Raw genomic sequence first — 71,002 nt, 5'->3', positions numbered from 1 at the left:
GCATGGATTGGACTGCAGCTTGAGTTCATGCTTGAGCCATTTGTGGCTGGGTTCGCATGGAAAGCAGATTGTCTGGCAGACCCTTCAAGCAGTTTTAGCGAGAAGGGTGAAGGCTGGCCAAGGGATTCTCCCAGGCTAAGTTTCGACATGCCCATCAGCTCGTCAACATTAATTGGACTCTTTGAATGTATTGCTGTTGGCTTCACAACTTCATGCATCTCTTTCTCCATTGTCCCCACCGTGTAACCTGGATAGACGGAGAATGGATATGGAAAGAATGGCGAGAAATAGGCAGGAAATATTACTGGGTAACTGCACTCTGAAATTTCTGGCTTGGGAACAACAGCCTCTCCACTGTTAGAGTTGGTAGAATCCATTGACTCGCATTCTTCATCCAAAGGTGGAGGTGCTGGCAATGGCATGTCAGTTTGTGTTTCAGGTTGTTGGTTGCTCATGGGGAAGAGATCGTGTGCTACCCGAGTGTCAACTGACTGAAAAAATATGATGTACAGTAAGGATGGAGACACACAAATTAATATCGATAAAAGTGAGCAACATACTTTGAAAGGGAATTGCTGAAACCCACATGCACAAAATACATGCATACATGTGCATGTGTGCGTGGGTGCACGCGCGTCTGTGTGTGTGTGTGTGTGTGTGTGTGTGTGACTCTGTGTGTGTGTGTGTGTGTGTGTGTGTGTGTGTGTCTGAGAGAGAGAGAGAGAGAGAGAGAGAGAGAGACTAACTTCATCCGCTATCAGATCAAACAGGCTAGAGCGCCTCCTCCTCCTAGTCACATTGGTTTGGCGAATGAAATATTTCTGAGCATGACTGGCCACTTGAGTGGGTGTCCTTGACACTACAAAATTGCGAGATATCCCTCTCCAATCACCTTTTCCCAGCTTCTGCAGGCCAAGTAGAAACATCCTGTGTTCATCTTCAGTCCATGGCACACCTGCAAATAAAAGTATGCATGTAGCTGTATTAGATCGAGAATTTTGTGCATGTTGCAAGCAAAACTTTAGCCATGATGCCTTGAAAGCATTCATGTAGCAACATTCATCCTGAAGCAAGGTTTGTTCATCCTGTAGCTTTGTTCTTCTTTTTTTATCAGGTAATAAAAAGAGAAATAGAAGACAATTAACTGAGGAAATTTAGAAATGAAATTGTGTCATTTTTCAAATCAATTTACACAAACGCTTTTTAGAACTACGTGCCGCATATCATTCGTAAACCTAATCTTACTATTCAGTCAGTGCAAGTGTAGTAAACATAAAAAAGTAGATCATAAACAGTAACAATTGAGCTTTTAGGAGATAATATAAAAATTAAATTAGCAGGCATGTGATTTAAAAACTAGAAGGAGAACACAGTTTTATGAAATTCACCAATCGTATAGATCATGCATAAAAATATGAAACATCATGGTGCCATGCACCACATCCGTGAGGTTGTGGGTTCATCCTCAAGTCACCTAGGCTACAATATGCGGGTGTGTACATTAAACACCAACGTATGACTGATTCAATGCATCTGCATCCAAACAATTTTATTGTTCACCATTAACATTCTCTCTAAAAGAAGACAGGATGAAGATAAAGGGCGAGGAATCCAGCACGACCATGCACAAACATGACACAACAGTGCTCTTTACGAAGAAAACTGTTGTGAAAGACTAGAACGAACACATTGAAATTAGAAGTTGAGCATGGGTTGGTTAATCACCGCACTCAATCTTCTGAGAATCATCATATCCGTGAACCCAAAATGCATAACAACAATTCAAACAGTTGTGCCCTATTTGCTTATCTAGAAACATAGTGTTCCCAGGACTTTTCAAGAATTTAAACATTTCCTTGTGGCAGAATATGCGAGAAGTTTTTGGTACAGTCATACAGAGGGCTGTGTAAAGTTTTAACTAAATATCCTTAGTGCTCCGAGTGGAAAACCTGCTTTCCTCAATGTATCAATACATGAAAAAGGCAATTGTGTTCCATTTCGGAGAGACATCACCAGCAGAAGATATGCTTCATTAGACTTCTAAATCAGATTGTCAAGTTATTGAGAGACACATATCATCGGGAAATCCAGTTCTAGGCATGGTTTTAAAATTCCACCATAGCAACTGCCATAACCATACATATCACCACATGTCATGCACATAGGATTCAGAGTCATGCATATGATGGGCCATACCATGAAGATCACCTGTCGTATCCGCTCATTAGATGGGCCAAACCTCTTAGTTCACTGCCATTGGCTGTCCATTAATTTTGACAGTGTAGCCCACTGATAAGAGAACATCCAGATTTCCCCTCCAGGTGATCTTCATGGCATGGCCCAACTTTTGCGCAGATGAATGTCATGCATGCACGACTCATTGATGGAAAATACAGGGCAGCATGTGAAAATTAGCATGTAGTAGCTGTATGTGATCATCTCTTTTGCGGAACGAATGCCGTTAATGCTATTTTGGTAGCCGAACTTCTGCGCAGATCGAATGTCACACATGCACAATATCTTGACAGGAAATACAGGGCAGTATGTTAAAATTTGCATGCAGCGCCTGTATATGATTATCTTTCTTTGGGGCAAATAACACTGTCGATGCTATTTTTGCACCTTATCAACAAATTCCCATCTGGATTTCAAAGCTACACTCGTTTTTTTTTACACATGCTTCTACACCGATATTAACAAATTACAGAAATAACTACATGATCTGCCAGATCAAGGCACAACAACACTATGCAAGTCCTCAAATTCACGGCAAAAAGGAAAAAGAAAAAACCTAATTTGCAAAGGTACAACAGATCAGATCAAATAAAAAAAAAAAACAAATTTAAAAAAAAGAAAACATATAACCTTTTTTGCGCTCCCGGCAACTCGACCCCTGGACGAAATCCTCGGACGCATACCCGTCCGCCGCTGCAGCTGGCTCGGGATTTTCCACCGGTGATCCGGGATTGTTCCCGCCGGTATTACTCGACCCTGCGTAGTGCGTTAGATTCCCCATGCTGGCGCTCTTCCGGATCGATCCGTCCGTTAGTCGGACCCCGAAGATCTTCACGCCTCTGTTAGGGCAGGTTCTTGAATTATGGCCATTATGGCTACAATGCGAACAACGCCGCGTCATTTTCTTCTACACTTCGGCTTGATGGACGACAATCGACGGTTGGATTTGTCTATGATCCAGATCCGAATCGGCAGAAGGATCGACGCATGATATACGAAAAGAGTTCTGCGAGAATTAGGGTTAGGGTTTGAAAGAAAAGGGAGGATTTGGAGACTTTTGATGGGAGGAGAGGAAAGGAAAGACCAGGGATTTTGCAGAGAAGTAGCGATGAAAAGGAATGGAAATGAAACAGCGCCTGTGAATTTTAGTTCATAGATAACAAGGCCGGTGGGGGATTTGCCACGTGGAGATGCCTACGTGGCATCGTATATTCGACCGTATATTCGCGGACCACGAAACAATCCGTGAACGTTTTGTAACAAGACTCTTCCCTTTTCCTACCGTGTGACGATCCAGACCGTTCATCTAAAAGATCCGATATTACGTGGTCAACAGTGAGAGAATTTCCCCGATCGAAGATCTCCACAGCTCATAAAAAGGTGAATTATGCTTTCGTAGACCAATAATTCAAGTCACTTTGCGTGGATGATGAGACTCTTCCCTTTTCCTACCGTGTGACTTTGCCGGCCGTTCGAATGTTAATACCATTTTAGGGCCCACCGTAATTATGATTAGCGATCCAACCCATTCGTAAGTTGACTCCAACCTAGATTGAAGGGAAAACACAACTATCAACTAACCTGAAACTAGGGGTATACACCGAGTCGGTCTCTGGCAAGTCATCTACGGCACATGTAGCCTACACACGAATCCGAACAGCCCAAATCCTAAGACCGTTATGAAGGGAGCCTATGAGGATTGAGTGGACATCCAACAAGTGTTTGACCCTCACCGGACAGTTGAGAACTCCCGTGAGACACATGGACAACATCTGGACCATGTGTCAGGTGGGCCTCTATCTGAAGTTTCTTTTTGTTCGTAATCTACTGGAAGTTTCTCTTTGCCGAAAAATAGGCTGGTCCACTTATCAGGCTGACGGGTACGTTGAACATCGGCTGTTGGTGACTTTCTTTCCAACCGACTTCCTTTTTCATACGAACGTGACTCACTTGATCCAATGCCAACAATGCACATGTTTACCAACTGTTTGCGTCTATTCCGGGAGCGGATTCGGCGCGGCCCCGGAACTCGCCCAAGACAGCGAGGCTCTTACCATGGGGCCCACTTTGATGTATGTATTATCTACCTGATTCATTCATTTTGTCAAATCATTTAATTCATTTTAGGATTAGAATAAAAAAGGATTGAAGTAGATTTAAATTTCAAGGCTACAAAAGTTTTGAACGAAGTTATATATATATATATATATATATATATATATATATATATAGGAAAAGGTACTATGCGCTTGACCTCACGCGTCCGTCCATGAGGTCAAGCTGTGTGGGCCCCACTGTGATGCGTTTTGAACATCTAACCCATCATTCAGATGCACCATTCCATCATGGTCCTAGGTCTCAAAAATCAAGTCAATCTGTATGTGGGCCACACCACATACAGAGTGTGGAGGCGCCGTGCACCATTAAAACATTCACAATCAGTTTTTTAGGCCCACCGAGATGTGGTTTGCAAATCCAGCCAATCCATTATGTGTGTCCCACTTGCATGAGGGTTCAAACCAAGTTTTAGCAGCATTCAAAACTTAGGTGGGCCCCACTAAGTGCTTTTATATGTTTTAACGGTGTTTCACATGATTTTAGATGGTATGGCCCACCTGAGTTCCTTATATGGCTGATTTTTGGTATATCCCATAATTTAGAGGGGACCCATCAAATTTACGGTGTTGATGGTCGACACGCATAACAGTGGGGCCCACACAGCTCGACCTCATGGGAGCTTTTTGTGAGGTCGAGCGCATAGTACCTTTTATATGTGTGTGTGTGGGGGTCGGAAAATTTTTAATGGTAGAGCCTTCGGTCACCACTAATTTTTAACGGTAGAGCCTTCTATTCCATTCAACCTCTCCTCGCGTGGATTGTGTAATCTACTAGGTTCATTTCCAGATTATTGGTTGTTGTGTCCTACCACAAATGAAACGCAGCTCAGATGTCTCTGCTAGGATAGTCTCCTTCTTTTGTTTTGTACCATACAGAGATACCGTTAACAGCAAAAATACAGGAGAAAATAACCACTGTGGACGCCACCTTTGACCCAGTACTCTTTCACAGAGAAAAATGAAACTTAACTTCTTAACTTGGACTCTGCACGTATGGATTGTAAATTTGAGGATGAAAATACCCCTCCTTTACACGATTAAAACATCTTCTGAAAATGCACAATAAAAATATATTGATCAAAATGATTTTAAATTTCAAGAGTTCTTGGTCTATCTGACTTACTTCTTGGCAATATGCTCGAGTTGTCGCCGTCATTCTTGATTCATGATTGGTTGAATTCTCTGAATAATACATGAATTTGATGTTTGGCTAGTTCAATTGCATTTCAAGTTCATTGAAATTCATGTTAAGCTAGTTCAATTGCGTTTCAATTATGTATTAGGATAGTTCAATTGCATTTCGAGTTCAGTGAAATTCATATTACCCTTGCTGAATTTCATGTTAGCATCGCTAAATTTCAAGTTAGTGTCGCTGAATTTCATGTTTCTCTCACTCAATTTTTAGGTTGCCTGGCTCAAATTGCAGTTTGTCTGCCTCAATGTTAAGTTTGCCCTACTCAATTTCTAGTTTGGCCCGCTCAATTTCTAAGCTTCCCCGCTCAATTTCCAGTTTCCCCCGCTCAATTTCATGCTTGCCCAGCTCAATTTTCAATTTTCCCCGCTGAATTTCTAGTTTGCCCCGCTCAATTTCCAATTCTACCCACTCAATTTCATGTTTGCCCCACTCAATTTCATGTTTGTCCCGCTCAATTTTTAGTTTGCCCCGTAAAATTTTCTAGTTTGCCCCGCTGAATTTCATGTTTACCCGACTCAATTTTTAGTTTCCCCCACTCAATTTCATATTTGCCCGCTCAAATCCTAATTTGCCCAGCTCAATTTCCAATTTCTCCCACTGAATTTCATGTTTGCGCCGCTGAATTTCATATTTGCCTTGCTCAATTTCATGTTTGCCTGGCTCAAGCAAAACAGGATGTTGTAGGCTTTGCAAAAGCATGAATATGAAAGCAATGCACATCCCAACTATCAAAGAGAGACCATTTCAAATAAGAGAAATAAGGCCATGGATGGACAAACGAATTGAATTGCATGTATTCAGTCTAATCAAGGAAATGACAACTAGAACTCGTTTATAATTTTAGAGCTGGAACTTTCTTTCTGAATTTAGTTTTTAATCACTGAATATACATCTTGTGTTAGAATTGTTGTGGCCTATTTTTAATCGCTGTTAGGAATTTAAGATGCAACTGATTGGGTCCTTCTAAACTTGGATCAATCCTACTTTTTATCTACCCTTCCTATACCTAACATTTGTTTGATTTCAACCTAATCAAGTCCCAACATGATGTCATAGCTGCAGTTGTAGTTGCAAGTGATAGATGGTAAACCATATACAACATAACTGGATCAACCCTGCTAGCTTACATACTACTAGATTCTCATCTGTTAAACCTAATACTTTAATATATATATATATATATATATATATATATATATAATCCATGGCTCAACATTTTTTGATAAAACCTTATAATCAGCAATCAATCATTTTGTTTTACAAGTGCAAAAGTTGATTAGCATATTAGCATTATAGAGCTTCTGATTAATCATGTAATAGAATCTTTTGGTGGGTGCTTCCAAGTTCCATACAATGGTGATTATGATGGGGTTGAAATGAACATGCATGCTCCTTAGTCATTTGAAACATACACGTTCCTTAGTTATGCAAAAATTTACACAGGCTAAAGGCAATGATAGACGTAACACTTTAGGCGACTAGGATTGCATGATGCATTTTCGATTGTGATAGTGGAATGTTAAATTGTTGTTTTAATATCATCAGAGTTATGAAACATTGGATTAACTTGTCTTTTTCTGATCTCTGGTAGCATTTGTGAGTTCTGTGATCCACTGAATGGTTGTGTAAAACCTAACTGCTGCTTTAAATATGCCAATTTGGAATGATAACCTGAAGGTTACTTTCTTTGATAATGATGAGCTTGACTATATAACTAGTTTGCATAGAACCTAAGATTGAGATTGGTTTGCTTGGTACAAAGAAAAGAGAATTGGCTGAAAGCAGTCCAACAACTATACTTTAGCTTGGAAAAGATATGACCCAGCACTTTGGATCAGATGTCAACCTAAAAATGAAAAATTACCATCAGTGCCTGAAAATCTACATTTTTAAAATCAGCATTACAGTTTTTCTTTCGACAAATATTGGCGTTACACATCCAAATGACAGCTTGTAAAGCCTTTCTCTAGCCATATAGATTTTCTCTCTTCAGATTTTCCCCTGCCAATTGGTCATTTCTTTTAAGGCATTCCACCTACTTGGAAGTTTCATAATGTAAGTTCACTTGGCCCTACAGTATATTCTTTTCATTTTTATTTTTTTATGGATCTCATTTCTTAGAGTTGTCTGTTCTTGGACTAAAGTTTTATCACTATTCTCTATTAGTCATTCATCTTATGCATTTCTTCCAACCACTTCCTAATTTACAACATGTTTATCAAATTGTGAACTTTTTATGGTATTACTGGATAAAAGTTCTATTCAATGTGTGTATATAATCTCATTAAGAAAATCTGATCCAAACAGAACAATCCTTCCAGAGTCTCATTATTAGCAAATATGTACTCATGGCTATAGAGTTTGAGCCACATGTATGGATTGAATAAATTATGATGTGAATAGAACTCTTCTTTTCAATGAGTTAAAAAGCATGTTTTGCTTCTTTGAGCATGTGTTGCTCCATCTATAGCATTAGTTGCTTGGGTGATCTCATTACATGTGTTGCATGATCGATTTACTGGGTTTCGTTATCAAGTTTGGTATCAAAGAAATTTTTCATTCCTTTGCGGAACCCATCTTCTCAACCAAATTTATTTTCTTTTACATTGATATTTGCAATATGCAAACATCTCTATCCAAGGAACTTTTAAGCCTTTGGTGTGAGATTGATTTTGATTCTGGAGAAGAGACTGCATGGTGGGGACCACCTATAAACACCATTAAACTACTAGCTTCTATGTATAGTCTTCTTTTTTCATGTACATCACAAATTGTGCTAGCTGTGTTTTTAGGGTCATTTGGCAACATAGAATTTAGAAATTACTAAAGAATTTCTTTCAAAGAAACAAACTACCCAAGAAATTGAATCTGCTGGTTAGGTCTGGAAACTGGGAATAAAATTCAGCAGATTCTAAAAACGTGCTTGGGAACTTGGAATTCATTACCTTGGAATCTCAACTTATATGAAAATTTCAAGAAATCTTCATGTTTGCCCGGCTCAAATTTCAGTTTGCCCCGCTGAATTCATATATTTGCCCAGCTGAAATTCAAGTTTGCCCTGCTGAATTTCATGTTTGCCTTGCTTAATTTCAAGTTTGCCCCATTCAATTTCCAGTTTGTCTCGCTGAATTTCATGATTGACCCGCTCAATTTCATGCTTGCCCCTCTCAAATTCCAGTTTACCCCACTGAATTTCTAGTTTACCCCGCTCAATTTTCAGTTTGCCTCGCTCAAATTCTAGTTTGCCCCGCTCAATTTCGAGTTTGCCCCGTTCTATTTTATGTTTGCCCTACTCAATTTCATGTTTACCCTGCTGAATTTGAAAAAAAAAAAAAAAACTTCAAAAAAATTGAGACGAGCCCAAGTCGATGACAATTGATGGATTACTCATTCAATTTCATGTGAAGTTCAGTCAATTCCATGTTAGGAGTCGGTGAATTGCATGATCTTGTAAGTGAGTGACTTCTTATGATACATTCTATACAGTGTGTGACTAGAATACCAAATATGAAATAGTGTATAGTGTGAAAATGATGGTTTTTTGAAGATTTCCAACCACACATTCTAATATAGAAGTTTTTTTTTTGTTGAATATGATTGGTGAGAGTATGTAAAAATGAGGTCTTTTGAATGTTCGGATTGCTGATGTACACCATAGATCGGTAATACAAATTTCATGTTTGACATGCTGAATTTCATGTTTGCCCCGCTTAATTTCATGTTTGCCCCGTTCTATTTCCAATTTGCCCCCACTAAATTTCATGTTTACCCCTCTCAATTTCATGTTTGCCCCACTCAGTTTCCAGTTTCCCCCGCTAAATTTCATGTTTGCTCCGCTCAAATTTTAGTTTGCCCCGCTTAAATTTCAGTTTGCCCCGCTGAATTTCATGTTTGCCTTAATGAATTTCTAGGTTCTCTCGCTGAATTTCAATTTGCCCCACTGAATTTTATGTTTGTTCTGCTGAATTTCTAGGTTCCCTTACTCAATTTGTAGGCTGAGTTTTTTTATTTTAAGAAGTTGAAAGCTTTATATCCTACAACTAAGCATTGTTAAATCCAATGAACTAAATGTCATGGAGTTAAAATACCCTACCTATGAGATTTCCAGGGCATCCTCTATCCACGATAAGGCTCATTATTTCAAATTTTGGACTGTTGGACCATGGACCCCACGTGCACACAAGTCTTAACTCTTCAACAAATGCTTGATGGCCAGGAACCATAATTCATGTACAAACTAAGAGCTAACATGCTTGAATACCCTGCATTTTAGGTATAAGACTTAAGCAACAAGATCAAGCGACAGCATGTGTCTGAATTTCAATAGGGTCACTTCACTCTTTAAATCAACACAAGGCCCAATCCAATAATCATGATGTTTGTGTTGAATTGAACAATGCAGATAAGGAATTCAACCAAGCCTTGTTCAAATTCAGAAGATGGTAAGCTTGCCATGATCGAGGCAACCTAATAATTGAGTGAGGTAAGCTAGAAATTCAGCGAGTCAGGTTGATTTTGAGTCAGGGAAACATAAAGTTGAGCGAGGCAAGGTGAAAGTTAACCGAGGCAACATACGCATTAAGCGAGACAAGCTGAAGACTGAGTCAGGCAAACAAGGAAATTAGTGAGGCAAATTAGAAGAAATTGACAATCGGTTATGATATCAAGCAACTGGATCTTATACTTATATAATGCTTACCTTTACCCCTTTGAAATCCCGCCATCTTATTTCAAGTAAACTTGTACTCTCACCTTCTCTTTCTCAGCTTCTAATGCGGACATCAAAAACCATTATACAACATTTCATAGTCAAAGGATTACAAAAAATGTTTGATGGCAACAGTCAAACAATTTTGTTTCTTGTTAGAAGATTGTCAAGATTTATGAAGAGTATCAAGATATAGTAGTCACAATATCCATTTTTCTTATTTTTGTGAGCTGACTTAGTACTCTTTTGATCATTCTACCTAGTCAAAAGACTCTTATAATTATCTTCAAGGAATAATGGAGGGCTACCAGTTCTGCGAACCCAATCCGATTCGGATTTAATTTTGGGGTTACGATACCTATGGCTACGGTTATAATTCGTAGCCATAGGTCTGCTTTGCAACCCAGGTAATCTTTGCTCCTCAAATGCTCTGTCCGTACGTGCGAGTCAGGTTGGGAAGTTGAGTTTGGGATGCTCCATGAAAGATCGCTAGGAAAAAGGTCGCGTCTACACTGGTCATTTTCTCAAAATACAGAGACGGCGCGCGTTCAACTGAAACACGTCAGGATATTGACGGCTGGGATCGTGCAAATTTGGGACACTTTCATTACATGCTTTGTAAACGACGGGACTAAATGGACCCATCTTTTCATCCAAACCGTGTACCTCACTAGTCAGAACTCATGATTTTAAGACTCGCAGGAGTGTCGTGCCACTCGCCCGAGTCAACTCGGATTCGGTCTAACCCACTCCAATAGGATACCCCAAGTCACCACTAACTCGAGCGAGTCGAGAGCATATTCACCCTCGACTCAAGACCGAACAAGTCGCAGAGATGGGAAGTACCGTCCCAGTCCACTTGAGATGAGTTCCACTCCTTTCTTAGCCACTCCTTGTTCAGTACATGTCTACGTGTGTGATGATTAAAACCATTCATCCATGGTCAAACTTCAAAAGCCACAGGGACTACTCATTCTTAGCCGTTGAAAAAGTGGGTAACAAAAAACAAATGCATGTGGCATAGGTTGTTCCAAATGTCCACATACATATATGTGGCATGCCGAACCTGAAACGTTGGGTGGCATCAACGAGAAAGGAAACATGCATCAATCCGTAGTTTCGGTTCGGATTTTGTGGCAAGAGTTTGTACGGACCAAACTTAAAAGCATTATACAGTTGAGATTACTTTTATATCTTTTTCGGACAAAAATCTTCTCTTTTTTGAATGATGAAAATGTCCTAAGCTCACGTTGAGCCTCCTACGGCCGGCTCTCCAATAAAAACGAGAAATGTCCTTTCAGAATGGTACATGGTACCTACTAAAAATTAAAAATCAGCTCATCCCTGCTTGATCTAATCTGTCTATTTTAATCAGATATGCATAAACTTACTAGGGTTTATTTAGTTTTCTATTTAATGTTTTTTATATCTTACAATTACAGTGACGTTATGCGTTAATTATAAGTTATTTACTTAGGTATGGTATATCCTTGATGAGTTTTACCCTCAAACTTGAACCAAATGCAATCTCCATGTTTCTTGTGTTGTTGTTCACCTGATATTTAGATTAGCTTATATTTGGGGAACACGGCTTAAAATTATCTGTAAAAATGGATGGATTGCATGGATATACAATGGTATTTTATTTCCCATGAACCGTGTACCCGAACTTAGTCATGAATAAACGCTAATTAGCATTTTGCTAAAGTCGGTTACAAACCTTACAGTGACTGAACCCTCGTGGATGCACCATCGTAGCTATAAATGGTATGCATGAGGGAGACATTTGATACTCTGTCAGCACATGACGTTTCATATGCAGTACAACGATTGATTCAAATTAAAACGACTTAAACCGTGGAGCCCGCTGCTGTTAACAGTCAAAGTCCCAAAATCAGGTTGGTGCTCAAACAATCTCACATTTGATATGTGGACACTTTCTTTTGTTAAAATAAGACCATTTCTTTTGTTAAAATAAGACCAGTGGTAATTTTTCATTTTAACCGTCCAATAAATCTCCAGCAATCGGAAGGTCAAATAATCTAATTTTGTTTCTGAGCCTCCCCCTCCCTAAGCTCACCTGCATATATAAGGGCAGCTCATGTACATGCCACACATGTTGTGTGAGATCAAATCCATCTTAAAGAGGGGAATCACTGACCAATTATCAGATTGGTCCACTTATCGAATTGGTCCACCCCTCAGAGAATAATGGACATCTAACCTCATAGCAACCAAAATTTGATAATTGAGCAACAATTTTGCGAAAATAAAGTAAACATTAGTAGCAAGATTTTCATAATATCAACAAAATTTAAAATGTTGTGTTTTTATATCTACAGTAAATATTTTATTTCCCATGACGTTTTCTGGAAAATATTCTAAGAAAATTCTTAAAATTTAAATTTTTCTCTGAAATTTCCGAGCCTAGAAATTGCCAGGACTTAGATTTGTCCCTATGATCTGATCCACACGTGTTGCCTACCAAATGAGTGGTTCAGTATGATTTTTAACTGATCTCATGGTTGGGTGAACCCGATGGATGGCCTTGTTGAAGTGATATTGAGAGCAATAAGAGGGATATCTGTTGGAGATGGTGGGGTTGTGATCGGAGTATGAGCATTTCCAGTATTTGGGATAGAGTTCTCATGGGAGGAAGGCTCGTTTGAGATGTAAAATGATGGACGGAAATAAAATTTTTTCGTATATGATGGCGCTGACGAGGTTGTAATCGGTGATGGTTCAGGTTTGCATGTCTCACACATTGATTCATTGGTTTTCCACTCACTCACCCGCACCTCGATGCCACAGGCACATGACACTTTTCAGAATAATGCCCCGGTTAAGAACTCATTTTTTTTATAACAATTGCCCCAAGTACGATGGAATCAAGGTTTTGGCCTCATTTGTTATAACTCTTAATTTTTTTGGCATTTAGGCACCTTTACAAGTTACCGTAAGTACGATGGAATCAAGGTTTTGGCCTCATTTGTTATAACTCTTAATTTTTTTGGCATTTAGGCACCTTTACAAGTTACCGTAAGTCCGTAATAGTTCCTCTCAAGGTTGAAAAGTCTTTTTCAAAAAAATGATTACGGTCCTACTAAATCATGATTAGGTCCACTCCTTGAAAGATAGGATTCATTCATTTTATTCAAAGCATTCTAAGATTTTTAAAAGACATTGATTTCATTTTGATCTGAGATCTTTATAGCCTCCAAATAGAGATAATGGTCGCATTTCTTTGTGAGTTGTTTCCTCTAATATGATTCACCCTTGATTTCTTCCCTCGTTCTTATAGTCATGTCCTGAAATTAAATCTCCATTCGAATGGTCGAAGTAAATTTTAGTAGGTACTCAGGATGGGCCCCTACATGTACATGTGGCCAAGAGCATTCGAAGACTTTTAAAGGACATTGATTTCATTTTGATCCGAGATCTTTATAGCCTCCAAATAGAGATAATGGTGGCATTTCTTTGCGAGTTGTTTCCTCTAATATGGTTCACCCTCGATTTATTCCCTTGTTCTTATAGTCGTGTCCTGAAATTAAATCTCTATTTTAATGGTCCAAGTGAATTTTAGTAGGTACTCAAGATGGGCCCCTATGTATACATGTGGCTAGGGCTGTACACAAACCGGGCTAGCTCGATTAGCTCGCTCGACTCAGCCCGAAAAAGCTCGACCCGGCCCAACCCGGAACTGAGTTCGGGTCGGGACGGGCCATTTTCTTCGGCCCGAAACTGAGTTCGAGCCGAGTTCGGATAGGTTCCAGTTCGGCCCGACTCGGCCTGGCTCGACCTATATATATATATATATATATATATATATATATATATATATATATATATATATATATTATATTTTTTCTAAATTCTTACCTAGTTACCCTAACCATGTACAACAATCCAGGCCATCCAAATCGTGGGTCCCTTTGTAGATGGAGCAAAGTCCTAAAAATCTATAACAAAAACTCTTCCCAAAAATCAATGCCATTCAAGTTATCTGCCTAAGCTCTTCCCATGGAGTAGATGGAGCAGAGTCAAAAAATCAAGGCCGTCCAAATCGTGGGTTCGAAACTGGCCCGAAGTCGCCCGATTGTTGACCGGGCCGAGTTCGGGCCGGACATGTTGGCCCGGTGACCGGATCGGGCCGAGTTCGGGCTGCTTTGGCTGGTGAGCGGGCTGAGCCGGGTTGAGCCCAGTTCGACTCAGTTCAGCCCGATGTACACCCCTACATGTGGCCAAGATCGAAGCTTGGACCATTTTAGTTTTTTTTTTTTTTTGTAATTTTTTTTGAAAGAGAGGGAACCACCATAGGAAGCGTTGGACAGTACTACTGTGTACTTTCGTGGGACCCATTCACCTGAAGAGACATCTCTGATTTGAAATCCGTGCAAAACCAAAAGGTGCAAGTATGCTCGTGAAGCAAAATTAGGCAAGTGTACTCTTAATGTACATATATACCCGGACTCAACTCGATAGGGCACGGCTCATCTTGGCGCATGTGTGCGTTGTAAAGATATGATCCAACCCAAATGTCCATTTCTCCTTGGCAACTTAAGCCTTATATAATCCACGTCTTATACATCCGTGAGATTTTCTTTGGTCTTTCAGATGTAGGACAAATCGATACATAAAAAAAACAAAATTAAAAAATTAAAAGAAACATGAAGGAAATTTGAATTTGAAACATTTTATTTAAAAAAATAAATAAATAAATACAATAGCTTTTTACATTGGAGAGTGACCAGAAATCTTCAAAAAACATTCATTTTTCACACAGATGGTGCAATGAGTATGCCAAACTGTAGTCGCTTCAACTCTAGTGTGATCACCTCCGAATAAGGAAAAATAAAAAATAAAAAACAGAGAGAAAGTAAAGAAAAAGGGCAAATGACCCTCCTTCAGTAGGGCACCACAGTAAGGCCCTTTCAGATATCTTATGTGGGGCTCATTGACTTAGCATAATTTACATCCATCCTATTTAAATAATAAGAATTTTAAGTTTATGTCATCGGCCCAAGTTAAAGAGTAAAAACCATCACGAATGGACCATATTGGAGGAAACAATTCATAATAAATGAACACCGTTATTGTCATTGTAGGCTTGACAAAGGTTTAATAGAAAACAGAAAAATAGCCTTATCTAGTTCACGACTATCTAATTAACATAAACCGATCAAATCTTCCAAGAAGTGAGTCTAATTATGGTTAGTGGGACCTACAATCCCTTTTTGGAAAAGAGATTTTCAACTTCTTATAGAAGTTATTGGCCTACATTTCAGTAGCTAGTAAATGGGTATTTTTATTCTAAAAAATTTTAAAAACTTGTCCATGACCAGAAACAAAACAAAAAACAAAAGATAAAAACTGCAACCAAGACCTTGATTTCATGATACCTTAATGCCATTATTAGGAAAACCCCATTTTAAAAGAATCCATGTTTATACTCTCTCTTAGAGGTTTACACAAGTCAAACCAAGTCGAGCTGGGCACAGCTTGACTCAGCTCGGCTACTTGTTGACCCCAGCTTGAACTCGGATCAACTTGGTCCTCGAGCATGACTAGTCAGATTGGGTCGGTTCGGTCAACAGTTCAGGCCAGTTTGAGCCGAGTTCAAGCCAAGATCGAGCTGAGTTCGCCTGTGCAGCATTTTTACAAATACATGGACCGCACCTTCAAAATCTCACTGTATGTAAAATAGCAGCAATGGTTTTACAGGTATTCCGTTAAACACCTTCTAGGCAACATAAAAATCCAGAAAAAAAAAAAAAAGTATTTATTTCATATACAAACCTTACAATTCTTTGAGTCATTCCATTGGACACTTGGTGAGCAACATCAATATCAAACTAACCGAGTCACTAAATTGGTTCGATCCGAGTTCGATTTGAGCTGGAATCTTGTCAGTGAAAAGGGTCCTTACAATAACGGAGATCAAATGGAAAGAAAATCAGGCCCATCTGCTCTTCAGGTTTGCCACACCATTGAAATCATGGAAGGCCAAAACCATACAGTTTTGGCCTATCTGATGACTGGTTGTCATGGTTTTCACGCCAAGCGAAATCGCCACGGTGGATTAGATATTTGCACGGCTTGGATGTCCCGCACATATGACACGTAGGCAGGAAAAAAGAGACAGTCGGGCAGGCCAGTGGTACTGAAGGCAGAACCGGATATTTTCCTTGCCGCTGGTATATTTGTATGTATATCTTAACCGCCCATCTTGTTTGGCACTTAAATATTAGCATTTAATAGAGGCACTTACAATTGCACTAAAGAGGAGTGATTTGGTGCTGTGGGCGAGCATGACCATCCGCTATAATCCGAACCGTCTAAATTGTGGGCCCATGGTAATGGTTATATCCTCAAAATCTGATTGATTCGAACAGGTCTAACCTCTTATTTGGATATTCGTTTGTTGAATTTGGACCACTGACTGCATTTCATTTTAATCGTTAGATCAATGGTCACTAATAAATTTCACCCCATCTAACCTTTTTTAGGTTATGGGCCATCTACGGTGGGCCCACTATTTCTGTATTTCAACAGTTTGGATTGGGGTTCATGCTTGATATGTTAATGGTGGTTTTCTGTCTGCCTATCAGTGGCTATACTCTGTCGAAAATTATGGGACCACCCGTCTATTTTTTTCATATCATTTTATGGCATAAGCTCATAAATGAGATACATCTAAATCTAAAGTGGACCACATCACATAAAACACTGTTGATTGAATGCCTGACATTAAAAACTCCTTAGGTCTACAAAAGTTTTGAATCAAGCTCATCCACGTATATACGACCTAATCAAGGGTTGGAATTCAAACAAACATTAAATTGGGCCTTAAGAGATTTAGTGGTGGACATTCAATAACTACTGTTTTCCTGTGTCATGGTTTATCTTAGATTTAGATCTGACTCATCTTTGGAATCAAGCCTAGTTTGGAAAAATGAATGGACGGCGTGGATAAAACACATTACATCGTGGTGGGGCCTACATAGCACCAACCGGCAGCTACCGGCTAATGGCAGTGCCACTAGCTAAACCGCGTCCTGTCATTTAACCGTGGCTATCCAACTGGTGCTGCATCACAGGAGCGTGAGATGGGAAAAATCTACGTATGACCACGACCTCTGCCTTCCGTATGATACAGAGAGAGAGATATTGCTTTTTACTACTAACGTGTGTCGCATGCAAAGGACATCCTACCAGCACCGACCACTTGCCACGGGGCTCCTGGCAGGAAACGGATTGGCTACTCCCCCTGACACTAGCCAATGGCTGGTGGTCGGTGCTCTGTGGGACCCACCATGATATATGTGTTGCATCCATGCCATCCATCTATTTTTACATATCATTTTATATATAAGACCAAAAATTAAGTATATCCAATCTCAAGTGGACCACATTATAGGAAATAGTGTTGATAAGTGTCGACCATTAAAAATATTTTGGGGGCCATAAAAGTTTTGGATCAAGCTGATTTTTGTTTTTTCCCTTCATCTGGGCCTATATGACCTAATCAACATATTGGATGTCAAATAAACAGTACAGTGGGCCTTAGGAGGATTTTAATGGTGGATATCCAATAGCTATTGTTTTCATATGGTGTGGTCCACCTGGGATATATATCCCTCTCTTTATTGTCTTTGATTCATAAAATGATCTGTAAAAATGGATGAACGGAATGGATGAAACACATACATCATGGTGGGGCCCACAGAGCACCGACCATCAGCCACGGGGCTGGTGGCTGGGGGAGTAGCCAATCCGTTTCCCTATCTTCAAAGATAGCACCATCAACTCATTAGGCAGGCTACAGCCGTTCGATAGGTCAGATAGTCCGCCGTCCATTTTCTTGATGGCGTGGCACATTTATTTATCTTATTTAGAACCAACACGTGGAGATAGAACATTCAAACTTAGGCCATGCATAAAATTGAATTATATAATCTTTTGCGTGGGGTGCGGATGTTTTATATCCACACTTTCAATCTAGTTCGCATGTGGTCACAAACAGGTGAGAGATTCGAAACTCAAGTGGGCCACATCATGAAAAACGGTAGGGATTTGAACACCACTCGTTGAAACCTTACTGAGGCCGCATAAGCTTTTATATAGATGAATCCCTGAACCCCCATCGTAGGCAATCCGCATCCTTCCGCGTGGCATGGATTTGGTTTGATTCGATCCAGACCATTCAAAAATTTGGTAGAATGATTTAAAGCTCAAAGTCTTCCCGTTGAACGTTGAACATTGGCCGCGTTTATTCTCAGCGTTGGGTATGATCGCATGAGTAACAGGGCGCATCAGTAACAGGGGAGAATTTTACGACTGTGGACCCCACCTTTTATCCAGCGGTTTTTATGAAACAATACAAACTTAATATACGAACTTAGACCTTCTCGTATGAACTTGGCCGAAAATACCCCTGTTTTTTAAGTAAGCCGGCGTATAGTTACGGAATTTTTTTCCATCAATAGCTACGATTTTAACCGTAGCAATAGGTACCTATCTGGCCGCCGACCCCAATAGTTGCACAAGACATTGTATCGGGGTCAACTAGGTTAGTGGGACAATGATTCGTGTCCTGTCCTACATCGGGGTCGGGTGCTAGATCGGCTACGGTACCTATAGCTACAGTTATAATCCGTAGCTATAGAGTACCATAGGGTGGACACATACTTGGTTGGTAGGAAAGAAATAGGGCCCTAAATTTATTTATTTATTTATTTTTCGGAAAGGTTGAAGCTTAGTGATGTTGGTCAAATAAAAGGCAATCCAAGAATATTAAGCAACTTCAAATTGCTTTAGTTGTATACTGATGGTTATAATCAAGATGCACTTAACATCAAATTGTTGATTGGACTTGTGTTTGTGTATATTATCTTAACTGACCATATTAATGACCATTGATTAAATGCTTTGTATTTGTCCGATCAGTGTGATGCTCACATGGTAGCCCTTGTAATGTACATTAAAACCCAAGGAACATTCTACATTGATGGATTGATATGTGCAAGTGTCCAAGTGTAGTGCAACTAGGAGCATAAGTATCCTCTTGAGGGCAAAGCATCTCTCACATTAAAGTAAGCCACTTGACGGTCTGTACAAAACCATATGGGTGGACCACACATCTCTAGTTGATACAAGATATTCACTTTAATTCAAAGTGTATCTGGAGTAGGAAAAACAACGAAACTGTATCTGCATTGATACAAGATATTCACTTTAATTCAGCTGAACAAATGCACAAACAGATGGTAGAAAAGTGACATGACTGAGAGAGGCTTTTTGCATGCACACTCAGATGCAATAGGACTAATCGCCACAACTGTGAGGAGTCCCTCTATCCTCTTCCTCTTTATTCATTATAAGGGCACATTCTTGTACATTTCTCACATGAGACCACAAGATCTAAAAGACAAATTATTCAAGCATTGTGTATGCGATTGGATGCATATATCAAACCCAAATGGCTAAATGATAAACAAATCAAAGCTCAGCCAGACAACATCTGTCCAACTCCTACTTCAGATGCACTTTTCAATACAAATGCTAAAAGTGGATGGATTGCCATGAAAAATAAAAAACCAACAAAGAAAATAAATGGGGAACGAAACAAAAATTAACAACAAACGAACAAAGCATGTAAATACTTACCAATCCAGTTGGTGAACCATGACAACCCAAGAGAGGACTCCTATCCCTTTCAAAACTAGTAGCAAAGTATCCTTCACTGACCTAACCCTATATTTTCCCAAACATGAAACAAATGACCCATGATAATAATAATAATAACACAAGATTAAAATAAAAAAGAATCACCAAAACAATTTGGATAGTTTGGATTAATAGGAGCAGTTGAATCAGAACTGGAATAAGATTACAAGAATAAAACACCTTTAAAGCCTTGTTAGGAAAACACTTGAGTTTGAGACATACAGTTCAGACAGTGGAAGTTTATATCACACCGATCCTTGGATCAAAGTGACTCTTTAGATATATTAGCATCCAAAGGCTAGGTCCACTGTTTGGACCATCTAGTATTTCCTTTTGGACATATTCATATTTCTCATTGCTCCCATTTAACCATTCTTGAAACTCAAATGTGCCACTGAGTTTTATTTTAAAGAATCACCTAATGCCTATTGTAGTGCCTTTCTAACAAATCAAAGAGGCAACAACACAATAGTTCAGATACACACCTTTGTTTTCTTTTTGAAACCATACGAAATTTCAGTCCATTCCTTCAATGCAGACATTACTTTATCAACTTTCTTCTTCACACCTGATGCAAAAATAAATAAATAAATAAATAACACCCAGATCCATAGCTCAACTAGTAGACTGAGTGGAGATAACTCGTTTCAACACTTGAGGTCTTGGTATCGATCCTTAGTGGGGGTGGCTAACATGGAGTGTGTGTAACCATAGAGAATGTAACCTTTAATATGAAAAGTTTCAAATTTATGCCATAGAGATTTCCAATTTGGAGTTTGAAACTTTAGTTGCCTATGCAAATGGAAGAACGCCAAAAAATTACCTTTACAACAACTTTTTTGCCATCATGCATGTGAGCAACATGAACCTTTGCGAGGGAAGCACTTGCTAGTGGAACAAGATCAAACTCAACAAAAATCTGTTTCATAAAAAGATTGCTTCATTCAGTTGGCAAGTTTTGCACCAATTGAGCATTTAATCAATCTATAAAACTACTCTTCACAACAAAAAAGAAGGAAAAAAATCAAAGACAAGAATAAGGAAGTTTTGGCTGTGTATTTTGGTGAGAAAAAAATATTAACGATGAAAATGGATAATAGAGTTTGGGAAAAGATTCGGCAAAGAGTTAGGTCATATCTTATCCGAGCTAAAGTATAGTTTGTTAGACTGCTTTCAGTCAATTCTCTTTACTCTGTACCAAGCAAAGAGGCAAACTAGAAAATGCTTGATTGTTGATTATATGGTTGAAATGACTATTTAAGAGTTGAAGATAGTTACTTCTCCTATGCCATCTATCACTTGCAACTGCAACTGCAGCTATGGCATCATTTCGAGACTTGATTAGGTTAAAATGAAACAAATGTTAGGTCTAGGAAGGGTAGATAAAAAGTAGGATTGATCCAAGGTTAGAAGGACTCAATCAATTGCATCTTAAATTCCAAACATGAAATTCAGCGTGGCAAACATGAAATTAAGCAGGGCAAACTTGAATTTCAGCGGGAAAAACATGAAATTAAGCAGAGCAGACATGAAGTCGAGCTAGGCAAGCTTGAATTTCAGCGGGGCAAACATGAATTTCAGCGGGGCAAACATGAATTTCAGCGGGGCAAACATGAAATTCAGCGGGGCAAATATGAAGTTGAGCGGGGTAAACATGAAATTGAGTGGGGCAAGCTTGAATTTCAGCGGGGCAAACATGAAATTGAGCGGGGCAAATTAGAAATTGAGTGAGGTAAACGTGAAATTCAACGGAGCAAACATGAAATTGAATGGGGCAAACTGAAAATTCCTCGGTTCCCTCGCTCAATTTGTAGGTTTCCTCGCTGAATTTTGAGCTTGCCTCACTAATAATGTGAGAGCTACAATTCTAAGAGATCGGAATCTCCGAATAATACATGAAGAGAAATCTCCCCAAATGAACATCTTAGTCAATTTATCTCCCTCTTTATAACATATTTTGTTATGAAATCAAAACTTCACCTTGGTTAACTAACAACACCAATAGCAAGAGTGGCATTATGTTGAAAGATTTGAATGTAATAGTTTTGATTTACAGGTTATTCACGTCGATTATAGCCAAAAAGGCAACAAGGACCCCTTGATTTCTATTTATAAATGGCCTCATTTTTTGTTCACATGCTTCTAAGGAAAAAAGGATCTACACAATTCAGGAGCTTTATACCATCTTGTTGCAACATAATCTTGCAAGCAATGGAAATGGAAAACCATGAATATGCATGATAATAAGAAGAGCATCTATGGTTAGAGAGAAATAGGAAAGCTGAAATTAAATAATAAGAATCTCATTGTCTCCTTTGCAATTCAGTTTCTAGATGCATGCATGATTGCATCAAACACACTGCATACAATGGATGGGTTGCCATAACAAGACTTGAATTATATTTTAAATTAGTGAAGTGCAACTCCTAAGACTAACACCAAACTAGGCCAACCCACAACCAAAATGTTAACGAAAGGAGACAAAAATATTAGATGATAAGTACTAGAATTAAACTTGGTCAACATTTCAAAACCTTACCAGTGCATAAGTTCATAGACATCCAAGAGAATCATCAAACAGAAACTCATGACAGCAACAATAGTGATTTGGGCAGAAGAAATGGAACCTCTTAGTGAGATACAAAAGAAAATTTCATCACAAGCATCATAGCCTTGTCCATTCTTATATGAAAGCAACTTTACTATTACAAAATGCAAAGTAGAGATGAAAAGAGACTCTTCTTATCAATTGCCCCACCAGAATAATGGAGTACCCTTATTGTGCAAGCCATTGGAAATCCCATTGATTCAAGTTCGCCAATCTTATCAACTTCCAGAATAACCATCTCTGAAATTAAAAAGTAGAGATGCTAAAGCACTAAAGCCCTATCTCTAATTCATTTAAATTCAGAAACTTCGAACAAAGCACTAAGGCTGCATTTGGAGACGTGCAATGAGGTGGAATCACATTGTGTGTTTTATTTATTATTATTATTTTTTTCTTTTGCCTTTCTTGTTTTGGAATTGCTTCTACACAAATTACATAGAATAACTGAATAAAAGAATACTTATTTCATACACAAACTGTAGAATTACTTCTACCCAAACAATATTTCTCTTGGGCATTCATCAAATATCTAACAAGCATCATCCAAACAACCAAACTTGACAAGCCCATTTCATCAATATAGTATATGCCCGATTTTTTATTATTTTTTTCGGTGCTTTCTTTTATAAAATAATCTAAGTAGACAATAGTACTGGTAAGCAAACTGGTAAGTGATTATATGTAAGGCTAACCTACACGGGACTATATATATATATATATATATATATATATATATATATATATATATATATATATATATATATAACCTTCAAACGTGACAAGCTTGATGTGTGGTGTGTACATGAGCTTTATTGCACAAGTGTGTGGACTTAGCAAGGCTCATCATCATTACCTATTTCAAGCCAATTGATGCCCATTCATCCAATGTTATTCTTTTAACTTATAATTTCTGATACTGATAACTTAGGTATTAGTGAATCGAAGATGGACTGGCCTCATACACTTAAAGTAGCACTTGGAGCAGTGAGGGGCCTTGCATATCTACACTCGAATTCAGCACTCGGCATGTAACAAAGATATGTCTAGGGTGATTTTGCTGACATTGATTCAGAAAATCTTTCATGGTTTGTATGCCATTGTAGCCTTCTTAAATGGGAGTCAGAAATTATGTGAATGATATAAACAGAACTTTAATTTACGAGTGGAAACAAAAATATGCCTTGTCAGTATCATCTGGCTACTGATTGTCAGCTGTCATGGGCTAGGTTCTGGGAAGTTTAGTTTGTCAGGTTATGGGTCTTGGGTCAAAAGATATTGCCATAAATGAATGGGTCAGGCTCGACTTGAGCTTGTCCCAATCCTACCCACTCATATGGCTTGCACACATGCACATATAAGTGCATATACATACATATATGCATAGATATACATATACCCATGTACACACACATACATGGGTTTTGCTAACGCCCTTAACATTCTACAAGGTTTTAAATAGCACATGGGGCAATAAACCATTCAGTCATGAAATTGAGCGGGGCAAGCATGAAATTTAGTAGGGCAAACATGAAATTGAGCGGGGCAAACATGAACTTCAACAGGGCAAACTAGAAATTGAGTAGGGCAAACATGAAATTGAGCAAGGCAAACATGAAATAGAGGACTGAGTACTCATGTTCCATAATAGATGAGAATAATATAGGAATTAAGGAAATAAAGAGTAAGCAATGCGTTCATTTTTTAAATAAACAACTAGAGAGAGTAAGCTTATATGGATTAGGGCTTCAAAGATACGAATAACTTCATGTGGTGCTCACTACATTCAGCGACGCTATCTATCATGGAATTGAGTGAGGCAAGCATGAAAATTGAGCGAGGCAAACTAGAAATGGAGCAAGGGAAGTATGAAAATTCAGCGACGCAAGCAATAATTTGAGGGAGGCAAACATGAAATTGAGCGGGGCAAAGTGAAAATTGAGTGAGGGAAACATGAAATTCAGCTGGGCAAAGTGGATATTGATCGGGGCAAACTAGAAATCCAGCGGGGCAAACCAGAAATCCAGCGGGGCAAACTAGAAATCCAGCGGGGCAAGCATGAAAATTAGCAGGGCAAACATGAAATTCAGCGGGGCAAACATGAAATTGAGCGAGGCAAGCATGAAATTGAGTAGGGGAAACATGAAATTCAGCAGGGCAAACTAGAAATTTAGCGGGGCAAACATGAAATTGAGTAGGGCAAGTATGAAATTGAGCGGGGCAATCACGAAATTCAGCGGGAGAAACTGGAAATTCAGGTCCCCTGAAATTGTAATTGGTTCTTCGATCTTAATGAGAAGCTCTAAAGGCAGTTTTATAAATATATATATTTATATATAAAAATTCAGTGAGGGTAACATGAATTTCAATGAACTTGAAATGTAATTAAACTACCCTAACACATAATTGAAATGCAATTGACCTAGCCTAACATGAATTTCAATAAACTTGAAATGCGATTGACCTAGCCAAACATCAAATTCTAAGGTCATTACTCGGGGAATTCAACCCAATGGCCTGGCTCATCCTTAGTCTCAAGTGTTTTCTCCTTTTTGTGGTAATGTAGCAGCTGTGAAATGCAATAATATATACTAACCATCGTATGCCTTTGGCATTGTTATGTTATTTAAGCTGCAAAAATTTACAATAATATGACAATGGTTGTAAGCATGCTTAGGCAATGGCGGTAAGCAGGCTTGAAGTGGTTCTTGGTCTATGTTGCACGACCAAACCATCTAACTCTACTTTTCCCCATCTTATTACCTATTGGTGCTACTCATAAGTTCACTTGAATATATTCATTTTTAGTTCTATTATTCCCTATCTTGTCAATCATCCATCTCAACATCCTTATTTCAGCTACACTCTTCCCATGAACATGTTATTTCTTAACTTATTGATTGTAATCAACATATGTAATAGACTATTAAATAGTGCTTGATTGTAATCAACATATGTAATAGCCTATCAAATTGCACTTGTAGGAGTTTTGTACTATCATTGTCAATCCCTAGCCCAGATAAAGGAGGGTTGCATCAAGTTGGTGGTCAGCATCAAACCTACGCCACAACATTCATCAAGATATTGTGATCGTATAAAAATAATAATTAACTAAATTGAACTATATGCTCACTTCACCCTCAAATTCACATAATCTTGTGATATTTTCATGTATTGTTGTTTTTACCCTGCTCAATTTTTTTAAAAAAAAATTATGCATGCCTTAGAAAGATGATCTGAGTCATATCTACAAAGCAACCCAAAACTTTCATGCATAGGTATCTGGGGATGATTTATGGGATCGGTCATAGGGTAGCCAATCAGACAATCATAGAATTGATAATTTCTTTATTACTAAATTCTAGTATCATGATCTATTAGCTGTAATTTCAAGGCCATTAGCAAACATGAAATTCAGCAAGGCAAACATGAAATTCAGCAGGGCAAATTGGAAATTGAACAGGGCAAACTAGAAATTGAGTGGGGCAAACATGAAATTGGGCGGGGAAAACATGAAATTGAGCAGGGCAGATAGGAAATTGAGCTGGACAAACATGAATTTTGAGGAGGCAAACATGAAATTCAGCGGGGCAAACTTGAATTTCAGAGGGGCAAATAGGAAATTGAGCGGGGCAAACATGAAGTTCAGCGGGGCAAAGTTGAATTTCAGCAGGGCAAACAGGAAATTGAATAGGGCAAACAGGAAATTGTGCAGGGTAAACTAGAAATTGAGCGGGGTAAACATGAAAATCAGTGGGGCAAACGTGAATTTGAGCGGGGCAAGCATGAAATTGAATGGGGCAATCAAGAAATTCACTGAGGGAAACTGAAAATTCAGCGAGGATAACATGAATTTCAATAAACTTGAAATGCAATTAAACTAGCTAACACATAATTGAAATACAATTAAACTAGCCTAATATGAATTTCAATGAACTTGAAATGCGATTGAAATAGCCAAACATCAAATTCTAAGGTCATTACTCGGAGAATTCAACCAATCATGAACCGGGAATGTCGGCGACAACTCGAGCATATTATCGAGAAGTAGGTCAAATAAACCAAAAACTCTTAAAATTTGAAATCATTTTGATCCGTATGCTTTTATCGTGCTGAGTTAACTAAATTGAGCCCAAGATTCAACTTGAATGTATGTAGACTATCCACGACATTCATCCATTTTTCTATTTATATTAAAGGTTTGAGCCCAAAATTCAATTTCGCTTGCTACGCCGCACAATGATGTTTTATTTGTAATCCATCATGTTCATCGGATGATGTATACATAGATGAACCAAAGGCCCAGATGCAAGCTTCATCCAACAGGCAATATATAAAAATATACCTATGGTGCATGCTTTATTCGGTGGATCAGCCATTTTCGAAAGATGAGGAAATGCAGATGTATGGAGAGGATGCAATTCAACGGGAGAATGGTGTGATCTAGTGGAGGAATTTTCATGCCGAGAAAATGGATTTTTTTGTATTTCTTAGTGCAAGGGGGTGAAAGCAGCGTGAGTGAAAGCAACAGCAGTAGGGTTGTACACGAGTCAAGCTAGCTCGAAAAACTCACTCGACTCAGCGCGGATTGACTAGGCTTGAAAGGCCGACTCAAGGCGAGTCGAGCTTGTTTACTAAAGCTCGAGTTGAGTTCAAGCCAAGTTCGACCATGGTGTATTTCGACTCGACTCGGCTCGAGTAATATATTTTAATAATATATATTATATATATTATATTAATATTAAGTATAATATATATATATATATATATATATATATATATATATATATATATATAAGTTTAAAAAAAGAAGTTAAAACTTAAAAGTTTTTACTAAAAAATTCTACCCGACCCTACCCATTCTCATTCCCTCTTTTTATTTCCCTTACCCTACCGAGGTAAACTCGACTCCATTCGAACCACTAGCTTGACTCGAACTCGACTCGAAAGCTTTGGCAAATAAGCCAAGCTTCAATGTTGAGCTTGAGCTTGAACTCAAGTATAACATGGACGAGTTAAGCCAAGCTTGGCCCAACTCGACTCGACTCGACTCGGCTCGGCTCGGCTCGGCTCGGCTCGGCTCGGCTCGATGTACAGACCTAAATGGCCGGGAAAGGAGGGGTATTTACGTCCTCAAAATGCTGTCCGATCGAGAAGGTCTAAGTTCGTATGCTAAGTTTGTATTGCTTCATAAAAACCGTTGGATAAAAGGTGGGGTCCACAGTCGTAAAATTCTCGCAACAGGGAAACGCTGACAGTACATGGGACCGTGCACTTATCGACTCTGCCATATATAGCCAGTAGTTGAAACCACACCCCTACGAGAAAATCCTAGCCATCAATTTACTTTGTTAACTACCGTCCATGTGAAGGCCACCAATTGGATGTGAAACATAACCCAAATTACTGGGTCGATCATAGGCCACGATGATGGGGTCCACTTGGTGGACGGTTCCGATCCACTGTTCCTACGCAACGATTATAATGGTGGTCTGTATCATCTTATGATAGAGACGGCTCTATCGTATCATTTCCAAGCAGAAAACTGGGAAAGAAAACTGTTACTTTAGTGGGCCCCACCCAACTAAACAGTTTCTCACGAAGCACACGTGGCAATGTTGTGATTGGCAAACGCCAAACGCTTGAGGGAAAGCCGTCGTTGTCTTCCATGAGAGTTTCTTAGTCCTTAGAATTCCCGGCGTGTGTTTGAATTGAGAGAAAGCAAGCTCGCGTAAGATTCTCTCTGCCTCGACGACGATTCTTCTTCTCTATCGCTCCCCCAAAGAAAGGTAATCTCGACATCTTTAATGAAATTAGGGTTTCCGATCTCCCTAGTTTCTTCGAATTGCCTGCTATTTCTCTTCCTCCGATTCTCCATCTCATTGATAAAAGAGATCGAATCTTGCAAAATTAGGTTAGTCGATGTAAAATCTGAAACCGGGTTGGGATTTCTCCTTTTTGTTGCTTGGATCGATCTTGTCAATGTTTTAATTGATCTTTCTGATGTGGATGATCATGTTTATGTGTTTTTTTTTTTTTTTTTTTACCTTCATGATTGTTCGAAATTCTCGTTGTTGCGTGATTCTTGGATCGTGAAAATTATCAAAGATATCTCTTTTGAATAGACTGCCTGCGATTGGTTATTGTTGTGGAATGGAGAGTTTTTTCCAGGATGGAAGTTCTGGTGCTCGGCCTGAATTGCTGTCGCGGCTGCAAATGCGCAGATGTGAAGTAAAAAATAGTCAATGATCCATTTGCAGAGGAAAAGGCCTTTTCAAACGGATGAGATTTTTTGTCCATGGCCCTTCTGTGGGGAGGCTTACCAGATGAACGATCTGGATCGCTAGCCAGAATGAAAGCTAATTCAGGCAGAGCCGATGATATGCCTCCTTTTTAAAAACTATTGAATTCATTAAATTGGATTGCTGCAGTCTGACTTGAAGGTTGCTGTCAATGTTAGAATACGAAATCGAATTGCAAAAAGCATGGCATAAATTTCTTATTATATTTGGGATTTACCTTTTGTTCTTTCTCAATTTCTTTGCTCTTTCGTCAGTTTAGAATACGAAATTGAATATTAGCCTTTAAAAAACATACAACTTAAGTTTCTTATTCCATTTGGGATTTACATTTTTTTTTTTTTTTTCTTTGCTCTTATGTCAATTTTAGAATACCAAATCGAATATTAGCCTTTCAAAAAATCATCATCATTATCATCATGATGTAAGCCTTAGCACTACAAAAAATCAGCTATGTATAAAAATCATCTATTACATAGCCTTTCAAAAAATATGACATAAATTTCTTATTATATTTGGGATTTCCCTGTTTTTTCAGTTTCTTTGCTCTTAAGAATTGTTGAAATGCCTTCAACTGACTCGCCTCCGTGGCGTGAGAAGGCGACCGGGTTCTTTTCTTCTTCTGGTAAGTTGCAATTACTCAGTTTTGTGCTAAAAGTAACCCCGTTAGAGGAATGATAGGTTATAATGTGGCATTTTTTCTTCTGAATGCAGGGATCAAGCTTAAGCAAGCTGGGAATTCCGCTGGGACATTTGTGGGGGAGGTTGCAAAGGATGCAAGCGGGAATGTTGCTGATGTGGCAGGACGGGTAGGGTCTCTGGTGAAAAGCCGATGGTCTCTTATTCGAGAGGCCGGAAGGAGCCCTGCATTTCGAGACAACATGCAAGAACGTATTATCTCTGCTGCTGCTTCAACTGGCACACTGCTGAAGAAGGGCCTTTCGGAGACAAAGGACAAGGTTACTGTAGGAAAGATGAAAGTTGAAGAGGTGAGTTTTTTCTTTGTTTTTATTGATTCTTTTACGATAAAGTCTCAAAGCAGACCCATATCCACATTCATTGAGGACGAAAATCCAAAATTTGGGATACCGTGGATTTCCTATAAATGTTATTGACTGTCACTTTGATATGCATGAACAACCAATTTTCTGTTCAATGAAGTATTCATAGAGTTAGTATGCATACAAGTGTCTGAAAAGGGTGGCTGTGGCTGAAAATCTAGAAAGAGGTTTGAGCAACACCAATAGTCTCCTAATGCTACATCAGTGAATCTCATACATGAATCACATGTTGGCCATTCCCAACAACAAAAATACAGATGCTTAGACTCCTGACATCTCGCATGCATCTCATGTTGTTGTTGTTGTACTACCCTACTCACCCCTTATTGTGGGTTGAGTCTCAGACACAGACATAATGTCTCAACTTGTCAATTACCTAAACTATTGGCTGGTCAGTTTGCTTCCCAATAGGTGTGAAATGTGAACTGTCAGAAACTCTCTTAAGTCCTCAATTAAGTCTAGGATCTCCACAAGGAAAACTCGGCCATCTTCCAAGGGTAGCAATTTACTTGTGAGTCCATTGAATAGCCTTAGATGATGCACTTGTTAGCACCACAAGTAACAAACTGGGAGTTTCTTAGACCCAACTGAAGTACTCCGGTTCTCCAATTGTAGAATCTTGCCAAATTGGTCCATAGAAGAGATTAAAATCATCCCTCTTGAGCCATCAAATACAACTCCACATCTTTCTTATGCTAGATTCACCCCGACCATCAAGTTCAACTCAGCAATTGCATCCAGCACTGAAACCCAGCACACTGGAGGCCTTCTGCTGCAGCTGGAAGTCCTTTCACTATTCTGTCCAGCCCATTTTTACTTGGATCACTGGTACAGTCAGTGTAGGTACTGATTTATGATTTGTGATGCTCCTCAGACGAGATTAACCTGGTATGCTGTGGTAGTCTTGGTCATTCATTTTTGGTTTGCTGATCTGATTCGTTTTTGTTCACTAATTTGGAAGGCATGTTTTGGCTAATCTGGTACGGTGTTAATAGTATATAACTGATTCCTTTGTCTACACTTCAAAATAAAGTGGCTCAACTTTTATGCAAAATTTTGATGTTTTCAATATTATATAATATAGAATATTAAGTCTCATATATCTATATGTACTAATGCTTCCAATGCATATTATCAAGTGTTGTTTAAGTAATAACATATAACCACAGAACCAGGTTTAGTCACACATCAACTGTTGTAGAAATGTCAGAAGACACTGCATCTGAAGTATAGGCACTTGAGCTTAAAAGCCTTGTAGCATTCAACTGCAATGGCTTTTTAGACTTCGTTTGTGGTCTGAATTCCAAACCAAGCTTAACTGCACCACGTATCAGTATGTTTTTATTTTGGGTAGGTGGTTTGGAATGTCCTTTGCCGAACAAGGTAACCTTGTCCAGGCCATTGCTACAAAAGTTGAAACAAGTAGTCCCCTGTGGATCACGAGATTTGGTCCTCTTTTGCTTACCCTGCATTCGATACAGTTCGCTAGAAACTGCATTGGAAGTCCAGCAAAAAATCCATGAATTTTTTCCCACACCATAATGCAGTGCTGAAGAAAGAAAGTCTAAAATGATCTTCTAAATTGTTGTCAGCTCGGAAGGAGGCCCAGCTCTGCGATAAGTCAACAGTGACAAAAGTAGCACCCATCTTTGTCCATTGAACAAGGAGCAATGCATCCGTACTTGTCATGAGGAGCAATAGATTAGCAGACACAACAAAGCTTCCACTTTATTTGTGAATCAAATCTGAGCGAGACCTCAATGTTGAAACATATGCTGTTTACCCAAAATTCATGTACTGCTCTGGTGGGGGAGATACAGTAAGAAATCCAGTCAGCCATGAGAATCTTTCTTCATGTATCCAGCCAAGAAAATCTTGCAGATGGATATAACTATAAAGATCTTGCAGTGTTCCATGAACCAACAACCACATATCCTTCTCAAAACCTTTTGCAATTAAACAAGTGCCCTGGAAGTTGATCTGTTAGGTTGCTGTGGCATTCATTGTCCAGCTAATGCTCACATCCTACCAAGTAGAACAATCCTACCAATCATTCCATTTCTATCCTCTGCCACCCACTAGAGTTGAGAAATGGACATGGATGGAGGTAGTAGAAAAATGACATGGATTGAGATTGTAAGAAAAGACTTGATGACCTATGGTCTAACTGAAGTTATGGCCCTCGATAGAGTGGGAATGCAGAAAAGGATTCATGTAGCCAACCCCAATTAGTTGGGATAAGGCTTAGATGATAGTGAGTCAAGCTTCGGGACAATCCCTTCAAAGGCCACCCTGGAAGCCAAATAAATGACCCCATTATCAACTAGTGTTCGAAATATCGGTATCGCATTACATATCGCACCTTTCGGATATGAATACATATTGGTTATTGCATGGGATATATTGGTTGTATCACGCAACATATCATTGTTGTTATAAACATGGAGAAACATTAGGAAATTGGTCGAATTTCTCAATGAAATTTCAGTGATTGTTAAAAAAGACATCAATACACACTTATAAATCAAAGCATTGCAAAAAACAAGTACACATAATAAGTTTTCTTTGTATGGGGTCTTAATCTTTGCGTTGTTTAACTGAATTGATGCAAGTATATTCAATGTTTCAAGTATCGACAATATCAGTCAATATATCCCACGATATATTTTGTATCCCACATATGCGATACGAAACACACAAGTAGTGGGATATATCCCACATGTTCGATCCAGTGAGCATTTTCAGTTTTCAATCCCTTTTTTTTTTTTTTGTAAATCATGTTAAATCAATGTCGAATTGGTACAAATCCATGATTTTTCAATGTTTGTATGAAAAAACATGGATTGGGAGCTTCGATTTTGAGATTTGGAGATGGGGAGAGTTGCAGAAAATTGGAAAAAAAAAAATCAAAATTTCTCAATTTCTTGCAAATCGGTTGCAATCTTTGTGTCCAAACATAAAATCAAACATGTATGTAACCTGATCTAGTGATTCTTCTTTTGCTTTTGAATGTATTGCTTGCATTTCCACACATCTTCTTACACTTCTAAATTATATTAATAGACTTTGAATATACTTGCATCAATTCAGTTAGACAACACATAGATTAGGACCCCATACAAAAAAAACCTATTATATGCACTTGGCTTTTTCGTAATGTTTTGATTTATAAGTGTGTATTGATGTCTTTTTTAATAATCATTGAAGTTTCATTGAAAATTTTGACTAATTTCCCAATGTTTCCCCATGTTTCCAACAATATTGATATATCCCATTTGATAACCGATACGTATCCATATCCCAAGGGTATGATACGTAACACGATACCAATATTTCGAGCATTGAGTATATTCATATAATTTATAAATGTAAGAAGACGTGTGGAAACATAAGCAATATATTCAAAAGCAAAAGAAGAATCACTAGATCAGGTTACATATACATGTTTGATTTTATGTTTGGACACAGATTGCAACTGATTTGTGAGGAATTGAGAAAAAAAAAAAAAAAATTCTTCCAATTTTCCGTACCTCGGCCCGTCTCCAACAAATCTCAAAATTGAATCTCTCATTCCATGATTTTTCATGCAAAACATGAAAAATCATGGATTTGTAACAATTTGACATTTATTTAACATGATTTATAGAAAAGGATTGAAAATCGAAAATGCTCACCAGATTGAACATGTGGGATATATCCCACTACTTGTGCGTTTCGTATCACACAGGTGGGATACAAGATGTATCGTGGGATATATCGGCCAATATCGTCGATACTTAAATCACTGTTATCAACAGCCCTTTCCAATATCCACATCCCTCACAAGATCCTTTCTGATAGCTAGAAATAAGAAAACCCATCGCCTCCCTAATCTGTCCTAAACTTTTGCTAAAACCTTTGTAGACACCATCAACTATATAAAGGGCTCTAAATTCCTTCATATTAGTTCATCACCAATCTTTTGGAACAATAGGAAAGAAGTTCAGCGAGTAACATGCATCTGTTGCAGAATTGCATTTTGGGGCTTTGATAGATATCTTGCCCTTAATTTACCAGACAAGAAGGTAAAGTAAATGGAGTTTTTTTCCCAATTAAATGTGTTGCTCAAGATTTGGAAGGATCGGTAGACAGCTTTATTTTATTTGGAACCTTGTTTCCAAGAGAACCAAGTCTCTCTTGGTAGAACTCACTGTAACACTTCCAAGTAAAGTTACCATGGGGAAGATGATTATGAGTAGGTTAGATTTGGACCATAAATGATGAGAAATAATAATAATAAATATCAAAATAAAAAGGAATACTGAACTCCCATATGAATTGATGTGGAAATTGAGTGGGATTTTTGTCTAGTTATAGATGCCTCACCTATTGATCCATTTGAGTTCTGGCAGAATTCTTTTGCCTTTGGCCCTTCTGCTGGCCATTGGTTCAAGAAGGCTTAACAAAAAATACAGGGATAAATGAAGCTCCAGAAGTGTTCATAGAATTACGTTGTCGGTGGAATTGGCATTGCAAGTTCAACCAATTTTTAGATATTGTCGACTTTGCATTTATGCATTAACCTAAACTACTCCTTACGATATATTTAAATTGATTATTTGTATTCTGTTATGCTTTTGTTCCATTTATAGTTGAAGTGAAAGATATAATATAAGATGATAGTACTCATTATTATAGATTTATTTCGTGGTTGGCATTCTTTCAGGCAGCAAAGATGACTGCACATAAAAGCAAGAATATTTTGACCAATATTGAGCGCTGGCAGAAGGTATGTAATTTGAAAATAGTAAAAACTTTTCCATACAATTGCATGCTTGCAGTTCCTTATGTTTGTCTTCTTCTTCGTTTTTTTTTTCTTTTTTTTTTCAGGGGGTAGCAAGCAGTGATGGTGAGTTTATATTCCTCTGGCCACTCTCCAATTTATTATATTGTGTGTTCTAGAATGTTGCAGTGGAAATATCACTCTCTTTTTCTTTTCTTTTTTGTGGAGTCTTAAATTTTGGTGGTTGCTATTGTAAAATGAGCAACTCTTATGGAGCAGCCTTCAAGTTGTCTTGCAAATCATAAAACTGTACAACAATAAGATCAAAGTCTAAGTTGGTACTTGTGGAGATGTCTGTATTGTTCTTTTGATTGCCTGATTCTGTTAATTGCTCATGTTTCTTTTCCATTCAATCTGTTTCTAAAACCATTTAAATCTGACTCCAGGTGGTATAGGTTGTCAACGGCATGCACATATTTTCAGTTAGAATGAAAACTCATTCAAATTATTTTTCTCTTCCAATTTATCCTCAGTTTTTGGAGTGCCAATTGAGATAACAGTACAGCGACAACAATCTAGCAGACCCATTCCTCAGATATTGGTCAGATGTGCAGATTTTCTCATATTATCAGGTGATCTGTGACAAAAAGACAATAAACAGTGTTTGTTTATTTTATATTTCAGATATTGAAGCCATAATAAAATCCCTATGCATTGCTAGGATTAAATTCTGAGTATTTATTCAAATCTGAAGGAGATAAGAAAGCTATTCAGCAGTTGATTTCACTGTACAATGAAGGTATTATCTGATTTCTTTAATCTCATGTTAGAGCTGAGTTAATCATATTCTTTGATTTCAGTGGAATCATGATCTGATTTGGATTTTACAGATTGGAATGCTCCACTGCCAGAAGGCATAAACCCAATTAATGTGGCAGCTCTAGTGAAGTGTTATCTGGCAAGCCTTCCTGAGCCACTTACCACATACGAGCATTATCATGCAATCAGAGATGCTCGGTGCAGCATACGTGACATGAGAAACATGTTGAAAAGGCTTCCGAATGTAAGTTACATGACTCTGGAGTTCGTCACTGCACTGCTGCTCCGTGTGAGCCAGAAGTCATCTCTTAATAAGGTAGGCAGTCTTCCCTTTGTTCTCTGCCTCTTTTTTTCCTGAGTAAATGTATGCTCAATGCACCCGAATCATGGTATTCCGAACAGTAATGATGGCCACCACCATTACTGTTACGATACGGGCCATAACGGCCGTTACATTTTTTTTCTTTTTGAAAAAAAAAAAACTTTATCAGCCCCGTAATGGGTATTCTTTCCATAACAGCCATTACAACCCCATAACGCGTAATGGTGGCCGTCATTACCTTTACATAACGGCCATAAGGCTTCTATCCATTACGTAACCGTTTTTGCATACCTTGACCTGAATGCATATTGCTATTTGTCATGCACATCCACCCATGCACAGATACACCATACATATAATAATATAAAATATACACTATTGCTCATTAATTGATATATGCATGTAGATGGACGCTCATAGCCTCGCTGTGGAACTGGCACCTGTCATTATGTGGCAGAAAGGGGTTCAAAGGTTAGATTTTTCTAGTCAGCTTTGGCAGTCCTCTGTCAATCATGCATCAAAAGGTCCTGCCAATACCATGGATCCAACCTCCTACAGTGCTTGGGACAGCCTATCAGGTCAGTTGCCTATTCATAACTAATATTTTTTTTTTTCACTTTTAGTTGGATTTTACATATAGGCGTTTCTTAACTTCAACACTGCATGTTAACAAGCTAATTTCTAACAAGGTGCAACCAGTGAACATGCTCATCAATCTGGACCATCCAATAAGTGGGTCACTTCTTGAGTATGTTCTACTCCCAAACTTGGGGCCGATCATATAATTCCAAATGTCCAAACAATCATCAATGAAAAGTCCATTAAATTGATTTTTATAGGCTTACAGAATGAACTCTATCAAACGTGTGGTAAGAACCGTCCAATCAGTGCGACTATCAGTCTGTCCATACATATCCGAATGGTGGCTGGCTGAATTGATGTTCCAGATTGATTAGAATACAAACCACTTGCTGGAATGATGGCATGGTCCATTGCACCAGTAAACTTTAGGGAACACCCAAAGCTTATACTGACTGGCCATTTGCCATATTCTGATTGGTCCAGCCTTTGAGCTGCATGGCCAATCCAAGAGTCAACCTGCTGATTAAACAGTCCGGATCAAGGTCACCTAAACCACCAACCCCCCCTCCCCATGTTTTCCTTTCCAAATGATGTGATCCGGATTATGGGTCATTTGCTATAGGGATTTTACTGTTCCAAAATTACAGTTTTTTACTCTTTTAGTATTTATTATGTTATGACGTGATTTTATGTTTAGAAACCTACAGATTTTTGGTGTGTTTCCTTGCACCAAGATTTAGTGCATGTTTGGAATGAAGGAACAGGATTTGTGTAGCTACCCAAGTAGTTGGGATAAGGTTTAGATGATGATGCGAATCATGAAATTTCATGATATTTGGCGCAGCCAAATGCACTCTTACACTTCGATTTTGTAAGAGCATGCATAGGATGTAATACCATGCATGTGGGATCTTCATTTTTATTTTTATTTTTTTGAAAGATGACGAAACTTTTATTAAAACAAATAAAAGCAGCAAAACAACAAGAAGCAAACGCAGGAGCTACAACAAGAAGGGGGTGCCGAGAAAGCAACCCAACTACAGCCCCATGAAACCAAATTACAGCCCCTTAATTGAGCAACTGAAGAAGCCCATTCTATGACCAGCAGTCTTAACTCTTTGGGAGGTGTGATCAACCAACTTTGAGGCATTATTGAAACACCTAGCATTATTTCTTCCCAAACAGCCCACCAAATTGTGAGAAGAGCCATTCTCCAAAGCACTTTCTTCTCCTTCCCAAGGTGCACCCCGTGCCAAGCCGACAAAAGGTTATCCACCAAACCCTGGGCAATCCTACCCCTAGCATTTATCGTTTCACGTGGGATCTATAATATCATCATTTATCATTTCATATATAAATTGCCACATGATCCTACCCTAGCATACCACGTATTGGAGGAAGTAGTGTACCGTGTCCCATGTACCAAACCACCTGCCTTCCAGGTAACCTTGGTCTGGATCAAGGAACACAATCACCAATTGTGTCATGCTCATTTGTTGGAGGGAGATTCATATTTCGATATGGTTGCCACAGTCGATTTTCCTTATTCAATTGGGCGCATGTACAAATCTGGATCACTCGTGTAGTAGCCCACCATCGACAGACCAGAGCTTGAAATATTGCATTGGTCAGGTGATCTCAACATTCAGCTCGAGGAGTTGAATCTAAAAAAGTGAATCAATAGTTCTCATTCTTCTTACAAATATACTCCATTCAAATAGTTATAACTTATAATCATATGATGTATGTGATTTTGCACTACGAATCATCGATGATAGAGGCCTGAAGGTGAGCAGCTAAGATGTTAGCGTGTCTGCTGTGCTCCTATAGAGTGGGGGTGATATGTGGATGCAGCAGTGTTCATTTGGTACTGGCACACCACTATATGTGCAGAAATAGTTGTCTGGACATATAGAAGCAGAAAAACACACGAGTACCATTGATGGAGAGGGTCACTCTGATAGTTTTAGGAAATTTTTGTGGGGTTCCTTTCTTTCTAAAATGCAGTATATATTTAGTCCATTCTACAATACATGCTCCCTGAGAATGTGCTGAAAATATTGGGGTTCACAACAGGGCTGTTTTGTTCTTTTGTGGAAAATTCTATTCTCTACTGAAGGTTTTATAAAGTCAAATTCTTTATCTATACAAAAATCAGTTAGGAAAATTGATTTTCCTCTCTTTTCCCCAATGAGAGAACCATGATTATGAAGTGTAAAAATATGACACTGCTTAGCAGCTCTTAGGGTGTTGGATGTTAATGTATTTGCATTGAGCGAAGGCCACTGGCTGAAATATGGCCACCAGCTAAATGTAGCTCATTTGCCATTTAGTGTTGGGCTTGAGGCTCAGAATGGAGTTTCTGCACTTCCCCAACAAATGGCTCTTTGGGAATGGAAGTCGGCGCTTTGCAAATAGCGCCAAATCTACATTTGTGCTCACACCCAAATTGGCTTTCAGTATACAATTCATCCACCAGAGATTGCAGTTGGTTACATGAAACTCATCATCCAGGTGGAAGGAAAACAACTGGCTGCATTGGAGGCTCCTGATGAATGTCATTTCTAACATTCAAGGTCTTCTCTAGAGGCATTCTGAACTATCCTTCCACCATTCATGGTCTGCAATGTGAAGAATCCCTTGTTGCTGCCATAGTTGCACTGGTAGGTTGTCAGACAGGCCATATCTGCCAACCATACGTCTTGCTTTATAGAAAAATGATAGATCTGAAGAATGAATTTTGCTGGTGAATTAACAAAACCAGGGTCATAACAACTCCTTTACTACACAGGTGAGGGGTGATGATTAACACAGCAAATCATGTCTTTCCCATTTTGTTATAACTTGATCTTTGGTCACCTTCACCTGAAGGAATTTCCTCAAAACCTTTGAGGTATTGGGCAAGACGGACAATGTAGAACTCCATCCTTTGCAACTGCTCAAATGAAAAGTGATTTGGAAGGAGATATATACAGAAGTAGAGTCTTTGCAATTGTTAGCTTCAAGTTTCTTTCTTTAATTTCTTTCATCTTCCATTGTAACAGATGAAGACGATGGTATCAATGCATCCTCTCCCATTCCCTTGGATGACGGCTTGCCCACCGATTTTGGCGCCATCGAGGTCGTTCAGTGCCTCGTCCAGCATCACAACGCCATTTTCACAGACGCAAATGAAACGATATGGAGATGATTTCTGATAGGAAGTTGGCTGTATCTTCTTGGGTTGGAGTTTGTTGAGACAAACAGACGGATGGACAGATAGGTTCTCTAATTCTGGGGTTCTACATTTTTAGCTGTAATCAAGGATTAAAGTATTACCCGAACCAGACATATTACCCAAGATGTACCGGTAGCATCCATGAATGATACGGCTGTATCAGCCTGTATCTGCCCGAAACAGCCCGATACAGAGCAATACTGGGCCGAATTGGTGGTGAACGATATGATACCTGGTACACTGGTTTTAAACCTTCGCTGCAGTGCCAAATTTAGCAGAAGATTGCCTTAGGGCGAAAAGTGGCAAATTCCAACAGATATTTGGAGTTGTTGGATTTCGGTTTGTAAAGTGTGGATTTGACCTTAACTACACTGAGGTCAAAGTTTGGCTGTTACCATGTGGCAATTTCATTTCTTTTCTTTTTCCTATTTCCTTTTTTATTTTTCTGCACATAAGGTAGGATATGCAAAACAATTGTTCTAGTTGGGAGCTATTTCTGCTTCTCCTTTCACTGGTTTGTTTTTGCTCTCCTAAACATGACCTTAAAACATTATGTTTTGATGCTTATCTTCCTCTTATAATTTGACATATACTCCAATTTCTTGGACTTCCATGGACTTAATTTTAATCAGTCGAGGTGTTTTTCCAGTCAGGTGATGATAACCAACTGCGATTTTCACATGAATTTTTTAAAACCAACAGAGAAGAGTATTACACATGAAAGTATATTACTTTTCAAAGATAACATATAGATGAGTGGCATTTTTGTGTCAACATCTAAATAAAAGTTGATCACTATCTCCCTTCAGAGGATTAATATAGGTTACAGTCATCCAGTCCAAGGTCGAAAGAATTACAAGTCATCATAACATGCATGCATGCATAAGTCAGATTGAGAAGAGACTCTTGAGACACAATCTGACACTCATGTAACATGCCAATCTGAAACACTTACCACTCCGAGGGGCTGGGGAGGGGCTCGAGGTGGTTAAACATGTCTGCTGGGAAGTCGTCAAAGAAGCTATCTGGGGTTGTTGGGATGTTGTCTTCCTGTCTGGTGCCATGATGACCTGCGTCCAGTTCGAAGAATGGCAGCCCAAGCGTGAAGCGAGGGCCATTGTCGGTATCTGAACAACTTTCTCTACCCGAAAGCATGTCCCAGAATCTGTTGTCACTGATTTCAGTGACGAGGTCTTCACTTTCTGCCAACAGTGGAAAGTCCAAGGCTGGCGGTGGGAGTTGGGTGAAGGGGAATTGTAGGGTCATATCTGGGCATGGTTTGTTGTTACTGTTCTTGTATTCAAGGGATGGAATGTCTGTTTCCTCATTAAGCCTGTTTGGGTTCACTAGATCTGGCAACTGCACCATCTTGATGACATCTGAATTCCCCATGGATGAAGAAGTTTTGCCAGACTGGATATTGGAGATTTCTTCTTGAAATTGCATAGAACTTAGTCTTGAAGGCTTGAAAAAAAAAATGAAAGCAAGAAAAATGTTCAAAGGGAGAAATTGAGATTAGTTTGACCAATAAATGAAATAATCACCACAAATACAGGTTGTATATAGACCTGTCTTTCCTGAGGTCCCACCCATTCAAAAGGTGGGACAATCAGGCTGATTTTCATGGATCGAATGTCCTATACATGACGTGTTGGTGGGAAAGACAGTCGGAGATGAAAGTTAACAAACTGCCTGTAGACTATCATTTGTCATCATTATATTTGAGTACAATGGTTGATTACAAGGGAAAAGTTCGTGTGTACACGATGTATCACCATCCAATGATGCTGGTTAGGGAAAACCAATGCCTCTTTCAAAATGAATTTTTGAAAATCCCGTGGTTAAATGCTTGCTTAGTTGCTAGATTCCCCACAACTATCTTTGGATGGTGGGAGATGTGCACTCAGCGAGTCTGTGCACACTGTGAGTAAAAAAATCATGCCCTATTCATAATCGTTATGTATCCATTTACTCACCAATGTGGAATGCATTTACTAATATTTTAAAAGTAGTCTCAAGGTAGACTAGTTAAACATCCACCAAGTGAATAACTTCCCAAATCCAATCCATCCAATACGATGAGGATCACCGTGTGCAAAAATCAGCCATATCCACTCATCCAGTGGGCATTGTTTTCTATGGTGCATCCCACTTGATAAGTAGACGGTGCTAGTTGTTTCTAGTAGCGGAACCTTATTGGAAGGTTTCGATTTTAGATGTACTAGCAGGTTGGAAGTTATTCACTGGGTGGACTGTAACTTGTGGTCCAACTGGTTGGACCTGAGATCTTCTCAAACAGAGTTGAAAATCATAAATTCTGATTATGAACCAAAATATGAAATGAAGGGCATATATTCTAAGTTAAAAGGTCATACTTTAATTTTAAATGAGATTGAAGATGACCAATCCTTTTATATTGGAAAAATATTAAGATATTTGTTTAGTAATAAATAGGATAGCAGTACCAAAAATAGTTCAGTAAGGTATTTGCATTTTACATAAAAACAAGTGAGAAGAGAAGGATGCAATAGCGTCACTCTTACCTCGAAAGCAGCCATTTGATGAAAAATGGGAAGTTTCCCTTGATTTTTCTGTGCTCTGGGTGGCGGCGATGTCTGTAAAAGCCTTGCCAATCGCTTCTGCCTTGTACTCCAGAAATTCTTCACATCATTGTCTGTTCTTCCCTTCAAGTAAGTTGCAATTCTAGCCCATTTGTTCCCGAATTGTGCTTGTAAATCAATCACTATCCTCTCCTCCTCTGCTGAAAATTTGCATCCACTTCTTGTTTTGTTTTTAAATGATTTTTGTTAGAATGTGAAATTGCTATCCTCATTAGCAACCATAATAATAACAAGAGCAACGAAGAAAGCATCGCTAAGTGGAATTATTGTAATGGTGATAGTGGTTTATCACTGTTAATTAATTGAACTTTTAAAAGCATTTTTCAATCAACTGATAATGAAGAGAGACCACAGAAAAACTCAACATTTAAATTTTAAAAAAAAAAAAACCCACAAGAAAGTACTCTAGTATCATATCATAAACATAATAAACAAATTGAAAGGAAGAGAAAAAAAACCCATGAATGGAATTTCGCAAATTCATGAAAAATACTACTCAAATGCCATTTTAATGACAACAACGAAAAAAAAGAAAAAAAACACCCAATAGCATGAATGTATTAACAAAGAGATTTAGTAACTAATCCATTGTTAAAACACTTAAGAAGGAAATCTGCAATGTCCCAACAACATGAATGTATTAAGAAGTAGATTAGCCACTAATTCCATCATCAAACAAAAAATTCATTGCTCTAATTCCAATATCACAACAAAGAAAGAAAGAGAAGAAATGCTTACGTCTTCAAGTCGGGTTTAAGCTTATTAACCCATCTAAGACGGCATGATTTACCAGTTCTTGGCAACAGACCCTTGGACCGGATCGAGCTCCAATCACGTGGGCCGTACTTCTTCACATAATCCATCAGGATTTCATCTTCTTCAGCCATCCATGGTCCTTTTCGAATAGCCATCCCTTCATCTCTCCTACAATGTCCTTCCATCACAAAAATCTTCAAATCCAAATCTCTTCTATAATAAGTATGTTTATCTATCTCTAATCTGATCTTTTTCTTCCCACTGAAATGGTGGAAATCAAAGTCATGGATTTTTAAAGTCCCGTTTGGATTTTGTTTTCCTTTGAATTTTCTTTTCTTTTTAAGTGACGGTTAAAGCGGTTACTAATGGGCTTCAGCCACTAAGCGTCCCACGTCCCCCATTTTCTCTCCCTCGTTCAAAATGTGGGCTAAGTTACAGAAATGCCCCTGGCTTGTTCGAGAAATTACTTTAGTGGAATAATGATGTTATCCTCCAACTGTACGTGTGGCATGAGGATCTTTGCATCAGGACCGCCCATTTGGTCAGATCTACCATTGATGGTCCATGGCTCAAAAACTACACAATTTGGATGATTTTAGAGATCCATTTAGGAGCCTTCAAATGGACGATAAATGTCTAATGAGGTGGGAACTGTGAAAATTAATAGCCAGGATGTTGTGGTTTTTGAGACATGGAATAACCGTAGATTGACACTGCCAGCAGCGACTCGCTACTGGACGGGATCTGTAGGCCCCATCATGAGTATGTGTTTTATCCACGCCGTCCATCCATTTTGAATCATTATTTTACGGCATAAGCCCAAAAATAAGATAGATCCGTATCTCAGTTGGACCACACCACAGGAAAACAGTGGTGATTAAATGCTCACCATTAAGAACTTCCCAGATCCACCGCACCTGCCACGTGTGCAGTGGAAAGGTGATCCTATCATTTCCCACGTGAGTATCCGATTTTTGAGGAAGTACGCGGGTGGGATCGTGGCGTTTGGTGAAAGTAAAAATATATACCCTGTAGGTTGATCCCGTCCTTCCATTACAGGGGCCGTGTGGCCCACCTTGAATGGCCCCTGCCATTTTTTGGGCCATGAAAGTAGGTCGCACCTGATGAATGATCCAGATCCCACACACGTGTGCCACATCGGCAGGTGTGTGGAATAACATGGTCCTTGAGCCGTCTATTTTTCAGTTTATGTAAGTGGGGCACAAGATTCACTGATCCAGACCGTCGATCTGATGCCACACGTGGTTGATAGTCCACTCTCCAGCACTATCCGATCGTGGCCAATGATTGTAGGCCATTGTTTAAAGTTGAATTTGGATTTAAACTACTATTTGTAGGCAGGATTTGGAAAGCTTGGGATTATCGGATAGTTCTTTAATACGTGTGAATCTCTTATCTCTGAAAAGAAGCTTAAAAAATGTGTTTCATTTTAATTAGAATCGTATAATATTTTGCTAAGATTTCAAAACATACCAAAAGTTAGAGATATTTCCAATTTCATATACCTTCAAATTCAAGGTATTCAAACACAAAAATTAATTACTTAGATTTGAAATACACTTGTTTATCACGTAGGGAGTGCTTTTGAGATCTTGGATTTAGTATGCATTAGAATCAAAATCACAATAATATTTGAATCAAGTTGATTCTGTCTCCTAATTTGTGTCTAGTTGGAATACACTAGAATCTGAATCTTTAATTTGAAAGATTGTATATGAAGAGCAGTAGTGTTTTTTGGTAAATTCACATGACTTAGATTTGATTAACTAAATCAGCTTTTATATCCCATCTTAGTGTGGTTATATATACATAAACGTAAGTGTAATATTTGATAGGATGATTATAATAAGCTTATTAAAATATATACTTTGGAAAAAAAAAAAAAGGAAATCCAATCCCAACCCAAGGCCATCATCACCACACCGGCAACTCGCTTGACGAGTCAAATGTGCAGGTCCCATCACTACTGGAAAGTAGACCGGCCTAGGTGCGATCCCAAGCACATACCCGCTCAGCCCATGATCTAAGGACCTTAGTTCAGGTCCAGGCCAACACATAGTGGGCTTAGTCAATGTGGGCCCACCAACGAAAAAAAAAAATCAACTGCCAGTGGTAAACGAGGTGAATCAAGATGGGCCTACTCAACGGGCGTTCAGCAAGATCCAAACCCATACCCGACCCAATTATTCATCGGGGCCAAACCCGATAACGAGCTTTGGCTTTGACTCCTTGAAAGGCAAACCTCGGCTCCTTCCTCTCCCTTCATGGCTCTTCGAAATCTCACCCTCCCAAATCTCCTCCTCCTTTTCTCACTTTCTACTGTAAGTTTCCTATTTTAAAAAATTGCATTTTTTTTTTTTTTTTGCATCTGGATTCCCATATACTTTCAAAGCATATGTTTCATCTGGGGCCTTTCTGGGTTCCTTTTTCTACACTCCAATCATCTCTTCCCTTCTTTTCATCATCAGGTCTTGGCCCATCTTGGCCAGAATTCAGGGCAGCACCCTTTGGTTTTGAGCACCTGGCCCTTCTTAGATGCCGTTAGAGCTGCCTGGAGGGCCGTCGATGGCGGTTCCTCCGCCGTCGATGCCGTCGTGGAGGGCTGTTCTGCTTGTGAGGAGCTGAGGTGTGATGGTACTGGTAGGTATCTTAAATACCCACATGTATGGTACACTTCTATTACTAGTTGCTGATTTTATTTTTATTTTATTTTTCTATGTTCTGTATGTTGTTTGCTTTTCTAAATTAGGCTTTTGGAATGGATTTCTGTGAATTTTTCAGCTAAATAGATTGGAGTCTAGTTAGAAGGAATTCTACTATGATGAGGAACTTCATGCCCTGATCAATACATCTCCACTCAGATGGCAATTGTACAGTGATCAGGACCATTGATGGTATCATTAGCATGGGCCATAGAACCAAAAACCAATGTGATCATACTATAGTAGTCATCTGGTTGATTTCCCAATAGTGGATGGTTAACATCATATTGGGTGGAAAATAAGCAGAAATTGCAAGTATCAGACGGTTAGGATCATCCAGTCGCTGTGTCTTTCAGCACACTAGATCATTGGTTCCCATCACCACCACGTCCACACACATTTGCTTTATGTATTGGGGCATCATAAATTCATAATAGAATCTTTTTAATTAGAAGATATGAGATGGGTTTGGTTTCATCCAGATGAGAACTTGGATATGTCACTGTGGGACTAAAATCTTCCAGAAATGGACATTTAGTAGAGGCATGTCATGCATATCTCAGTGGTGGGCTGCAAAGCACGGCTGTCAGCGTGGAAGTTGCATTAGTGCTAGATTTCAAAGCTTACTATGCGTCATGCATATAACCAGAGACATAGACTTTGTAGTGTGGCTGTGTGGGCTGTCGGGTAGAGTAGCACAGCCATGTATTTCCTGATTAGTTGCAGTTGTATACATGGGTTGTTGGAGTGTGAAGTTGACTTTGCTAGATGAACATGGAACAAAGTGTGGATTAGTGTTTGGTTTCTACCATGAATAAAATGCCGATGTCTTTCGCAACCGAGCATTGATCAGGTAGAGTTAATTTAGGACTTTGGGCTAACCCCATTATTCAAACAATCAATTGATCACTTCCTCTTGCTTCAAAAGAGTCCCTCCACACTATGGAGGAACAGATACCATGAATAATCAATGGATTCAATTCTTCAAAAACATCATAAAAAACAATGAGTGGTTTGAAACATTGGAGGAAAGGATCCATTTTGTCATTTCTAAGAATATAATGATATTATTATTACGTTTACTAGATGAAATGGACCAAACAAATTCTTATCCGAGGAATAAAAACTCAATGGGACCTCATCCCTCTTAATATGATTCGAGGGGTAAGGTCATGTTGCATAGTTAGTTTTCATGCACACAATCTGGTTAATCCAATTACCATTGGGATGAGCCCAGTCTGGAGTATGAACCACAAAAGAAAATACATATTGAGCCAAGTAGAAATACTGCTTACAGTACCTATCATCCAAAGAGGAATCCTTCCAGTAGTATCTGCCATCTACCCCACTTCCCTCCACCTTTCATTAAGTGGGCATGCTAGAAGCATAAACAGTCACGCGAGCATTCTGAGAAGTATAAAATGTACAAAGGGATTTTAAATTGATTAGAAAAGGAAAACAGTCTATGCAAGTTTTTATAAAACTGGAAAACTGCACATGGATAACTATAAGTGAAGCATTACCTTTATTGATGATTTGCAATTTATTTTATTACAATGGATTCATTCTTCAAGTACTGTTCATTGGTTTGGTCACATTGGAGTTCCATATTTTGTAGGTATTGGGAAAAAATATTATGGTTGTACATACGTTTTAAACATTCTTATTTCTCTGGGCTGTGAATGTTATTCATGTCACCATTTGATGCAAGTTTTTCTTATTCGTTTATATCCCCCATTCGATTAATTAAGTCCAATGTGTGAGCAGTCGGGCCTGGAGGCAGTCCAGATGAGAATGGAGAAACTACAATCGATGCTCTGGTCATGAATGGGGTAAACGCTTATTTAAGGTGTGTTTGGATGCACCGTTGAATTGAATTGCAATAATTAGGCTAAGAAGTGGAAATGGCCAAAATGTAATCACCTTCTTTGGCATTTATATAAACGGGAGATTGGTCTCTAAATTGCAATTTTTTTACTTTCAAGTCAAACTCATAAGGACTGCAACTGCAATTTTTAGCCCTCTCTTGTTATCAATATCAGGAAACATCACTACAATTCGACCATATCCTCTCCTTAAAACTGATTTTTTTGCAATTCAAGTCACTCGTGTGTCCAAATGCATCGGTCTCTGGTTGGAATTTTTTTGTTTGTCCTTTTTCACTCTATTTGCTTCCTGCATGTATTGAGGACGATCGTCCATCTCATTTCTGTTGAAGGACATCAGTAGACAACAATGGAGGTTGGAGCTGTTGCTGCAATGAGATACGTGAAAGATGGCATCAGAGCTGCAAAGCTAGTCATGGAACATACGAAACACACGTTGCTTGTTGGGGAGCAGGCCTCGGTCTTTGCCATTTCCATGGGGCTTCCAGGACCCGCGAACCTTAGTTCATCAGAATCTATGGAGAAATGGGTTAAATGGAAACACAATTCGTGCCAACCCAATTTTCGGAAGAATGTCATCCCTATAAATGGCTGCGGCCCTTACCATCCAACCAAGATAGCATCCGCTGAAGGTGACAATTCTTGTGGAAGCTCCACTGAGAGGACATGTAGCGGTGGCAAGCCGTTGGGAGATTTTGCATTGAACACTAATTGTGTCAGTCGTGACAACCACGACACAATTTCCATGGCTGCAATTGATAAAGTAAGTCATCGTTGAAAACATTGGTTCTTCTTCTAAAGATATTCTTCACAAATTTGTGTTGCTTTGTGCAGGCGGGACACATTGCAGTCGGTACATCAACAAATGGTGCTACTTTTAAAATCCCTGGGAGGTCAGTAAGGATTTGATTGAGACAAGGGGGATTTCTCGCGGCATTATTGCCTACATGGAACACGTATGAGATCCAGGCCATTCATCAGGTGGCTCCACCATAAACATGCCCCACCCCAAAATCATGGTGATCCACTCATCAGATGGACATGTGAGAAAAATGCCCAGTTGGAGAAAATGACCAACTATTCATATTTTCTGTGTGCACATGTGATTGATCTATGAGTGGATTGGCCTGAATTTTTTCATGGTGGGCCCATCTGACAGATGGCCTTCACATTACAGAACTCCCCCAGGAGCATCAATTGTGCCTATGATTTGTTTGAACATGCCTGTTCTTTTATGATTTTCCTTAATGAAAGAAAGTGGAGTTCTTGTGTTTTACCGCTCATGAACAAGTGCTTGATTGCAGGGTAGGCGATGGACCAATAGCAGGATCTTCAGCATACGCCGATGATGAAGTTGGTGCTTGCGGTGCAACTGGGGACGGTGATATCATGATGCGCTTTCTTCCATGGTAATATCGTCAAAGTGCTCTTTTCTTCTATACATTCAGAGGGTGAATTTGACTCTCATGTTTGTGGAGCCCACGGTCCTGTCAAGCCTTGTAAAATCTAAGCGGCATTGAAGCTGCCATTTGGAGGCTGAAGTGGGCCATCTTTGCCATTTGAACTCCTGAAATCGCCAAATAGTTTGTATGTTTGTAGGCCTTATTGATATTCTTTAGGGTGTGTTTGGTTGTCATGATATATTGCACCAAATTAGACTGATTTTCAAAGCTCACCCTCTTGATAGAGGGAAAACTCCACCAGTGAGAACAAGCTAGGCAATCCCCAGCTCAGGTAAAGGTGGGTTGCAGAGCGAAAATTTTGAAATTCCAGTTCGGAACATGTGTTGGATTACCGCCCACCATCTTTGGACGGTAATAGATATTGGTGCTCCGGCTCCCGGTGCACACTACCTGCACTTAAGTCGGCACTTTCTTAATTACCAAACATCAATTAATAAACCTTTATTTTTCTCATTTTTAACCTTCAACAGCTTTCAATAAACGTCTTGCATTGCACTCTTACCTGTATTGCATTGAACCACATTTTGCTCTTTCCTGTATTACAGTTATCAAGTTGTGGAGAATATGAGGTTAGGGATGGAACCCAAACGCGCTGCTGCTGATGCAATATCACGAATTGCACGTAAATACCCAGATTTTGTTGGAGCTGTTTTCGCTGTTGATAAAAACGGCATCCATGCAGGAGCTTGCCATGGCTGGACATTTCAGTACTCGGTAAGAAGCTCAGACATGAAGGATGTGCAAGTTTTCAAAGTTTTACCTTGAAATGGCAATGGGAAGTCTGTTGAAGCGCCACTGCTTATGGTAATGGAGCATTGAGTGGCTTTGTTTGTGATGCTGCCTCTAGCATCGGATGTGTATGCTGCAAGACTAAAAATAATAAATATTCTTTTTCTATCATGAATAGATTGCAAAACTGTTATTGATTTTTGGCTTTAATGATTGATTTTTGGTACCACGAATCAATCGATGTTTTGAAACTCAGAATGGATACTGACCCATTCTTGTAGGTGGTTTGATCCATAGTTCTAAAACTCACTGACCAGACTCAAAACTCAGTCAGCGACACAACTCTGGAAAAGATGCAGTGTACTCAACCGGCAAGCTATGCAAATGCTTGTAACTTTTTACTCAATTTATCTAATATGTGTAAAAAGCCTATTAATGCTATTCATGTCCTCTTGAGTACATTTTAAGTTTTTAGATGTGTGTGAAACAGCCTTCATCTATGCTTGATCTGAAATGTGCATCCGATGCGTCACACTTCAGAATATGGTGGCGCAAAAACAGACAGTATGGACATGTATTGTGTGTAGAATTCTAATAAATATGCTCTCAACGGTTGGTTTAACTCCTCTCATGTGGTGCTAATTCACAGCTATAAATACTATCGAAATTGTGGGTTCAATCATGGATGGAGACTGTCTCTAAAATCATACTTGCTAAGTGGTAATAACTATCGATTTTTAGTGGCTATCAATTGGATGGTTTTTATTATTTATTATTATTACCCACACCCACATGGACAATTGAACCCATTAGTTTAGAACTTCAGAGACATGGGTTGGAACCCAGCTATCAACTGGGTGGTTAAATATATAAGTCAATGGTCCAAATTTGAAGAAAAATCAGAAGGTTAATATCATCTCTTTGTAGTTTTTTGGTCATGCTCAGTTAGTTTAGCACTATTGTGTGGGATTTTTTTTTTAATTATTATTATTATTTTTTAAGTGCCACCTACAACTGCTACTACGGAAGATAACTAATATATATATATATAAAGAAAACTGCCTATTTTGTTTTTTTTCAGCTAGTTCTGGTTCATGACAGTTTGACCCCTACCCATTTTTTGTGGTTGCACTCCAAAACGGTTTAACCGCCCTCTCTAATCTGGGTTTTAAAAGGCTGTTATTATGCATGGGAAGTTTACTTTTCCTGTTTCTTAAATGATAATTTAAAAAATTGAGGCCGCTTCCCTGCAAGTCCTAGTAAAATAAGTATAGTCTAATGGCCTGTTTGGGAGTGTGGATTTGGAACCCCGTACATTTGAAATCCTCCTGGCGTGTTTGGCATCCTGGATTGTGAATCAACTTTAATCCAAAAGTTGCTATGTATGGTATATTTACAGGGGTTTGAATTTAATTAATAAATCAACTTTAACATCTCTACTCTAATCAGTGACGTATATAATTTTTGACACAGTGGTTGTGATAATAAGCCAACTTTAATCCAAAAGTTGCTATGTATGGTATATTTACAAGGGTTTGAATTTAATTAATAAATCAACTTTAATATCTCTACTCTAATTAGTGACGTATATAATTTTTGACACGGTGGTTGTGATAATAAGCCCGCTGAAATATATGCTTTGCCCGAAAATGATGAAATTCGGACGGATAGCAGCGCATAACAACAAAAATGGGCCCTAACACAGGCAACAACCAATAAATTGAGAAATGCAACCATTTTGCATCATTAAGAAATGCATTTATTCGAAAGTAAAACAAAAAAAAAGCCTTAAAAATGTCGGTACATGAAAATTGGCTATCGGAGCTTAGCTAAGCACACAAGCATGCGCAATACAACTCATGTACACGTGGCCACACATGCAAGCATGGCATGTTGATCTGAGATCCAATCCATCCATCATATGAGCACCACTATATTGATTCCTGGCCGAACAATCAGGTTTTGATCCGCTACTCAGGTGGGCCACATTACAAATACGGCTTTGAAAAAAAAATAAAAATTGGCTGATGTTTTGTAATCCGTCCTCCACCTGCTGAGTGGACAAGATTTATTTTTGGGAAAATACCAACTGATGGATGGATTGGATTGGATCTCCAGACCTGTATTGCATACGCGTGTGGGCTTGTCTAAGCTCATGGACAACGATCAGAAATTTCAACACGAGAAAACATATAGGCATGGCTAAGATAAACTGTTCGTGGTGTTTCCAACCGTGGGCCCTCCACAGGCAGGACCAACTAGATGGACGGTCTGCCCCCTGCCACGTGTAAAACGTTGGGCGGCGACAAAACGTCCCTTGAAGATACAGAGTCTGGCCTCGGCATCTAATCCAATCTAATCATGCTTTTGACGAACACCTTATGACATTCCATTCTCCCGCATCTACGTCATCCAAAGAGGCTTCCCATTCACTGCCTTTGTTTTCCTCGATCTACAAGCTATATGGGACATCACTACTCTCGTGCGCTTCACCACCATTTTCATGACGGCGATATCTCCTCCACTAATGTGTAAGGTCATCTTGACCATCCAAATTCAGCTGCACGTTGTAATGAAGCATAGCTCAAAAGTTATACTGATCAAGCAACCCTAACCATACAATTTCCGGGTAACAAATTAACGGTTAAAAGTAAACAAGATGAGTAGCCCCATCAAACAGGAAAAATCAGATAGTTACGAATCATCTTCTAAAAATCCGATATCTGTTTACGCCATTCACAATCTGGTCAGCGATTTGAACGGTCTGGATACCGATAGAACTATCCCATGCATACAGTGGATGCGTCATCACCATTCCTTGGTAGTCAAATATCACAGGGCACTGGAGAGCCAACCGTGGATCACGGTGGACCGTTGGATGGGACAGTCCACCCTGTCCACTTGGCATGTACCTAAATCTCATGGTTTTGACGATTCCAAGTTCTGGTCACGTGCAATGGACGGTGGATTCCTGTCCAATCGTCTCTGGTGAGGCCTACTTCGGAGCCGCAGCATATACATTTGCAGCCCAACGCGGATTAGGTAGTGTTGCCAACACCACCCTCAGCGGTGGTGTGGTGATGTGTTGGGCGCTGTGGGGCCCACCGTGATGTATGTGTTTTAAATCCAATCTGTCCATCCGTTTTTTTCAGCTCATTTTGGGCATGAAAAACAAAAACAAAGCAGATCCGAAGCTCAAGTGGACCACACCACAAGAAACAGTGAAGATAATGACACCTATCCAAAACTTTTGTGGCCACAATGAGTTTTTAACGGTGGGCCTTCAATCACCACGGTTTCCTGTGTTGTCCACTTAGCTTTGTAAATGAACTGGCAAAACATGACTGCATGAATATAAAACACATACATCAAGGTGGGCCCCACAGCACCTAACACACCGCTGCCCTGATCCGCGTTCCAACAAGGTAAATGATATTGATGGTGGGCCCCTCATAAACAAGAGTGGTGCTATCATTAAAGGAAAATAAAATAAAATCAATTACCTGCCATCGTGAGAGATTCCTTGAGATAGTGAGGAACGCAGAATGTGCATGGGTTGTTGGTTTGGACAAGCAAGATCCATTGTTCAATGATCCAGATCATCGGTTCATTGGACCCGCAGCTGATGAAGCATGGACCACGAATCTCCCAGAGTAGAAGACCCTATAACCGTTCTTCACCGTCTATTTTACAGCCTAGAAAGTGAAACATCTGAATCACCGTATTGAGGAGATTTCATGGGTCATGATCCATAATAGCAGGCCATCAAACCAACAGCTCAGATCACGGGATCATGGGCTCCACCTGTATAAACTGACAATTTGAGAACACTATGCAAATCCTTGGATTGGGAGGATCAAATGATTCTCCATTTCTTTTACAAGCTCCGAAGACTTGCACTTTCAGCATTGTCAAACAGCATCCGATGCATTCAAAGAAGCTTGCATCATACAAAAATAAAAGTGGGCCAAATAAGGGAACAAAAACATTGTACTTTTACCAAAAATCAATGAAAGAATAACAAAAGGAAGGAATTACATTCTTTAAAAGAAAAGGAAAAAGAAAATAGAATTAAAAAAGGCCTGCTTACAGCCAATAATGACAAAATCATTTACCAAGACGTATTCAATCATAGAAGACCATACATCTTAATCTAAATGTGCCACTTGTTCAACATCAAACAGATATGATGACCTACTCTGGTGGGCCAAAGCCCAAAAACTACTGATTAGTAGTAAATATCCAACTGGCTTTTTTTGCCTGATGAATGCAAACCTGACTAATTATTGGGTCCTGCTCATTAGCATCTGTACAGCTTGCTGATGTGCTGGATTCCGTACATTTGGTACCCAGGTCATTGGTCCAAACCATCAATTAGATGCATCCTGGTGTGAGATGAGGGATGCCTTCAAGATCTTCCCGATTAGAAATTTTAATCCTGTAATCAATGCGCTAAAAATAGAGAAAAATACAGCAGTGCCTTAAAATCAATAGAAAATAGATCAATATGTAGGGTTAGGATGTTATGATCTAGGATTTTTTTATCATCTTTAATAGCTGGTGAGGCTCATCGTATTGACAGTTTGGATCATAAATCATGTCTCAGATGGATTGAGTCCTGCACATCAGCGAATTATAAATTTACTGATGAAGAAGACCTTATAATTGCCTAGAAGAACAATTACTCGGTTTTGGTTTACTGTCCATGTACAGGTTGCGATGGATGGTTAACATCTCCGGAACAATAAACCAAAGTGGGGTCCATTGGACGAACATCCAGATCCAAAACATATGCATCAAGCCTTTTATACCATTTGTTGTTTCTCAAATACAACTGCACAGAAAAACCCTTAAATCTTTTAAACACAAATACCAAAGAATGGGGCGATCAACAACTGAGGACTGCTAGCTCCAAACGCCTATGGATGCAGCACGCGTCGAGTGCATCAGACATCGGAACCATGCATAAGGTGGTCCCCCATTGTGAATATGACCATGTGAGGAAAGATCATAGGCACACTCAACGGGCTGGCAACACCTATAAGAAAAAGACTCACAGTCAAGAAATACAACCTATCTGATGATGGGACAATCCTAATTTATGTCTATGTTAATCTTTGGGCCCACCTCATGCACTGATCACAGACATCCCAAAAAATAGACAGGTTGGCATGTGTGCCCAGTGCAAAAGGTGCATAGGGAAATTCAACAAGTCACTAGTAAATTCAGAGAAATGAGTCTTGCGTTGTTGTGTGGAGAACATATATGTAATCTTGTATTTATCATAGCATATCTACTGATTTTATGACCTTTTCATTGGTTAAGAAGTTTTGTGCATCCTTTTGTTTTTTGGATGATAAAAAAAGAAATTCAACAAACCGTGTCTACACTCGACTCATGTCTCGATACTCTAACCACCCACACCAACCCACCTTATTTGATTAGATTGGTCCTTAAAGGAGAAGGAAACAAAAGAGAAGATTCCATCATTAGCTGAAGAGAGAAAAGTACATACATATGGCTTTCAAGTACAAACAAGCATAAATTCTTCAAAACCACCACTATATATATATATATATATATATATATATATATATATATATATATATATTTATATATATATATATATATATATATATATATATATATATATATATCAACCAGAAAAAGCAAATATATCAAACGTTGGCTACATCTCAATGCAATGTGGATATTAGCATTGGGTTTCTCGCTCATACCAGTAACTCTCTTCCTCCCCCCGTGCAGGCTATTGACCCGTTTGGTTGCCAAGCTTCAGCAGCTCTGCGAAGCGGTGACTGGTATAAGATCTGCATTTCCAGGAGCATGGTCTATTCTAGCAAGCCTTCAGTCCATAACTTTCAGAGTGCACAGTACAGAAATCTTGGGAAATGTCCGTCAAGCTATGTACATGTGAGTTACATGCATTAATCTGGGTGTTCTACACATGTATATAAATTTAGAGCTCGTTTCCATCCTCTCTTGGAGTGAGATTTTGGATCTCTCTTGCTGCTAGGATCTGATCTCTGACACATTTTCTTCTTTTTTCTCTTCATCAGGGCCTAGTTTGGGCAAAGAGAATATTTGGTGGAGGCATACTTGTAATGGATTCTCCTCTCTTTTTTCCTTTCTGAATGATGATTTTTTGTTACCATGCTTAGCAGATCTTCACCATTTCTCAAAGCAGAAAGTGAAGTTCATGGAGTGAAGTGGTCAACTTCCATTGAGGGGAAACCTGACTGCGCTATTCTCAATCCTCTTAGGATATTCTTTGCTGTCTCTCTCTCCTGCAGCAATGGGAATGATGATTGCTTGACGAAGGAAGAGTAATAAAATTATTCCAAATTCTTTTCTGTAGAAAAGTGTCATCATATTTCTTCTAGATGAATGTTTGTATTCTGGGCCAGACTGGTGTGCCTTTTCCATGATATTAAATGATGGTGCCCCATCCTCTTGTACTTGTGGCATACATTATGCCAATCCAGACCATCTAAATTTTGAACCTCATTATAGATGGACCACAGTTTGCAAATCACACTGATTGATCTTAACCATCCAACTGGTGCCTATCAAATGGATGTTAACAAAGAATATCGCCAACAGGCTAAATTAGATGGTTGAGGCTATCAGAGCGTTGTGATTTTAGAGCAATGTTCTATCCAAGATAGAACCCACAATTTTCACAGTCCAGATTGTTGTACGAGTATGCCACGAGTACGGTGGATGAGCCAGCAGCCCATCACCATTTACTGTAGCGTGGTCAACTCACATAGTCACACCAATATCCAGCCCTTGTATTCCTTGATAACATGTATCATGAAATACATTCTTAAAGTTCAGTGAAAATTAAGAAAAATCGGCAAGATGGATAGCCAATCTTTTTAATATTTTTTTTTAATGCAAAGAAAGGAAAGGTCAGTGAACTAACTGGGCCCGTATAATCCAAAAGCCTAGTGCAATACACCTCCGCTTCCTCAAATCTTTTCTCAGCTTTGCAGTAGTCAGCAAGAAAAAGCAGAGCTTCAATCATATTAGGCCCCTCCCTCTCTTCCGCTTCCATCCTTTCCAAATCCTTCTTGTAGTAAAATGCTGCCTGTTCAGAGAACCCGAGTTCGCTGTGCAGCTTTGCTAGCTGGTGGAGCGCTATCCCTTCTCTGTCATTACAGGTTGCAGCCCTTTTGTAGCACTTTATTGCCTCCTCAAGCATATGAAGTTGCTCGGACTGATAGCACTGGGCCATGGCATTCCATATCCGGGCATCAGTTGGCTGCAAATATGCAGCTCTCCGGAAGTAATAAAGTGCATAAAAGGGCATGACCATCATCTCGTATGTCTGCCCCAGCCCATACCAGGCACGATAATCCCGTGGATTTATATCGACGGCCCGGCGATATGCATCAACTGCAGCTGGGGTGTTCTTCATCTCCACATACTCATGACCCATCAATGTCCAAGCCGATAGATATTTTCTGTTGAGTTTCAACGCCCTCCTAAAATACAAGACGGATTTCTCATGCTGCCCTTTCAAACTGTAATAATTCCCAATGATGCAACAAGACTCAGGCCGATATTTATCGGTCAAAAATACCCTGTGGGCTAGGTAACTCAGAGCAGAGAAACACTCCTTCGCATACAGCACATTTGAGTATATATCCATGGAGTCCACACGATAAGGGTCGTTTCTTAGAAGTTCTTCAAAGAGGAGTTCCGCTTCATCAAGTTCCCGTAAGCTATACTGAGCCGTTGCAATCTGAGCCTGAATGTAGTCGCTGAAACGGAAAATCCCCTGTAAATATTCATATTTTGACAAAGCATCACTGTACATCTTGAGCTCTTGATATACACTCCCTAGGAAGAAGTCTTTCATCCAGTGGTTCTTGAGGTTAAGGTTGTTTAATACATCGAGGGTGGTGCATAGAGACTGAAGCTCTGACCATGCACTCCAGTTCCAAGGATAGCTGTTCACAGATTCCACAAGGACAGTCCGGGCGAGATCTTCACTGCCTTTCTCTCGTAATACAACGCCATACAAGTACAAGCCGAAGGAGTCAATGGCACCACTTTTGCGGAGTGCTGATAACTCCCGTTCAAGAGAAACGAGTTCATTGTTCACAGTGTCACTCTTGCCCAAGGATCCATCGAGTTCTATCATCTCCTCCTCTTTCCGCTTTTCTCCAGCCTTCATTGAGAAGCAGAAACAGAGAATTATTCAAAGACAGATTACTGCCAAAGGAACCACCTTTGAAGCTCTGAGATGAGCTGAGTGTTGAGTTAAATGCAATATCATTTCTAGTAATTGATTTACAAAATGATAGCTAAGTAACTTTATTGATAAGAGAAAAGTTACATAAGGCAGAAAAGGCCAGATGCAGAGAAGAAAAAGAACCCAGCCCATTATTCAAATCACATGAAAAAAATTATAGGCTAAAAAGTTTGTGACTTTTTAAGTAACATGAGTGACTAACATTAGATTAAATGGCAGATGCTTTCATAACGAAATGTAATTGCGAGGAGAGGGTTCTCTCTTGTTTGAGATTGGATTGGGATGTTGGGAAGCTCTTTGTAGTTGTTATTTTGTTTTCTTTCAATTGTATTTGGCACTGCCTCAGCACTTTTTCTTCAATGAAAGTTCTTGTTAATTTTTCAAAAACTAAAAATAAAAATAGATTAGAGACATTCATAGCCTCCAAGAACCATGTAAGGAACCAGGTCCATCTAGGAATCAGGGATAGCGTGATTTTTTGGGTGGAAGGGCAACCCACCAAAGTAATTAGGCAAGCCTCTTCCAGGGCTGAAGCTTGAGGACTCCAGTATATTTGATGTAATTAGATCACTTTCAACTAGGCTAAACATTTCATTTACTTATGTAAAGAGGGAAGCTAATGAGGTTGTTCACGATTCAGGAAGGGCAGGGGCATATCACTGGTTTTGTGCATGATGAGATGGACTCATTCCCTATGGTTGTGGCACATGAGACTAATGTGAAACTTGAAGATATGCTTTCAAGAGTTGGGCTCTTCACAGTAATTGCATTTCTTGTATGAAGAGAAGCATCCCTTCTGTATCTCTTTCATGGCAGGTTGCAGGTCAATTTTTTTCATTACCAATCAACTAACTATTTCTGGAAAGACCAGGAACACGACTTCTTAATGATCACTTCCCTATCAAAGAAGCATATGTTTAGAGTTTGTCTTTAGCTTGTTTGAAAGCTATGGCTGGTGTCAAACTTCTCCTCTTGTATACAAACAACGCATAGTACATTGGTTTGGGAATGTAAATGGCTGTAGTTTCTCTCATTTCCTATGGTTGCAGGTTGTGGCACGTGGGAGTAATGTGAACCTTGAAGATATGCTTTGAAGGGTTGGGCTCTTCACAATAATTGCATTTCTTGTATAAAGAGAATCATCCCTTCTGTATCTCTTTCATGGCAGGTTGCAGGTCATTTTTTTTTGCTAACAACTCAACTTATTATTTCTGGAAAGACCAGGAACATGACTTCTTGATGATTCCCTACCAAGGAAGTGTATGTTTAGAGTTTGTCTTTGGCTTGTTCGAAAGCTATGGCTGGTGTCAAACTCCTCTTGTACACAAACAACACATAGTACATTGATTCGGGAATGTAAATGGCTGTAGTTTCTAAGATAAGAAGAAAGTCAGGCTCCAAGCATTTTCACTTATGGCTACTAGTGGCCAGACAGGTGCTGACTCATATTCTCAATCATCCAAGTAGCACCTTTTTGTTGCTAATGCAAATTTTGATCAACAAGGGAAACAGACATTAAGCGTCTTTTTGCATGCGGCATGGCCCATATTGATCCGGGTAGTATGGCCTTGCTGATTTTGTTTTGAGCGGGACACACCAGAAAAGGATGAGAAAACAGTACCCTTTTAATATGTTTCCCACTTGTACTGAGGATGTTTTGGACAAAGCAAACCGAATAGTTTTGGATTCAAATCTTTTTAAGATGAAAATCTGGCTTCACCCCACGCCCAAATAAACAATTCGGCAAGTGCATATAGCAACTAATGGACTCAAAAGCAAATATGCTAGAATCTTCAACAATTTAGCCAATAAAATTGGTTTCAGTTTGGAAATTTTCTAAGCTTTACCCAAGCAATTAATGAATATCCATTTTCTAGCAATTTTTTGGCTATTGACTGGATGGTTACAATCATTTGAGTGGTGTGATTTTTTCTTGGTGGTTCATTAATTGTGGGTTGAACTTGATGGAAAGGTTCGAATCAATTGATTGGATTGTCCATGTGTCCCTATGCAACCTTTTGTTCTTGAAGCAATTGTTCTTGTCTCATTTTACATGGCCCGATTTGAGTGAGGCCCACCAGGTCAATAGTCTTGATCAGGGAGCCATGAATTCTAGTTATAGCATCTAACTATATAATCTAGCACTATTATACAATGATTCTCCTCTTTTGAATCTGTTTTTATGACCCATTTGATGATTGGTTTAGCCTATTAATCAGTTTAAATATTCATCTAAATGGGCTTAACAAAATAGCATATTTTGTGCCAAGATTTCTTCTATGATTATAACATTTTGGAACGATTTCCTACTCTAAACTTTCTTTAGTGTGAATATACAACTTCTTACATGTAACTAATTTACAAGTTATCCAAACACAAAAACCAACTTATTTGTAAGTGACTTCCAGCTTACATTCAGACAGGATAACATGTAAGTGACTTACATGTAAGTAACTTACAACTTAAAGAACTTACGGGCATCTAAACAGGCCCCAAGGGACTTGCTTGTAAGTCACTTGCACTTATGTAACTTACAAACATCCAAACAACCCCTAAGAGTCCAACCTAAAAATGTCACCTAGCAATTCGAAGTAAAAAACGGTGGGAAAAAAAAGTTAGTGTGCCAAATCCTTGTAACGAAATATGTCCCATCACTAATGGAAATTGGAATGAACCATATCTGCGTCGCCCCATATTTGGTGGACATCCAAACACACCCTAAAAGACTCATCTGTCTAATGTAATGACACAATCCATGAAATGCCAATGCATGTACAAACCCACCTATTGGAAAGAAAGAAAACTAATCAGGAGGAAACACAAGTTCACAATTCAAGCATTTATAAATTAATTAATTAATTTTTTATTTTTTTAGAAAAAAAAAAAAGGCATGCTGACAATGACCAAAACCCATATCATGAATTCCAAACTCATTGCTCCCCGTGATTAAGTGAAACCCACAATTCTAACTAATAGGAATTAAAGGATACATGACCACAGTATGTGCTGGTTATCAATGCCGACAAACTAGGCCAATACTCCGGCAATCCAAACCATTGTTCTGTTGCGTCCCATTGTTGGTCAACCATGACCGAGAAGCCTCCCAGATTGGAAGATCCCAGCCACCACTCTATGGACTTCTTTCAGTTGAATGTGGACGATTGCTGTAATTCTCTTCTTAACAGTCTATCGGTAGTAGACTTTCTAGGCATGATCCATCATCAATAGCAGGACACAACAGACCACTGTCTGGATGATTAAAAAAATCACAGGCCCCCACTTCTCAGAGTTGAAGGCCGGAGTAAACTGCGCAAAGCCTCAGATCTCATCGCTTTCAATTCCCGAGAAAGAAATAACAAGGGAGATCGATCGAACCAGATAGAGAGCGTAGCAGCGCAAGAAGATGGCCTTCTTCCCGATCTGATCGCGGAGGACGTGAGCGGCCCGTCGATACTCCCGACAGTCAAAGTACGACTTGGCAAGGAGAAAGTAGTCAATCTCGACGTCATCCTGTTCTTCTTCGAGGACGGGGGTGCCAATGTAGGAGACGCCTGCTAGAGGGGTGGATGCGATGTCAGCAGGGCGGAATCTGCGGTGGCGGGTACTGGAGGTGGTTCTGCCGCTGCTGCGGTGGAGTCGGGTCTGGTGGTGGTGGTGGTGGGAATTGGTGACTTTTGCCGGGTCTTGCTCGATTCCGACCAGCTGTTCTGCTGCCCTGTGATAAAATAAAATAATAGAGAGTTTGAATGAAGGAGATCAAGTATTAGAGATGGAAGGGACTGAGATGGAATAAGAGGAAGAAGATGGGGGGTAAAATGGGAAAACCATTTGGAAGCTGAGTAGAGGCAGCGATCTCCGAGCTGACGGATCGCTGTACGGAGCTCGCTTCTGTAGCTTTCCCTCGTGCTAGTAGAAGAAGCCATTTGCTGCTGCTGCTCTCTCTCTCTCTCTCTCTCTCTCTCTGTGGAAAGCGGAAAATAGAAAATTGAAATCCAGGGTTTCGCTAACGTACGCCGTGAGTTCCCGGCCCGCAGTAGCTGGATTTCAAAAGCGCCGCGTCGAATTTCGAACCCGTTTACCAGCTGCTTCGGGTTCGATCGGCTCTCCGTATTAGGCCCTTTGGGACGGGTCTTAGACTCTCGGTAGGGTACGAAGTATTTTTTAGCTTGATTGCAACCGGTGTTTTAAATATCAATGATATCGCATGATATATTCCGCGAGGTATCTTGTATCTTACATATGCGACGTGAAATGTGCAAGTAGTTTGATCTGGTGAGCATTTTGTAATTTTTGACTTTTTATATATAAAAATTATATTAAACCAATATTGAATTGTTAAAAATTTATAATTTTTTAGATTTTGTATGAAAAATCATGGACGGAAAGCTTCAATTTTAAGATTTTATGGATATGAGTCAAATTGTGAAAAAAATTTTAAAAAAATTAAAATTTCTCATTTCCTACATATCAATTGCAATCTTTGAGTTCAAATATAAATTAAAACATGTATATAACTTGATTTAGTAATTTTTATTTTTCTTTTGAATGTATTGTTTGTGTTTTCATATGCATTTTTATATTTATAAATTATATGAATTGATTTGGAATATACTCACATCAATTTAATTAGACATTACATATATTAAGACTTTATACAAATAAAACCTATTATATGCATTTGTATTGATGTCTTATTTTTAATAATCATTGAAATTTCATTAAAATTTTTGACTAATTTCATAATGTTCCTCTATATTTCCGATGACAACAATACATTACGTGATACAACTTATATATCACATGCAATGATTGACACATATCCATATCCTAAGGGTACGATACGTAACGCGATACTAATATTTTGAATGTGGTTGCAATGACATGGATGTGTCAAAATAGCTCATCTGTGTGTGATCTAATCCATTCAAATGGGGTCATTAATGTAAATGCTCTTATTTGACGTGGACTGGTGAACTCGGCAAGGATTTGAGGTCAATCCAAGTCCTAAAAAATGAGACCCTATTCATGGTGATATCGGCAAAAATTGATTGATATTTTTAATTTTTCAACATTTTCGTTGATAAAATCAAGACAGGCTTTATGAAAAGGAAAAATTATTTTTCTACATATCGGAAATATGAAAAAACCTTAAAAAAAATAAAATTCGAGATCATGGATTTATGGGATTTTGTTGAAGAATAGTAATCTTGTTGGGATTTTCCCTCCTCAAATTGCTATTTTAGCATAAAGAATCATCATTTTCGTGGAGAAGGGAGAAGATTATTCAGATATTTATTTTAAGGTTTAAAATAAGTCACGAGTTTCATTTCTCTTTTCCCCTTTGTTTAGGGGAGTGAATTATGTGACACCCTTTAGCCAAGATGTGTGGCCCTTACCATGGGGCCACCCTTGATGTATGTATTCTTTATCCACGCTGTCCATTAGTTTTTCATTATCATTTTAGGGCATTATCCAAAAACTAGATCAGATCCAATTATTAGGTGGACCATACCATTTAGGAAACAGTAATGATTACCAGTTATTGGACCACAAAAGTTTTGGATCACGCTTATATATGTTTTTTTTCCTTCATCCAAGCTTATATGACATTGTCATAGATCATGGAATAAACACTACGGAAACATCAAGGTGCTTTCCTAAGAAGTTTTAACTGGTAGGGAGTTCAAACAACACTGTTTCCTATGGTATGGTCCACTCAATAATCAAGTATTCTTCATACTCTGGATAATGACGTAGAATAATCTGAATAAATGTATGGATGGTGTGGATACAAAGTACATTAATCACGGTGCAATCCACAATAATGGCCACATCTCGAGCATGTTCGGTCTCACCCAATCTGCTAACAGACCTTTGGACGTGCAATGTTGACTCGGTGGGTCCACCTCAATGCATGTGTTGTGTATCTAGGCTATTCATTTGTTTTGTCATGTCATTTTATGACAATGACATTGGCCAAATAATAAAGTAGATCTAAATGTCATGTGGACCATGCCGTGAAAAAAAAAGTTCTACCATTAAAAACTTCCTCAGGTCTATTGTAATGTTTATTTGCCATTCATAAGGTCAAGTAGACTTGGAAGAAGGGAAACACAAATAAGTTCATATAGACCTGAACAAAGAAAGACACAAATATTAGCTTGATTCAAAACTTTTGTGGCCTTAAACAAAGTTTTAATGGTCAATGGCAGTTGTTTTCTTGATGTATGGTCAATGGTCCACTTGAGATTTGGATTTGCTTCGTTTTTCAGCCCATGCACTACCATAAGCTAGCGAAATGGATGGAAAACGTGGATATACAATATACATGTTGAAGTGGGCCCATGGCTAGGTTGCATGCACATCACTAGTTGACGGGGCAATGTAGAGTTAGGGGTGTACATCGAGTTGAACTGAGTCGAGCTGGCCTCAGCTCGACTCGGCTCGGCCAGTAGCTGACCCCAGCTCGAACTTGGCTCGGCTCCGCTCGGTCCTCAAGCTTGACTAGCCAGCTCAGCTGGTTCCGTTAGCAACTCAAGCCAGTTGGAGCCGAGTTCGTCTGTGTAGCATTTTCACAAAGACATGGACTGCATCTTCAAAATCTCACTATATGTAAAACAACAGCAGTGGTTTTACATGTATTTTATCAAACACCTTTTAAGCAACATAAAAATCAAGAAAAAATAGTATTTGTTTCATATACGTACCTTCCTTGCCACAAGCCACACTTCGCTGAGTCATTTCATCAAACACTTGGTGAGCAACATCAATATCAAAGTAACCAAGTCACCGAACTTGTTCGATCCAAGTTCGATTCAAGTTAGGTTCGATCCAAGTCAAGTCGAGCTGGGGCCAGCTCGAACTCATTTTCGAGCTCAAAAAATCAGCTCGATTTGGCTCAAACTCAACTTCGAACCGAGTCAAATTGAGCTTTTTCGAGTCAAGTCGAGCGAGCTAACCGAGCTAGCTCGGTTCATGTACACCCCTATGTAAAGTAGCGTAAGCCTTTTGCATGAACTTCCTGGGATATAAAGTTAGGTGGGGCATGGGGCCCACCATGATGTTAGACAGAATCCACCCATTGATCAAGAAATGGCCCTAAAAAAGTTGGCTGTTCCAAAACTCAAGTGTGCCGCACCATCGGAAAAAGTGGGTTAGCCATTTGCCTATTGTTGAAACCCTCCTAGCTCCACCATGATGTTTATATGCTATCTAAACCGTTGGCAGGGTCATTCCTATGATGAATTTAAAACACATTAATGTTAGCTTGGTGTAAAACTTTTGTGGCCTGGTAATGTTTCAAGGTGGATGTCTAATTTCATTGTTTCTTATTGTGTGGCCCACTTGAATTTTGGATCTACCTCATTTCTTATATAATGTCCTAACATGATATGGAAAAAAGATGAATAAGATAGATTTCTCACAAATATCATGGTAGGCCTCACCTAGTTTCTCGTGCTTTCAGCAATTTGCGTCCTACTTAATTTAGGTTAGTGGAGAATCATGCCGGATGGGCACTTATAAATTATAAATGTGACACCTCACGTATAAAATATATTGATTTAAATTGTAGACATTAGCATCCATCTTTAACTAAGTTACAAGCTCAAGACCGCCTGGTCGAACAATCATAACCTATGATATGTGGATGATTGTTTATAAAAATAAGATCATTATATATATTTTTTAAAATTTTAACAATTCAATTTGCATTTACTGATCTAATACTTAACTTTGGATTTATAATATAACTATACCAGGTGATATAATTAGGATGGTTTAATTTGCTACTTGTGTGCATGTGTGCAATTTCTAACTACTTGCATATAAAATCTCCCTTTTAATATTTTTAAAACAAAATTAAATTTATTTTTTGAGAATTAATAAATTATTTATTTATTTCTTTAAATGTTTAACATCCTGAAAAATCGGCACCTGAGTACATAGACTCTGATTTCGAGTTCTCGAGTGTTAACTTAATAAAATGTACATAAGTCCTCATTTAGATTCACATTCATTTCACAGGCAAATAATCAGAGTAATGCATTTCAACTTAGTGGAACCAAAGCAAGGTAGAGAAAGTAAGATCTAAAAATTTAGAGCTAACACCCAAAAGTGGTGATCACCCATGTGAAAATTATACAAATCACAATAATTGCAATAGAAACAAAAGAACAACTACCAATTGGGAAGAAGTTAGAGATTTACTGGACACCCTGAGTGCACCACCGACTGGCTCTATTTTTGAATTATCTACATATGCCAAATGGGATGCGTCAAGCGCCAACATAGTGAATAGATATCTTCGAGATTGTTACTTGGGGACATTTTAGTGATTATCATGTTCATAATGAATACATATTCATATACCCAAACATGTTATCTTTAACACATAGATACTAAGCAGTTACACATGTTATTAACACAACTAAGTGCAAGTAATGATGACATAGCAAGCAAACGATTTCGTAATCTAATTAGTAAGTATATTAATGTTATGATGAAATGATGCATGCTCCTTACAATCCAGCACTCCCTCACAAACGACTTTCACGCCTATTTCGCAAATGACAACATTCCATCACAAGTGACTTATGCACCTATTTCGTAATTCCCAACACTCCCTCACAAGCGACTCCAATACCAAATCGCAACATATCCTAAGATATGCATGATTATCCAAGTTATTATTAGTTCCAGTTCATACAGCAGGTTAACGAAGCCAGGATACGGCCATTATGTCACAAGTCATTATCCGGATCGCGTGACTCGTGGAGGCATGTAACAGCTTCTCATTAGTGTCCCTTAATCCAGATGAAGGTATCAATAAGGTACTGGTTGTCACCCAATACCGGATATGAACCATCAATTCAGAGGTGTGGACTTGTCACTCAAAAGTAAATCAATACAAGGGAAATGACTCGTCACCCAATTTTATTCACACCCGGTCATTCGAGCGATACTTTGGCACGAAACCATCGGCCAGATAATTTGATGGGGGTCATTCGAACAACATTTTATCACCTCTATCAGTGCTCAATGGTCAATATGGGGAGACTCGTTACCCCATCATAGGTTAACAAGTCGAATATGGTGTCCCATACCACTATGCTTGGCTCATGAGTCTTTGAGGATCGTAACACACTAATAGTTATGAGTAGATTAATTCAATGGTAATGGTGGTATCCCATATTCTATTAAATATTATAAAATCACCAAGCACGAAAATAATCGAGCTTGCATTAGACTGATGCGATCGACTACGAATGACCCTGGGCAAACCGGCATTGGATGTAAAGCATCACATGTAGCTCCGACTACTGTCGATCATTTGTGTTCAACTTCGGTCAGCCGTATAAGCCTAGGATAACCACCCTAAAGCAGGCTATCCGCGCATTTAAATAATTTACAGAGCTCGATCCACCACCACAACAATTCAATCATATTAGTATTTTAAATCATTTAACATCAAAGCATTATAATATAAAGACTTTCATGTCATTTAAGTGTTTCATCAAGCATGTTATCAAACAAATAGAAAACAAACACATTTATTTATTCTAAAATGCCAAGTAGAAGCTTGATAGTAGATCTTCACCTTTGAATTGAAATCATTGATTCAGATGCAACCCTAACATTGAGAATTTGGAAAAAACACACCAAACCTAAAATAAAGTACATGACTATCATTAATGATGTGGATTTAATCTTAATTAAACATTAAATAACGTATTATGGGTTAATTAACTCGATTAGAATGGTCCTTCAACTCAGTTCGACAAATCGGGACCCGAAATCAATACACAATCGAAATCCAAATGGAGTTGAGACCGACTACGACTCCTGCAAGAGTATAAACCACTCCAATCAATTGTTGGGACCCCAAATCTTAACATGAACAAACCCTAGAGTTAGGCTTTTAGGGGAAAACAATGATTCCTAAATTAAATAGAATAATATATGTAGGATACATGTAATTCATCACTAGGGAACTTAAATTGGAAGGTGGGATGCAAATCTTACCTCCAATCGTGAGTGGAATTGGATTCGGTGGAAGAAACGGTACTTCAAGGATTTTTCGTCGAGAGGAATCCGATGAAAGTAATACCAAGAACCCCTTTCTCACTCTCACTCTCACTCTCACTCTCATTCTCATTCTCTTCCTCTTTCTCTCTTCCTATCTTCCTATCTTCCCCTCTTTCTCTCTTTCTCTCATTTTCTATGGTGAATTCGGATAGGGCAAGAGATGCTCCCAAAATCCTTATTTATAACACCAAAATTGGTGCAAATGGCCCTAGGGGCTAAGTTTTTACTATACTAGCCATAGAGGAGTGTGTTACTACCCTTTGCAGGCCACTACGGGGCATATGGGTTAATACCCACTGTAGGATAGTTAGCCCTGGTGATGATCTACGCATAGACACAATCGGCCAGCCATTTGGGCGCATCGATCGACAGGTATAATTAGAAGTCAGTTTGACGGTCATTGACCATTGATCAAGTCTGCGACTATACGGATTTATGTAGGACACTACTTTAGGTTGTTGCCCTAATTTTGGTCATAATCTAACGGTCCGAAAGCCACAACTTGGGCAAAAACTGAACGTAAATAAGTGACTTAACTTATTGGTTAATTTTATGAATATTCACACAACTCATGCACTGACATTGAAAGTCTAAGTTTAGTAATTCGAGGCACGATTTCGGCTCTATGTCTTGAGGTGGACGTCAAGCCCACTAAGATGAATGTATTTCTATAGTCTCGGGTTTAGTGGCCATTAACGAGCGGTTTAGAGCTTGTTTGGATAATTATGGTGTTTTCTTGAATGAATGAGTAACGAGATTTCTTGTGTACAGTTATAAGGGTTTGGATTATCTAAGTTCATAGTGTAGCATATTCGTAACTAGCGAAAATAGCGATTCGATCATAATTACCATAAACCATTGATTCTTAGGCTAAAAGAATAAGTGAGTTAGTTTAGTTTGTTAATTAAGATCCGACCCCTAATTATCTCGGCTTTTGGTAGGTCTTTATTTAGTTACAGTTATCTTGATTAGTTAGTGATAAGTCAGCTAGATTTGAGCTATATGTGAACAAATCACATGGCTAAACTCAATATTTAAGTGATCGAGTGGATTCGTTGGCTTCTTATGGTTAATTAATCGAATTTGTGCAGTTCTTTGCTGCTACTACCTGTTTATAGGCTAATATCGAGTGTTAATGGTCAGTAAGTTACAACATAAATTAATTATAATGAAAAATTTTAAGAATTTTTAGAAATCCAAAATAGTAAAAATCTGAAAAGTTATAAAATGGGATGCATTTTGTTATATGACGAGGATAGGCTAGCTAAAATGGGCCCATTAAAATCCATAAGGGGCTATTAAAAAAAATTAAAAATTAAATTGTTTAATTTTTAATTTTAATTTATTTTTAAATATTTGTGAAAATAAAATAATAATTTAACAAAAAACTAAAATTTTATTTGTATGGATTATGTAATGAAGGGTTGGATTGATGAGTACATTTGAGGTTGGATGGATTGGTGGGTGGGATGGATGAATGGATTGGATAGTTGGATGATAGGTTATAAATTTATTATGTATGCATTCTTTTTCTTTTTTTGTACTTTTTTTCCCCCTTAAATATATAAAAATCATATATTTAGATATCTCTATTTTTTTTCCAGCATTTCTAATCATCAATAATATTATTCACAATAACAATATTTTTTTCTTTATCTCTTGTCAACAAAACTTGTAGTGCTATTGACAACTCAAGCATTACACCCCACTACTATTATGATCTAATACTTGAATCTGAACACAAGATAACTTCGAGTAATGTCCGACTTGAAATAGAGACCAGTAGGGGTAGTTGGAAATGACTTTGATGAGTTACATATCATGCCAGGGCTGAAAATGGATCAGGACCCGAAAGACTCGATCAGCTCAGGTCCAAGTGCTCAAGGGCTCAACTATTGATGGACATAGTTTCCATCTTGTGCAAGCTAGTCCAACGTTTCATTGATCCAGACCATTGGAATGCCGGTACACACGACATCAATGAAATCTATGCCACATGTGTCTACAAAATTGGAGGATCCTGGACACCAGTTTTGCTCCCTTTTAAGTTGATTTGTGTACGGTTGATCTCTTTCGCTAGCTAGATATCATTTGCAGGCCACAAATCAAAACATTAGATCTTAACTTCCAGTAGTTTTTGGGTCAAGGTGAACACAAGCCCTAACTAACCAATGGTCTAGATTACTGAAACTTTAGTTGTAATGCCAATCTTGAATATCAAAGGATCTTGTACTTTTCTTGTTATACTCGGGCCCATGGTTCCATGATCCGCACCATTCATCAAGTCAGCCCTCTGTAGAGCTGGGCATCGAGTCGAGTCGTACTGAGTTAGGGCTGACCCAACTCGATCTGGTTTTAAAATATGGTTGACTTGAACTTGACCCGACTCGGTATCGAGTCCAGCATGCTTGATCCCATCTAAGTCCCATAAGCCCTGGACTGATTCGGACCGAGTCCGAACCGGTCAAAAGTACCAAGTCAAGTCGAGTTGGCACCCAGTCGGATCAAGCGATGACGAAGGGAGGGAGGGAGTGGAGAGGAGAGAGAGATGGTTGTTGGTGGCTGCCGGATTTGAAAGAGGAGGAGGAGGAGGAGGGTGGTGATGGTGGTGGGTGGCTGCCGGATTTGAAAGAGGAGGATGAGGGAGGGAGAGAGAGAGTTTGGGTTAGGATCGGTGTTCGGTGTGGCGGGTAGGTTTAAAGATACTTAAAAACTAAAGTTATATGTATATTAGTATATATATACCCGAATCCGAATTGAGTCAGGTTTTGGATTGAGTCGAGTCTAGTGGATCGAGTTTTGGGTCGAA

General features: G+C 38.9%; 5 protein-coding genes and 2 long non-coding RNA genes across 9 annotated transcripts in view; 3 read left to right on the top strand and 4 right to left on the bottom strand.

The window, feature by feature from the left end:
* Positions 1 to 3,366, bottom strand: part of LOC131232822 (transcription factor MYBS3) — a 3,522-nt gene extending 156 nt beyond the window's left edge. Inside the window, exons 1-3 of the mRNA XM_058229306.1 lie at positions 2,866 to 3,366; positions 747 to 955; positions 1 to 491 (exon numbers count right to left, since the gene is read on the bottom strand). The exon at positions 1 to 491 is cut by the window's left edge and continues 156 nt beyond it. Coding sequence (XP_058085289.1) covers positions 1 to 491; positions 747 to 955; positions 2,866 to 3,136 — 971 coding nt within the window. The 5' untranslated portion in view covers positions 3,137 to 3,366. The remainder of the gene's footprint in view (positions 492 to 746; positions 956 to 2,865) is intronic.
* A 16,520-nt stretch (positions 3,367 to 19,886) lies between these two features.
* LOC131233241 (uncharacterized) lies at positions 19,887 to 21,058 on the bottom strand. Its single transcript, XR_009165140.1, has 2 exons — positions 20,805 to 21,058; positions 19,887 to 20,549 (listed from the first exon to the last, which is right to left on the bottom strand). It is a non-coding gene; the product is annotated as an uncharacterized LOC131233241 (long non-coding RNA).
* A 7,170-nt stretch (positions 21,059 to 28,228) lies between these two features.
* LOC131232879 (uncharacterized Rho GTPase-activating protein At5g61530) lies at positions 28,229 to 40,255 on the top strand. The gene is made up of 10 exons (XM_058229393.1): positions 28,229 to 28,375; positions 29,424 to 29,510; positions 29,600 to 29,874; positions 34,652 to 34,714; positions 34,816 to 34,834; positions 35,242 to 35,340; positions 35,430 to 35,507; positions 35,599 to 35,843; positions 36,256 to 36,427; positions 39,476 to 40,255. Exons 2-10 carry the CDS (start codon positions 29,450 to 29,452, stop codon positions 39,619 to 39,621), a joined length of 1,158 nt encoding a protein of 385 aa, XP_058085376.1. The 5' UTR covers positions 28,229 to 28,375; positions 29,424 to 29,449; the 3' UTR covers positions 39,622 to 40,255.
* Positions 40,256 to 40,599: 344 nt separating this feature from the next.
* LOC131233765 (transcription factor DUO1) lies at positions 40,600 to 43,364 on the bottom strand. Its single transcript, XM_058230554.1, has 3 exons — positions 43,008 to 43,364; positions 42,192 to 42,426; positions 40,600 to 41,112 (listed from the first exon to the last, which is right to left on the bottom strand). The coding sequence occupies exons 1-3, from the start codon at positions 43,208 to 43,210 to the stop codon at positions 40,600 to 40,602; spliced, it is 951 nt and encodes a 316-aa protein (XP_058086537.1). The 5' UTR covers positions 43,211 to 43,364.
* A 1,850-nt stretch (positions 43,365 to 45,214) lies between these two features.
* On the top strand, positions 45,215 to 50,003 carry LOC131233218 (probable isoaspartyl peptidase/L-asparaginase 3). 3 transcript variants are annotated; one of them, XM_058229860.1, is made up of 7 exons: positions 45,215 to 45,367; positions 45,515 to 45,686; positions 47,516 to 47,580; positions 47,978 to 48,397; positions 48,469 to 48,527; positions 48,939 to 49,043; positions 49,643 to 50,003. In XM_058229860.1, exons 1-7 carry the CDS (start codon positions 45,311 to 45,313, stop codon positions 49,860 to 49,862), a joined length of 1,098 nt encoding a protein of 365 aa, XP_058085843.1. In that variant the 5' UTR covers positions 45,215 to 45,310; the 3' UTR covers positions 49,863 to 50,003. The 3 variants fall into 3 exon arrangements, with proteins under 3 accessions (XP_058085843.1, XP_058085845.1, XP_058085844.1); XM_058229862.1 differs by lacking the exon at positions 45,215 to 45,367 and having other exon boundaries at positions 45,612 to 45,686; positions 47,975 to 48,397; XM_058229861.1 differs by lacking the exon at positions 45,215 to 45,367 and having other exon boundaries at positions 45,612 to 45,686; positions 47,967 to 48,397.
* Positions 50,004 to 55,476: 5,473 nt separating this feature from the next.
* On the top strand, positions 55,477 to 56,302 carry LOC131232542 (uncharacterized). The gene is made up of 2 exons (XR_009164881.1): positions 55,477 to 55,757; positions 55,904 to 56,302. It is a non-coding gene; the product is annotated as an uncharacterized LOC131232542 (long non-coding RNA).
* Positions 55,756 to 62,149, bottom strand: LOC131232541 (anaphase-promoting complex subunit 8). Its single transcript, XM_058228845.1, has 4 exons — positions 61,933 to 62,149; positions 61,483 to 61,822; positions 56,773 to 58,023; positions 55,756 to 56,131 (listed from the first exon to the last, which is right to left on the bottom strand). The coding sequence occupies exons 1-4, from the start codon at positions 62,028 to 62,030 to the stop codon at positions 56,042 to 56,044; spliced, it is 1,779 nt and encodes a 592-aa protein (XP_058084828.1). The 5' UTR covers positions 62,031 to 62,149; the 3' UTR covers positions 55,756 to 56,041.
* Positions 62,150 to 71,002: the final 8,853 nt, after the last annotated feature.

Source organism: Magnolia sinica, chromosome 18, assembly GCF_029962835.1.
Source record: "Magnolia sinica isolate HGM2019 chromosome 18, MsV1, whole genome shotgun sequence".
Lineage (NCBI taxonomy): Eukaryota > Viridiplantae > Streptophyta > Magnoliopsida > Magnoliales > Magnoliaceae > Magnolia > Magnolia sinica.
This window is presented reverse-complemented; position numbering and strand designations above follow the sequence as displayed.

Excerpts from the sequence above, each read along its gene's own strand:
- LOC131233218 (XM_058229860.1), top strand. The coding sequence starts at position 45,311 with ATGGCTCTTCGAAATCTCACCCTCCCAAATCTCCTCCTCCTTTTCTCA. Across the intron at positions 47,581-47,977 it reads ATGCTCTGGTCATGAATGGG|ACAACAATGGAGGTTGGAGC; the intron begins GTAAACGCTTAT and ends GGACATCAGTAG. Across the intron at positions 48,528-48,938 it reads ACTTTTAAAATCCCTGGGAG|GGTAGGCGATGGACCAATAG; the intron begins GTCAGTAAGGAT and ends GCTTGATTGCAG.
- LOC131232879 (XM_058229393.1), top strand. The coding sequence starts at position 29,450 with ATGCCTTCAACTGACTCGCCTCCGTGGCGTGAGAAGGCGACCGGGTTC. Across the intron at positions 29,875-34,651 it reads GAAAGATGAAAGTTGAAGAG|GCAGCAAAGATGACTGCACA; the intron begins GTGAGTTTTTTC and ends GCATTCTTTCAG. Across the intron at positions 35,341-35,429 it reads AGATTTTCTCATATTATCAG|GATTAAATTCTGAGTATTTA; the intron begins GTGATCTGTGAC and ends ATGCATTGCTAG.
- LOC131233765 (XM_058230554.1), bottom strand. The coding sequence starts at position 43,210 with ATGGAAGGACATTGTAGGAGAGATGAAGGGATGGCTATTCGAAAAGGA. Across the intron at positions 42,427-43,007 it reads CTTAAACCCGACTTGAAGAC|TGGATGCAAATTTTCAGCAG; the intron begins GTAAGCATTTCT and ends CAAAACAAGAAG. Across the intron at positions 41,113-42,191 it reads ATCAAATGGCTGCTTTCGAG|CCTTCAAGACTAAGTTCTAT; the intron begins GTAAGAGTGACG and ends TTTTTTTTCAAG.
- LOC131232541 (XM_058228845.1), bottom strand. The coding sequence starts at position 62,030 with ATGGCTTCTTCTACTAGCACGAGGGAAAGCTACAGAAGCGAGCTCCGT. Across the intron at positions 58,024-61,482 it reads GCTGCTACGCTCTCTATCTG|GCTGGAGAAAAGCGGAAAGA; the intron begins GTTCGATCGATC and ends TTCTCAATGAAG. Across the intron at positions 56,132-56,772 it reads TTTTGGATTATACGGGCCCA|GAGAGAGAGACAGCAAAGAA; the intron begins GTTAGTTCACTG and ends CCATTGCTGCAG.